The 71,326-nt window shown below is 35.7% G+C and overlaps 7 protein-coding genes across 8 annotated transcripts; 5 read left to right on the top strand and 2 right to left on the bottom strand.

The window, feature by feature from the left end:
* The first annotated feature begins 2,750 nt into the window (after positions 1 to 2,750).
* LOC131623253 (inorganic pyrophosphatase 2-like) lies at positions 2,751 to 3,863 on the top strand. Its single transcript, XM_058894249.1, has 2 exons — positions 2,751 to 2,960; positions 3,062 to 3,863. Exons 1-2 carry the CDS (start codon positions 2,823 to 2,825, stop codon positions 3,755 to 3,757), a joined length of 834 nt encoding a protein of 277 aa, XP_058750232.1. The 5' UTR covers positions 2,751 to 2,822; the 3' UTR covers positions 3,758 to 3,863.
* A 5,242-nt stretch (positions 3,864 to 9,105) lies between these two features.
* LOC131623313 (inorganic pyrophosphatase 2-like) lies at positions 9,106 to 12,006 on the bottom strand. Its single transcript, XM_058894316.1, has 4 exons — positions 11,881 to 12,006; positions 9,956 to 10,036; positions 9,606 to 9,860; positions 9,106 to 9,517 (listed from the first exon to the last, which is right to left on the bottom strand). Exons 1-4 carry the CDS (start codon positions 11,935 to 11,937, stop codon positions 9,161 to 9,163), a joined length of 750 nt encoding a protein of 249 aa, XP_058750299.1. The 5' UTR covers positions 11,938 to 12,006; the 3' UTR covers positions 9,106 to 9,160.
* Positions 12,007 to 15,014: 3,008 nt separating this feature from the next.
* On the bottom strand, positions 15,015 to 16,486 carry LOC131623314 (inorganic pyrophosphatase 2-like). Its single transcript, XM_058894317.1, has 3 exons — positions 16,268 to 16,486; positions 15,847 to 16,173; positions 15,015 to 15,521 (listed from the first exon to the last, which is right to left on the bottom strand). Exons 1-3 carry the CDS (start codon positions 16,403 to 16,405, stop codon positions 15,165 to 15,167), a joined length of 822 nt encoding a protein of 273 aa, XP_058750300.1. The 5' UTR covers positions 16,406 to 16,486; the 3' UTR covers positions 15,015 to 15,164.
* Positions 16,487 to 18,335: 1,849 nt separating this feature from the next.
* On the top strand, positions 18,336 to 21,422 carry LOC131623252 (uncharacterized). Its single transcript, XM_058894247.1, has 2 exons — positions 18,336 to 19,518; positions 20,105 to 21,422. The coding sequence occupies exons 1-2, from the start codon at positions 18,377 to 18,379 to the stop codon at positions 21,363 to 21,365; spliced, it is 2,403 nt and encodes an 800-aa protein (XP_058750230.1). The 5' UTR covers positions 18,336 to 18,376; the 3' UTR covers positions 21,366 to 21,422.
* A 2,199-nt stretch (positions 21,423 to 23,621) lies between these two features.
* On the top strand, positions 23,622 to 24,150 carry LOC131623285 (oligopeptide transporter 3-like). Its single transcript, XM_058894285.1, has 2 exons — positions 23,622 to 23,809; positions 23,905 to 24,150. Exons 1-2 carry the CDS (start codon positions 23,675 to 23,677, stop codon positions 24,148 to 24,150), a joined length of 381 nt encoding a protein of 126 aa, XP_058750268.1. The 5' UTR covers positions 23,622 to 23,674.
* An 11,617-nt stretch (positions 24,151 to 35,767) lies between these two features.
* LOC131623251 (inorganic pyrophosphatase 2-like) lies at positions 35,768 to 37,050 on the top strand. Its single transcript, XM_058894246.1, has 3 exons — positions 35,768 to 35,984; positions 36,075 to 36,398; positions 36,547 to 37,050. The coding sequence occupies exons 1-3, from the start codon at positions 35,847 to 35,849 to the stop codon at positions 36,901 to 36,903; spliced, it is 819 nt and encodes a 272-aa protein (XP_058750229.1). The 5' UTR covers positions 35,768 to 35,846; the 3' UTR covers positions 36,904 to 37,050.
* Positions 37,051 to 47,641: 10,591 nt separating this feature from the next.
* Positions 47,642 to 53,702, top strand: LOC131623312 (serine/threonine protein phosphatase 2A 55 kDa regulatory subunit B beta isoform-like). 2 transcript variants are annotated; one of them, XM_058894315.1, is made up of 14 exons: positions 47,642 to 48,131; positions 49,846 to 49,949; positions 50,078 to 50,176; positions 50,270 to 50,389; positions 50,491 to 50,697; positions 50,890 to 50,981; positions 51,080 to 51,198; positions 51,372 to 51,495; positions 51,892 to 52,015; positions 52,151 to 52,219; positions 52,315 to 52,406; positions 52,488 to 52,565; positions 52,650 to 52,720; positions 52,843 to 53,702. In XM_058894315.1, the coding sequence occupies exons 1-14, from the start codon at positions 48,020 to 48,022 to the stop codon at positions 52,977 to 52,979; spliced, it is 1,548 nt and encodes a 515-aa protein (XP_058750298.1). In that variant the 5' UTR covers positions 47,642 to 48,019; the 3' UTR covers positions 52,980 to 53,702. The 2 variants fall into 2 exon arrangements, with proteins under 2 accessions (XP_058750298.1, XP_058750297.1); XM_058894314.1 differs by having other exon boundaries at positions 47,643 to 48,131; positions 50,491 to 50,700.
* Positions 53,703 to 71,326: the final 17,624 nt, after the last annotated feature.

The raw sequence follows: 71,326 nt of genomic DNA, 5'->3' as shown, positions 1-71,326 counted from the left end.
TAACCGGGGCCGAAGCATATGACGGAGGAGGTGGATGTCCGGAGGAAGAAGGATTGGAGGTACGTCCACCGCGAGAGCCACGGCCACCACCACCACGGCCTGATCCTGCAGCATTGATGGATGATTGTTGAGAATGTGCAGGAGATGGTTGACTCCGGCGATTTTCAGGATGATTTCCTCCACCGCGGCGAGACATTGTGATGAAAGCAGTAACAAGAGATAGAAAACGTTAAAGCAAAGAAGAAGACTTAGGATCGAAAATGATTTGGGATATTTTGAAAGAAAAATGGGTGAGAAGCTTTTAAATAGGAAAGTGTTTTAGAAGTTAACCGTCTGAGAGTGGTGGGGAGAAGGAAAAGGGAACTTCGAAATTTCAAAAGGTTTTTTATTCTTTTAAATAGGGCGTGGCTGTGGAGCTTCCCAATTTTTGTTACGTAGGCTTTTAAGTAGGAAAGTGTTACCACATTTCTTAGAAGGTAACCGTCTTAGAAGGCTTACGTAGGCACATGTGTCCACATTTCTTACCTGATCAGGGGACGTCATTACAAAAAAATCAAACAAAGGGGTGCGCTGGGAAAGTCAAAGTTCTATGTTTATAATCCAGAAGATGGATAGTGTTCGCGGCGATGAAATCCAAGAATCTACATATTGAAATCAGAACAATCCAAAAACTAAGATGATAAATCCAATACAAAAACACTGTGCGATACAATCCGAAATCAGAACAAAACAAAACAAAACACGTCAAACAAAACAAAAACACGTTATTCTGCCCGACGAGCGTTACAAAATACACATCAAACAAAATAAAAACACGTTATTCTTCCCGACGAGCGAACTCCTCCGAATGAAGATAATTATACCAATCCTCATCCCACTCAGTATCAGAACCATCAGCGTTGATCACGCCTGAAGACTGAGTCTGCACGTCCGAGCCATGGACCCCCAGGGGACGAGAAGCAGAACCAGTCAAAACCTTCTTCTTCTCCTTCACCTCCTTCACCTCCTTCTTTGAAGAACCCTTTCTTCCCTTAGCGCCACCCATTCTTGCGTAAAAATCCTTTTATAAAAGAAGAAAGGGACACAAACTTCAAAGAAACAGGCACAATAAACAAAGGCGTTAAAAATAAAGTACTTGCAAATTAAAACGGACACTCCCTACCCTCTCTAGAAGACGCAGTCCTGCGTGCTGGTTGATTGTCTGACATGTTCCTGTAAACAATTGAAATCGATTAATATGCGAGACAAAATAAAAAACAAAAAAATTTGAACTTCTGATACATTTCGGAAGTTCATTTCCGAAAACTGGGATGGAGGTGTTTTCGGAAATGAACTTCCGAAACACCCCTGCGATGGAGTTTTCTGCAACTTCCATGGCAGACCCCTAAACCAAACTTCAAACCAAATCAAAATGCTTCTAAACAACCTAAATACTACTAACAACCTAACCATATATCATTTATGCAATTAAAACCCTAAATAACATGCATTTGAATAATAGATCTAAAAATTTCAAAACTTACAAAGTGTTAGGATTGAGGGCTTTTGAATGTTGTTTAGCAGTGTGATTGGAGCCTTGATGCAGCTTTGGAATTCTGTTTGCACAAATTTTCGCCTTTGCCACTTTTTGTTTTGATTTAGGGTAAATGATTGGGGGAGGGGGAGTGTTTTGATAAATCTGCAGAAATCGCAGTATTTCGGAAGTGAACTTCCGAAATAATGTTTTCGAAAATGAACTTCCGAAATAAGTCAATTTTTTCAAAAAAAGACGCTTTCGGAAATGAACTTCCGAAGCAGGGGTATTTTGGAATTTTCGCTGGGGGTGACCCCCCATAGGGAGGTGGCTAAAGAAATTTTCAAAATTAAAGTTGAACCAATAATTTACATTTTTTAAATTCAACTAGCACATATTAATTGACTTACTCAACCCATATATCTTTTAATTAATACTCTTAATTTATTATTATTTCAATTTATCAAAAGTTAATAAACAAATTAAAATCATTATTTTTTATTTATTAATCACATTTTTTTAATATGTAAAAATGTCAAATATCACATTTATTTTATAACGGAGAGATATATTATATTTTAAAAAACATTTATCTAAAATTAAGTGTCATTTTCAATTTTATTGTTTATTTAATACTTCTAATTTATAATACTCTCACTTTATACTAATAACAACTATAATACATAAATAATTAACAATGAAAATTTGAATTATCTCTTTTATTTATCACATGTTTTAATTTCTGTAAAATAAACAAATATTTTATTTATCTTTGATCAAAAACATTTTTTTTCTTTCAATTTTATCCATAGATTAATATTGAAGAACTATTTTCCATTCACCATATTTTGTTATATATTTATGAGAATGATTATTTTGAAATCAATTTAGTAATTTTTAAATTAAAAAAAATTGATTAATAAACTCAATTTTGAAACCATGTAGAGTAGAATGGAACTATACCAAGAATATTCTCATTGGCTGCTGCAAACGCATTTAGTGGTGGAAAAATGCATTTCACCCTCCGATCTTCAAAGAAACCTAAATCCAACGGCTGATATTTATTTTCAAAAGTTATTATCTTTATCGGTTTTTGAAAAAGATAGCCACCGGTAACTTCTCCAATAACTTTTACGAGTATATGCTATCTAATATTCCTTTTTCAAATCTAAGATTCCTTCTTCTTTTTTCACTATAAATACCTTTCTTCCTCTCAGAATTCATAACCAACAACAAAATTAGAAATCAGTTTTTATTTTCTGGGTCATTGAAATCTTTTCCATTCCCTTCTTCACCTCTCAAAGAAAAAATGTCTAATATTGTTATTGTTTTCGATTTTGACAAAACCATTATCGATTGTGATAGTGATAACTGGTTGATTGATGAATTAGGTTTCACTGATTTGTTCAATCACCTTCTTCCCACAATGCCTTGGAATTCAGTCATGGTATGTGCTCTTTTATTAATACTCTGTTTTTCATTCATTCCAAATTCTGCATTGTTTCAATTTAATATTGACTCTTTTCTGTTTTGGATTTGGAATTATAGGATAGGATGATGATGGAGTTTCATTCACATGGTATTACTATTCAAGAGATTGAAAAAGTTCTTCATAGGGTTCCAATTCATCACAGAATAATACCTGCAATTAAATCAGCATATGCTTTAGGGTGTGATTTGAGGATTGTTAGTGATGCAAATATGTTTTACATTGAAACTATTTTGAAGCATTTGGGAATAAAGGAATGCTTCTCGGAGATTAACAGCAATCCAGGTTATGTTAACCAAGAAGGAAGGGTTAGGATTTCACCTTATCATGACTTCAACAAAAATTCACATTGTTGTACTAATCCCTGCCCTCCAAACATGTGCAAGGGTTTAATCATTGATAGAATTCAAAACACAGTTAGTGAAGTGGATAACAAGAGGTTCATCTACCTTGGTGATGGTGCTGGTGATTACTGTCCTATCTTGAGATTTCGAGAAAGAGACTTTGTGATGCCAAGGAAGAATTTTCCAGTTTGGGATTTGATATGCAGAGATCCATCTCTTGTTAAGGCAGAAATTCATGGTTGGAGTGATGGACAAGAGTTTGAACAAGTTTTGATGAAATTGATCAACAAAATTATGATTGAAGAAAATGCTAAATTCATTTCAAGTGATTGCATGCTACAATCTCTATCAACTTCAACTCCTGTCTTTGAATTTGAAACCTTGCCTAAAGCTCTCTCAGTTAGACCATAGATTTTTAGTTTAATAACTATAATTACAAATGTATCTATGTGTTATTTCTTTTGTCCTTATTGAAATTAACATTAATTAAACTTTTCTAGGATTCAGTTTAGCCCTACATCTTGTAGATTATTTTTATTCGTTTCAAAAAAATCTATCGATATTTCCTATTTACTAGAGAAAGAAACACCCCTCAATGTACGGCGAAAATTGCTTAGCGGTGCAACTGAAGATGAGATTAACCTTTTTCTTTTTCCTCTCTCACGTGACATTTTTTATTTTTAGCTGGATATTAATTTCAACACTCCTTTGAATTTAATGGTTGATTTTGATTTCTTTCACTCTCCCATAAATACCATACTATAAATACATATTTTTATATTTTTTATATTAAATCATACCAATATTATTTTTTTCTTATTTTAATTTTTAAAACGTACCAACTTATATTTCATATGAATGCTAATGAACAATTCTCCAGTGAGTAATAGGAAACAATGTATACTTCATAAAAGAAAAACTAAATGTTTAAAGTTTATTCTCTCTCTAGTTTTAATTCAAAGGAGGTTTAAGAGATTAATTGAAAAATAAAAATAAAATTAGTTGAGCAAGCCACAATTCGTCCGACAAATGAAAACAAAGTTCAACCTCAAATTATTTAATTTGAGTTCTTCCGATCACGAAATAAGTATCTTTATTCTCATAATCACATACATTTGTTGCTTGATCCTCTCGTCGCGGCTTCAACTTCATCTTCAAAAAATTTTCCTTCGACTTTGTCAATAATGGTAGTTTCTAATTATACTTGCTCCACCGTTCAACGAGAGGTGGCATGCGCCTCCGCTGAAGTAACCAAAGATATACCACCTCCTCCTCAAGGAAAGAGTGATCAAGTCCTAGTGGCTTCCTCCATTTGATCCTTAACAGTCATATCAATTTCAACCTTTTTCATTCTTCTAACCTGCTCCGTAATTCCACCAAAGCGAAATTTCATTCAGATTTCCACTAATGCCTCAAATGCCTAGACTAGAAGTAATTCATAGCCTTCACCTATTGAAGACTAACATTAACGTGGAGAGAGTCAGTGATATTCTCAATAGTGTCTATAATATGGTAGAACAACAGAATTCTGACATCTTAGCAGAAAGATTACTCCGGATTGAAGAAATCTTAACTTACTTCAATTTGAGAAACAAAATTGTAAAAGAGGACGTTTCATGAAGAAACCAAACTGTCATTCTTGAATCGATAAACATCCTTACAGCAACACACAAAGAAGAGATCCTGAAGTCACCAAGACGCTGAAGGCACCAAATATATAGAATTTTATCTTTTATCTTATTTTGCCTTGTTGTGGTTTTTGCTTTCACTTTTGACATATTATTGTATAGCTTTGGGCTATTTATTTTGATTGTCATTGTTTTTTGTTACCATATATCAAATTTTTTAGTGTGTTTGATCTCTGAACAATTCTTCTTAAATGCTTTGAGTTATCCTACCAGTTTTTCACAACAGCACTTGAATGATACTTTTAAAGCTAATTTCAAGGGACTTAGAAACATCTCGACCAAAACTAAACTCATTGATGGGAGCATGAACATCTTAGTTAAAGTTACTTTGAAATGCATTTACATCAAACTTAATCGCAAAGAAACATTCATCATGTTATAAGGAATACAAATATTATTATGCCAATGGTTATCTTATAGATCTCTTTCTTCATATGACTCTTTCAAAAAAAACGTATGTTCCATTTCTAAGTTTCCTACCTCTTCTGCATCTTCTGGAAGGAGAGGTGGCATGAGAACTAGTGTAGGCTTCTTTTCAAGTGGAATTCGTAGTACTCGAAAAAAGAGGTTCTAACCTGACTCGGTAGAAGTTATTGAATATTGAGAAAAACATAAAAAATGGGGGTTTGGATTGGATTTTAAAACACTTTTTCTTTTAGAAATCCTATTTAATCAAACAATTGAGATAGACAATATATAGAAAGGAAGAAGAATGACACTTTCAGTTTATACAATTTCACCTTAAACAAGGCTAATCTTGTCCACCCGCCAAGGTGATTTCACCTTCAAAAAGGAATGAATCCACTAATCTTGAAAGATTACAAACAATATTTAAGATTCTAGAAAGACACCTTAGCCCTCTTTAGTATACACACTAACAACCTCGTCACTTGATGAAAATAAATCTCAAAAGATTTACAATAGAAATGGTTTACAAATAATGCTTCTAGATAAGCAAATGAAACATAATTTAAGAACAAATGATTATACACAAATGATGAGCAACAGCTCTTTGTGTTCTTGAGATTCTCTTGAAATTGACATCTCTCTTTGGAGTTTTTGAATAATATATCTCAAGTTTCTTTCTTTGCTTTTTCTTTCACGTTTGATGTTTCAAAGTATTTTCAACAACTTCGCGGAACTTCTTTGATCTTCAAAGGAGAGTGCTTCTATATATATAGTCCAAAAAAGTAGACCGTTGAGAAAGACAAAACTTTGTTTTTCATAACAACTGGCTTAATGTCCCAAATGAGATCGTGGCAGACAAAGAGCACACAATTCCTTTGGTTGTATATACATCCTTGCAATAGTGGATAAGGTACTGTATTATTGTACCAATTTTCTTCTAGCGCAAGTTTTTTATCTTTCCATCTTAAAGTTATACTTCTGATCGGAAGTAGTGAGAGCATGGAAGAGACCAAGTAACATGAAACATCCAAGACTAATAGAGTCTTTAGAGTCAGAACCTTGTCATCAGAATTGAACCCAACAACTTATCTGAATAACAAATCTTGATTTATGAGGTGGAAGCAAAAGATTATCTGAGTTTGAAATCTTGATTTCTAATTTGGAAGAATAGCTTATCTTATTAACACTTGAAGATCTTTTTCTAACTAACATTCAACATTCTTCAGAACTGCTGATGTTACTTCAGAAGCAGATGAGTAGTTCTTCTGAGTTGTGCCAACGCTGATTTTTATGATCTTTCCAGATGACTATCCAGAATCAAACAAAATATTATATCTGCACACTAGAGAAACTATTAGAGTACAAAATTGTTACATATAAAATCAGTGGCGGATCTAGAAACTTTGGATTGTGGGGGCAAAATTCGGTCTTGCTGGTCATTTCACCGTAATAATAAATTATAATGAAAAAATCTACAATATCAAACGATATTTATCATTGTATCGACCCCAAAAACTCATATATTTTTGTAAAAACGATTATGGCGCACCGCAATTTCAGAACACTAGCCTATAAGATAATAAAATTCGATAAATATTTTAAAATTTTAAAATTATATAGCATAATACTTTTTTAAATATAAGATAATTAAAAAAATTAATATTTTAAAATTTTATAGCATAATGCTTTTTTAAATATAATGTTTTTTAATCCGTATACATATATAAGTATACATATATAATGTTAATAGAGTTATAAAACATAAAAGAACAAATAACTAAAATGTGTACCATTTAAAGTTATCACCACATATTTATATTCTTAAAAATTTAATTTATCATGATACTCCCTCCGTTTTTTATTATAAGTCGTTTTAGACTTTTCACACAGTTTAAGAAAAATAATAATTGTTGTATGAAAATGAGAAATTATGAAAGTTTTTACAAAATTATCCTTCATTAATGACATATGGAAGATAAATTTATATAATTGAAAGGAGAGAGAATAATAAATATTTAAGGATATAATAGGAAAAGTAGCATTAATTATTCATTGAAATTGTAAATCGACTTATATTTAAATACAATTTTTTTTTCCAAAACGACTTATAATAAAAAACAGAGGGAATAGCAATTATTTTTTGTTTCAATGTAAAGGTAAGATATAAATTATTACACTTTTCAAGGTATTATTTTTGTTCTTTTGTGGGGGCAAGAGCCCCCTCACCAGTACACATAATCCGCCTCTGTATAAAATATATGTATTCTTATCATCAAAACTAAAGAATGAATGTAGAACAAAATTTTGTTCTAACAGTTATCATTGGCTCTATCATTATTCTGACTAAAAGGAATTTTTTTTTTTCAAATTTCTCGATATTGAGGCATTGGCTTCAACTAGTGATGAGAAGTAAAATAATCTCTTTTTAACCCTTAATTTTTAGATGAATTTAATTGATATGCATTTACAAGTGTATAAATGTTTTACACTATCATTTAATCATAATCGTTAAAGTTTTATACATGTTTGATTTTTTCTTGATTCACATGTAAAGTATTACTTATGAATGTTTGTGATGTCCCGATGATGTAAAAAAATTTATACTGACAGTGCATATCAATAAATTTCTTTTTTAAATTAACTTAATATGATTATTTTTGTTTTAGGAGTATTTTACAATATTTTATATAATTTTGGATTTTAAGGGAAAACAATTAATTATAAGTGTTCTGTTAGGGAACTAGAAATGAGTTGAGAAGCGGTGGTAACAGTGGATTAAGGCTTCAGATGCAGTGGAGTGGAGGACCTGCAAAGTTAGCACTTCAATGTTCAAGTCAGTAAGTGAAGAACAAGAATAAAGTGAAATTGAATTTGAAACGTGCTACCTTAATTTGACGCCTCCTCTATATATAATGAGAAATAATGAAGTTGCTATTTGTTAGGAGTGGGTTGCAGATAGTCGTTTGATGTACTTGCAATTGAGATTCTCTGTGATCAGCAAGATGATAACTCTCTCGTGTGTTAAGATGATTCTAGAAGGAGTGGGGTCTCTATGTAATTATCGATCGGGGTCGATATGGCCGAACCAGAACAATAAACAATTAGAACCAAGCCGAGAAAAGATGGAAATTGGAAAGTACAACAAAGAACATGACCATGTATGTTGAATCAAAACTTGTCTTAAACTAAAAAATAAGAATCTAAAAAACATGCAACACATTCAACTCATGTTGGATAACACAGTCCTATTTGGCAAACATGAATGTGTTTCCCTCTTCTAAAACCATCATCTTTAACATGTATCATGCATATGCCTCATATTTATAGAGATTAGATGAGAAATTACGGTTCCTCTGAGAGCAACTTCATCTTAATATGATGAGACTCATATTAAGTTATTTATTTACATGTTTTTTTTTACACTTATTCATGTCCGATTATATAACCTTTATGATATAGTCTAGTGATTGATCAGCGGTTTATGTGTGACTATCCATCTTATCGAGCTCCACGCTAAAAAATGTGTAATTACATATATAATTAGCAGAAGAACCAATCAGCACCATCATGAACAAATTGATCTTTGTATATGATAGGAATACAAATCCATCTTGATCAGGATTAGTAGTACTATAAAAAGTTGATTAAAGTTATAAACAAAGATCCAAGAAAAACTATAATTAGGCTATGATACATGGTAAGATTGTAAACTAAAAATCTATGGTCTAACTGAGAGTGCTTTAGGCAGTGATTCAAGTACTGGAATAGACAGAGATTGTAGCTTGCAATCAGTTGAAATAAATTTCGCATTTTCCCCAATCATAATTTTGTTGATCAACTTCATCAAAACTTGTTCAAACTCTTGTCCATCACACCAACCATTAATTTCAGCCTTAACTAATGAAGGATCTTTGCATATCAAATCCCACACCGGAAAATTCTTCCTTGGCATCACAAAGTCTGTTTCTCTAAGTCTCAAGCTAGGACAGTAATCACCAGCACCATCACCAAGGTAGATGAACCTCTTGTTATCCACTTCACTAATTGTATCTTGGATTCTATCAATGATTAAACCCTGTAACAATTATTAAAAAAAAGTTAAAGTATATTTTCTAGAATTCTCAACTATTTGTGAATACATTTGAGATCATGAAGTATATTACCTTGCACATATTTGGAGGGCATAGAGGGCAACCATGTAGAGCCTTATTGAAATCATGATAAGGCAAAACTGTTAGTCTTCCTTGTTGATTAACATAACCTGGATTAGTGTTAATCTTTGTGAAGCATTCACTTATCCCCAAATGCTTTACAATAGTTTCAATGAAAAACTTATTAGCATCACTAACAATTCTCAAATCACACCCTAAAGCATGTGCTGATTTACCATGTGAATGAAGCTCCATCATCATCCTATCCTGTAATATCAAATAAAAAACAAAATCATAAATATAGATTGTGAAAATAAAAGAGTATTTATATTTTATAAAAGATAGGAAAATAAAGAACATACCATAAGGGAGTTCCAAGGCATTGTGGGAAGGAGCTGATTGAACAAATCAGTGAAACCGAATTCATCGACAACCCAGTTATCTGATAGAGAGTAGAATTATATTATTTAAGTTAATTTAGAATTTATATTGATGTTTTTATGTATTGTTATTTAGTGGGCTCTTATTAATATTTGGGCTTTTAGGTTTATTATCTATCAAGAGTATTATATAATGTAGTCTCATAGAGACATTTGAAGGTATCAAAGAAATGAAAAAGTCTTTTAGTTTTCTTTATTTTATTTAGTCAATTTTATTGTTCTTCCCCTTTTATTTTAGAAATCCTAGTTCAATAGATCTTGGTAGGAAAATCTTCCTATCAATTGGTGCTTTCATTCTTGAACACCAAAACCCTACAATGACATATGAATTTCCCCCATCTTTCACTACTCAATTTTATGCATATCATCCCAACATCACCACTGTTACTCCATTTCCATCTTATTCCACAAACATTTCTCCTTTAACTTCATCTCAAAATTCACCCTATAATCATGGATACACACCACATCTACAACCTACATATGACTATTACACACCATTCTATCAACAAAATATCCCAACTCCTTTTATTCCTTCATACCAACCCACACCAGAGCTATCAGATTCAACATCTCATCAACATTCTTCCATTTCACCTCATTTACATCCATCCTATACCATTTCCCAGCAAACTCACCTGCCCACAGATTCATTTCAAGAAACATTTTACCAAGAGTTAGAAACTCTAAAACAATATGTGATTGAGACTCATGAGATCTCAAACAAATATAGAGAAGATTTGAAAGAACAGATTCAAAATATTTCTGATTCACTGAAAAAGTCACATGAAAAATTTAAAGAAAAATATGCTTTCAAGAGAAATGTAGAGGAACAGACAGAAAAAAAAGAAAATTCTGGTTCAAACATAATTTCTCCGGCGAAATTTCCGGTGTCTACTCCGGCAAGCATTCCGACAGCATCTTCGGTACAAAAACCCGACGGTATCCCGACATCCTTTCCGGTGATAACTCAGGTGACTACTCCGACGAAAAATCCGACGGTATCCCCGACATCCTTTCCGACGATAACTCAGGTGACTACTCCGGCGAAACCACCGGATCTGCAACCAAAACCATCAAATCTGCAACAACCTCCGGCGAAATTGTCAGATTTGAATTCAAAACTACCGACATCAACCAATTTTTGCAACTTAGTTTTCAACCCTGGCGGTGTTGAATACTCCTATGGTGGTAAACTTACAGATTGCATCATGGTTTTTGATCCAGGTGAAAAAAAAAAATAAGAAAGAAAGAAGAAGAAAGTATAACGTGAGATGGAAAGAGAGAAAGAAGAAAGAGAAAAAAAAAAGGAAAAAAAAAGGCTGTCACATATGGTAACCAGCTGTCTCTTGCCAACCATACTCTACACTTGCTTCTACACGTGACACCTTTATTTTTTTTTTTAAATGAAAAGAAAAATATGTTTAGTTTTGGTATTCACGTGAATGGCATATTCATTATGCTAGAGGAATTATGTGTTAAATGGCTAACTCTTTTGTTAAATTTCTTTTCTTCTCATTAATTTAGAACCTTGAGGACAAGGTTCAAGTGGACCCCGCGGCAATGATAGAGAGTAGAATTATATTATTTAAGTTAATTTAGAATTTATATTGATGTTTTTATGTATTGTTATTTAGTGGGCTCTTATTAATATTTGGGCTTTTAGGTTTATTATCTATCAAGAGTATTATATAATGTAGTCTCATAGAGACATTTGAAGGTATCAAAGAAATGAAAAAGTCTTTTAGTTTTCTTTATTTTATTTAGTCAATTTTATTGTTCTTCCCCTTTTATTTTAGAAATCCTAGTTCAATAGATCTTGGTAGGAAAATCTTCCTATCATTATCACTGTCACAATCAATGATGGTTTTGTCAAAGTCGAAAACAATAACAATATTAGACATTGTTTCGAAGAAATAGAAGGCAAATGTATGGTTTATTACTGATCTCAAAAATGTTGCTTGGCTTGAATTTGAACACAACAGAGAAAGGTATTTATAGTGAAGAAAGTAAAATGTAACACCGAAAATAAAACGGAATCTTCGATTCGATAAAGGAATATTACATAGCATCCTCGTAAAAGTGGAGCCTAATCCGTTGGATTAGGTGGTGTTGTTGTGAGTGTGTAATGCACTAGTTACTGAATTCGGTACCGCTGAATTGGAATGGCATACACCAGAATATTCTCAGTATAGTCCGGTTCTACCAATTTGGAATAAAATCGTCTACTTAATTTCTTAAAAGCTTAGTCAATAAAAATTGGTATACTTATTTCAAATATTTCTTATAAAAAGAACCAGGTAGAATGTAGGTTAATTTAAGTTTTGAATTTTAAAAAAAAAAAATTCTTTTTTTAAAGAGCTAAAAAAATGTATTATAACCACACTAAGCACAAAACGCGCATAGGTTAAACATATACAATACAAGGTATAATTTTAGAGCAATATAATTCAACTATCTAAAATACAACAACAATTAAAGACTAACCAACAGATAGGGGAGGTCTAATTCTTTTGTGGAAGGAGAAGATTCAGCTCAACGTTGTCTCTTACTCCTTCAATCATATAGGGGGATTAGTGGTAGATGACAGTGATAATCACGAATGATACTTTAGTGGAATTTACGGCTTCTCAGAGGAACACGGTAAGAGGAAAACTGGGCTGTTAATTCAAAAAGTGGTTAAGGGGTAGTGCTAGATTTATTATTTTTGGGGATCAGAATGATGTGTTGTTTGATCATGAGAAAAGAGGTTGGAATAACATAACTTCTAGCCAACTTTCTTTGAGGCGCTAGATAATGGATTATTTGTGGTCTTACCGATTTGGGCTTTGAAGGGTACCCCTTCACCTGGACAAATGAAAGACAAGAGAGTAATAATGTTCAATGCAGGCTAGATAGGAGTTTGGCGTCTGAGTTTTATCAATAGGTTTTCCCCAATTAGAGTGAATGATCTCTCCCGCTATGGTTCAGACCATGCTGCGATCAGAATCTAATTGGAAGCTGATACTAGGAGTAAAGATAGAAAATGAAGACACATTTTTCAGGTTTGAAGAACTCTGGATTAGAGACCCTAGATGTAAAAACTTTATGGACCAACTGTGGAACAACTATACTACCAGGGACCATAACAAATTGGCTGCAATGCAAGGCTTAGACTGCCTTTTCAAAGAGTACAAAATCAACTCAGTTAGCAAAGGAAATAAGAAGTATTGAGGAGTTACTGAAGGGTGATAGCAAATGGGATGCCAGTGCGGAAGATATCAATACTTATAAGGCATTAGAAAGTCAAAGAAATAATCTACTACAAGTCGAAGAGGTTATCTGGAGGCAACGAAGTAGGGCGCTTTAGCTAAAACATGGTGATAGGAACACAAAGTTTTTCCACGAGAAACCATTTCAAAGAAGGAAAACAAATACAATCAAGAAGTTAGAAGACGACAATGGATGTTGGTGGAGAGGAGACGAACACTGCGAAAAACTCTTGGTAAATTAGTTCTCCTAATTATTTTCCTCTTCCCTCCCTACAAACATTCATGATGTCTGCTCTGTGGTGAAGGGGAAATTGAATCTCGTTCATATCAGTTGGTGTGAAGGAAAATTTACTCCTCAGGGGTGAAAGAAGCTCTCTTCAAGATGCAACCCCATAAGGGACCTGGACCTGACGGTCTTCCATCTCTTTTCTTCCAAAAGTTTTGGCACATTGTAGGTCCTGAGTTTAGCACGATTATTCATCATGTTCTGAACAATAACAAAGACCTTGGAAGCATAAATAACACTCACATTTTTGTGATCCTAAAGTGTAAAAATCCCTCAATCCCAAAAGACTTCAAGGCGATAAGCCTTTGTAATGTGGTATGTAGGTGGTTACAAAGACGATAGCCAATAGGATCGAACACATCCTTTCTGAGATTATTGATGAGGAGTAAAGTGCTTTTATGAAAGGTCGTCTTATTACGGATAATGCTTTAGACTTTTGTGGCTATGGAGTGCTTCCACTGGACGAAGAAGAGACAAAAGGAAAGAGAGGAGTTGTGGCGCTCAAGTTAGATATGTCAAAAACATATATGAGAATACCTCTAAGGTACTTATACATCAATTATAAGTGGATTGAGACACAGATTACATAAGTCAAATAACATAAAAAATAGAATTCTCGGACCTGTAACCGGTTACATTAAACCTATAACCAGTTACAGGTGTTACAAAATTAAAATCAATTCAGTGCTAACCGGTTACGCCCTTGAGGTAACCGGCCCACGATGAACTTTCTGTTTTTCAGCTTAGAAGTGAATTTTGCTTAGCTGTAACCGGTTACACCCCTGAAGTAGCCGGTTAAGGTAATCGATTACGCCCACGATGAACTTTCTGTTTTTCAACTCAGAAGTGGATTTCGCCCAGCTGAACATGTTATTCAATTTTCACTTAACAGCCTCCATATCCTCCAATGTTGCTATTACAAGCAGCATAAGTCAGAAGAATCCAACTCTTCTATGTTAGATTTATTTATCCTTTAAGCCTTCTCCATTAAAATCCATCCTCCTGAACAACCTTACATTACTAAAATTATTTGGAAACCTCTCACTCTTGGTTGGGTAAAATGCAACACTAATGGCATGGCTATATGCACTCGGACTCCATCTGTTTGTGCAAGTGGTGGAATTTTCAGAAGTTCATAGATAGACCATTTGGGAAGTTTAAGTTGTCAGTTGTCACCAACTTGGAATACTCTTTGTGCTGAGCTCATTGGAGTCAATGTATGCAGTGGAGATAACACATCAGAATCACCCAAAAGATTTGTGTTTAGAATTTGACTTAACTTGTTGTGCGAGCTTTCTCATTTCATGCCTTGGTCCTAGGAAGCTTAAGACGAGGTGGTTGCATTGCATATACCGTACCAAATTCATGAACTTTATTGTATCACATATCATTAATAAAAACGCACCTTCTAAAATTATAGCTACTAGAATAATTAATCAGCACCTTCAAAGGAAAATTGATCTTTGCATATGCTAGATTACAAATCCACCTTGAACAGAATTAACAACATTAGAAAAGGCTAATTAAAGTTAAGCAAAGCACAAAGAAGAACCTATTACTTTATGATACATTGGTATACTTGTAAACAAAAAATTTATGGTCTAACTGATAGAGCTTTAGGCAAGGTTTCAAACACAGGAGTTGATATAGTTTGTAGCTTGCAATCACTTGAAACCAATTTAGCATTTTCTTCAATCATAATTTTGTTGATCAACTTCATCAGAACTTGTTCAAATTCTTCTCCATCACACCAACCATTAATTTCAGCCTTAACAAATGAAGAATCTTTGCATATCAAATCCCAAACTGGAAAATTCTTCCTTGGCATCACAAAATCTCTTTCTCTAAATCTCAAACTAGGACAGTAATCACCAGCACCATCACCAAGGTAGATAAACCTCTTGTTATCCAATTCACTAACTGTGTTTAGAATTCTATCAATGATTAAACCCTGTAATACACAAAACAAAAAGTTCTAATTAGAAATTAAAAAAGATTGTTTATTTTATATTTTGTTCTCAATCTAGTGGCCACAAATAAGAGACACTAAAAATAGATAGTTAGGTAAGCATAATATTTTAAGGCCAGAAAACTAGGAGACTACAATATTCCAATCTTATAGGATCAAGTTCATAACTTGTAAAGAGATTGAGTCAAGTAAACCCCTATCTTAATAATTAAAAATAAGAGTAATTATTTTGTGAATTTTATATTAAAAAAATAAAAAGTTGTTGAATTTATAAAAAAAATATTGAATCAGATCATGAAGTTTATACCTTGCACATGTTTGGAGGACAAGGATGAGTACAACCATGTGAAGCCTTATTGAAATCATGATAAGGCAAAATTGTTAATCTTCCTTGTTGATTAACATAACCTGGATTAGTGTTAATCTCTGTGAAGCATTCTCTTATTCCCAAATGCTTCAAAATAGTTTCAATGAAAAACATATTGGCATCACTCACAATCCTCAAATCACACCCTAAAGCATGTGCTGATTTGATAGCAGGTATGATTCTGGGATGAATTGGAATCCTATGAAGAACATTTTCAATCTCTTGAATGGTTATACCATTTGAATGAAGCTCCATCATCATCTTATCCTATAATTCCAAAACAAAAAATAAATAAATTATTAATTTGTTATTCAAGTTGCAAGTGAAATAGAGTAGTACATAAAGAGAATAAAGAACATACCATGACAGAATTCCAAGGCATTGTGGGAAGAAGGTGATTGAACAAATCTGTGAAACCCAATTCATCGATAACCCAATTATCACTATCACAATCAATGATAGTTTTGTCAAAATCGAAAATAATAATAATATTAGACATTGTTTCTGAGAGATGAGAAAGGGAATGAAAAAGAGTTCAAAGACAGAAGAAAAAAAGTGGTTGATAAGAAATAGAAAGTAAATGATTTTTGGCTTGAATTTTAACAGAGAGAGAAATGTATTTATAGTGAAAAAAAGAAGAAGGAATCTTTGAATAAAAAAAGGAATATTAGTACTTACATACATACATAGCATACTTGTAAAAATGGAGGCTAAACAAAAGCTGTTGGAAAAGTTACCGGTTTCTATATTTAGAGTTAGAATAATTTGTCCTTTTGTTAATTATGGTAATCAAAACTAGATCTGAGCCGTTGGATTAAGTTAAAAGATTGGAGGGTGTAGGGTGATTAACATGTGAGTTTAATAAAAGAGGGAAGGTGGCACCTGGTGGTGTCGTTTTCGACGTTGTGAGTCACTTGTGACTGTGTGATGCAGATTTGATGCAGCCTACTACAAGTAAGAAGTAAAACCGAATATATGAAATGTAAATTTAAATTTATAGGTGAAAGTTGAAAATCATATCTTACCATAAACTATGTGTGGTAAATTTATTGTAATGATAGTACAAAACAATAGGACAATAGAAGAAGTAAACTATCGTATTCAAGTTGGGGATGGTTGTAATCAAAGATAATTTTATATGTTTTATGTGATACAAAATCATCGCTCAAACTAAAGAAAATTTTTTATCGAACAACTGTTAGATCGACAATGGTGTACATGACAGAATATTGGACGGTAAAGAATTAATACAAAAATGAAGTGTAACAAGAAATGAGAATGTTGTGTTAGATGTGATTAGACTAACTCATACATGATAATATTATAGAGGGTGTTATGGTAGCATTTATAATGAAACGTTTAGGTGGTTTACATATGTAGAAAGAAGATCTATGATTTTTTTTTTTTTAAAGAAAATAGTTTGGATGAAGAGTGATCAGATAACTAGAGATACATAAAGATCTAAAAAAACTACACCTAAAAGTTTTAAGATTAATGAATTAGATAAAAATATGTTTTTATCAAAAATATTATGTTCACTCCACAAACAAACACGAATCTTTTCTGCATGTTGTTTTCACTCACATGTTTCTCGACAAACTTTTTAGAAAATTATTCATTCAAATACTACTCCAAGTCAAACACGTTTAATTATGGAGTTTTTATCTATTAGGCTATTGAAAGGAATATGCATTTTCTTTTCGATATTCTAATAGAACTCTATAATTAAACGTATTCGACTTGAAGTAATATTTTGGTGAGGTCACCTTCTGAGAAATTTATCAGAAAACCTATGACAAAATCGGTTGAAAAGACCTGTATTAATTTATAGAATTGGTCTATAATCTTGAAAGAAGTTTGAGGTGTTATACCAGCTAGTTGGAGCTGTTAATAATAGAAATTGTAAAAATTAAATATTCTTATCCTTTGAATGAGATCCACCGGTGCAAAACTTTTGTCATACATATAAGACCAAGTGCAATGGGTAGTTTAATTAAAGTCAACATGGGGAAAAGATGTGCAATGGGGAGTTGAATGTGGTGTTGAGTGTGTGTTGGAGGAGAGAGGTGTTGAGAAAACTCAACACCAATTAATCTGTCCCAGAAGCTGACGTGGCAGCATCTTAGTGGTGCAACGCAGGCGCGTGTGGCACACTTGCTGGGAGTGAGAGTGGGCGAGTTTGCACGCGGAGAGAGAATGGAAAAGGAGATAAGTGCAGCCACGTGGCTGTTTCTGATTGGCTGGCCAGATTTTTATCCATTTAATACTTTGAACTCAATTATTTCGCTGCAAATTAATTTTTTTTTTTTTTTTTTTTATACCAAAATTCATGATTTTTTTTTCTCTATAAATAGAGACTTGGTTCATTTGATTTGGACACAGAAAAAAAATCCAAGTTTTTCACTATCTTTCTCTATTATTATCTTTCTATTAGTGTTTTTTTTTAAGTTAAGTGTCTTTTTTTAGTGAAATGGATCCCAATAATCATTTTAACACTCAAAATTCTGCTAATTTTCCATTTAACCAAAATCCCAACAATTTTCAAAATCCCAACAATTATCAAAATCCCAACTATTATCAAAATCCAAATCAATTTTCCAACCAACATCCTCAAAACATACCTAGTTTTGGTTTTCCACCAAATTTCAACCAGTCATCCTCTGTTCCAAACTTTCAACCATATTATGGATCTATGCCGAGAAATCCATCTCAAACACCCCCGTTTAATGGTTATGTGACAATGGCGAATGCAAATTTTCCAAGTGGTGGTGTACCTGAATTTCCCGAGTTTTCAACACAACTAACTATTGGTGGCATGATAGTTTCTAATGAAGTCGCTCCAAATTCAGAGGATTCAACTCCTAAGAGCAGGAAAACTCAGCAACCAGCATGGAACACTGAACAAAATTTGGTGCTAATTAGTGGGTGGATTAAATTTGGAACAAGCAGTGTTGTCGGGAGAAACCAGAAAGGTGAAACATATTGGGGTAAAATTGCTGAGTATTGTAATGAGCATTGCTCATTCGATCCTCCGCGTGATGGACCTGCATGCCGAAACCGTTTTAATTATATGAACAAAGTGTTGGGTAAATGGATTGGCGCTTATGATGGCGCTAAGCGTATGCAAGGAAGTGGTTGGTCGGAGAATGATGTTTTGGCAAAAGCGCAGGAATTATATGCATGTGGGAAGAATGTTAGATTCACTTTAATGGAAGAATGGCACGCTCTCCGTGATCAACCACGTTATGTTAGTCAAGTAGGAGGAAATATTGGCTCAGGAAGTAGTGGATCTAAGAGATCTCGCGAGAGTGATGCATGTGGCTCAAACACTGTAGAATCCAGTGCTCGTCCTATAGGAAGGGAGGCAGCTAAAAAAAAGGGTAAAAAGAAAAGCAAGGAATATGCCTCGGAGGTGGTGGACAAAGAATGGGCTGAATACAAAGAATTCAAGACGAAAGAGCTTGAACGATTGGACAACATAGCCTTGATGCAACAGCAGGCTAACAATATAGCCTTGGAAAAGACTAAAACCAAGAAAATGAAGATGTATCTAAAGCTAACTTCCGAAGAGCATCTAGATGACCGGAAGAACCAGCTGTTGAAAAAGTTGGAGGCAGAACTGTTTGATAATTAATTTCAATGAAGTATTTGTCAGTGTAGTGTTTGCTTTAATTATTGTTGTTTCAATATGTCAGTGTAGTGTTTGCTTTAATTATTGTTGTTTCAATATGTCAGTGTAGTGTTTGCTTTAATTATTGTTGTTTCAATATGTCAGTGTAGTGTTTGCTTTAATTATTGTTGTTTCAATATGCCAGTGTAGTGTTTGCTTTAATTATTGTTGTTTCAATATGCCAGTGTAGTGTTTCCTTATCTGATAATTAACTCTATACAATAAATTATTTCAAATCCGTCAGTGGTCCACCACCCACATCCAATATATTCCTTATCTGATAATTAACTCTATACAATAAATTATTTCAAATCCGTCAGTGGTCCACCACCCACATCCAATATATTCCTTATCTGATAATTAACTCTATACAATAAATTATTTCAAATCCGTCAGTGGTCCACCACCCACATCCATTTATATATAGGGACTCATACATCCATTTATGTACCAATATCCCAAATCCCATCCAATCTACCTCCAATATCACAAAAAAATGGATCCATCACAATATCATTTTGATATCGCAGCCTACAATCAAAATCGTGAAATTGAAGAAAATTATATAGTCAATCGATTTAGAGAGCGTAGAAACAAAATATCGGAAGATAATGCACCTCGTAGTAGAAAATATCTCAATAGAGATCATGCAGCGGCAAACCAAAGACTAATTGACGACTACTTTGCCAATGAGCCTACATATGGCGATGCAATGTTTCGTCGTCGGTACCGGATGAAAAAAAATGTTTTCCTTCGAATCGTTGGGGACCTTTCAAGTAGTGATAACTACTTCACCCAGCGAGTTGATGCAGCCAATAAAGAAGGTATATCACCCTTAGCAAAATGTACCACAGCAATGCGAATGTTAGCATATGGTGTTGCAGCAGATGCGGTCGATGAGTACATCAAAATAGGAGGTACTACAGCATTGGAGTGCTTACGTAGATTCTGTAAAGGAATCATACGCTTGTACGAGCAAGTGTATCTGAGAGCACCAACCCAAGATGACCTGCAAAGAATACTGCATGTTAGTGAAATGCGGGGGTTCCCAGGGATGATTGGGAGTATTGACTGCATGCACTGGGAGTGGAAAAATTGTCCTAAAGCATGGGAAGGACAGTTTACTAGAGGGGATAAGGGAACCACCACAGTTATTCTTGAAGCAGTTGCATCTCATGACCTATGGATCTGGCATGCCTTTTTTGGATGTCCGGGAACGTTGAACGATATAAACGTTCTAGACCGGTCACCAGTGTTTGATGACGTGGAACAGGGAAAGGCTCCAAGTGTGAATTTCTTTGTGAATCAACGTCCATATAATATGGCATACTATCTAGCTGATGGTATCTACCCTTCTTATCCAACTTTCGTCAAATCGATTAGACTTCCTCAAAGTGAACCCGATAAATTATTTGCAAAATTTCAGGAGGGATGTCGGAAGGACATCGAACGTGCATTTGGAGTGCTCCAAGCTCGATTTAAAATCATCCGTGAACCAGCTCGCTTGTGGGACATAGCTGATTTGGGTATCATCATGAGGTCATGCATCATATTACATAATATGATTGTTGAGGATGAACGAGATTCATATTCTCAACGTTGGACCGATTTTGAGCAATCTGAGGAAAGTGGATCTAGTGCACCACAACCATACTCGACCGAGGTGTTACCCGCTTTTGCAAATCATGTGCGTGCTAGATCAGAGTTCCGTGATCCAAATGTTCATCAAGAATTGCAAGCTGATCTAGTGAAGCACATATGGACAAAGTTTGGAATGTTCCGTGATTGAATTATTTGTGTGTTGTATTGCATTTTAAATTATTTGTATCGTACTAATTACGTTACTTGTGTGTTGTATTGCATTTTAAATTATTTGAAACGTACTAATTACGTTAATTGTGTGTTGTATTTTAAATTAATTTAAGATGATTTGTATCGTATCCAATTATTTAAATAAATTTTGTTTTTATTACAAAAAATTAAAAAATAAATTATTAAGTATTTATTATTTTAATTTAATTTTAATCGATAATTGTAATTTTATGTAATCATAAAAATAAAAATAAAATTTAAATAAGAATATGAAAATAAAAAGTGGTGGGGTAGGGTGTTGAATGAAAAACCATTGGAGAGGGTAAAAGTTGAATGGGTGTTGAGTTATTAGGTGGAAGAAAGAGAAAATGATGTGGAGTGTTGGGAGTTGAAAAAGAGGGTGTTGAGTTTTTTAACCATTGTAAATGGTCTAACCTAATCGCCTATCTGTCCAACACCAAAACATATAATGGCAAACAAAAGGATATATAAATTTATGCAATTATTTTTCTATATGTCATCTCTTGGGTGGTCAGTGTGGTCACATCACTTGCATGTGTTAGGTTTAAAGGTAAAAATTGAATAGATACATAAAATAATAAATGTTTTGCAGGAAATGTCGCAAATCATTGTGAATTATGGCCAAATCAGCACCCACTCAAGGGTAAGGAAACAAAAAATTATTTGATAAAATACAGTGCATAAGCTAGATTTTAAAAGATAATTAATGAATTTATTTATAATAAATAAGTTATAAAAATGTTAAATTATTCAATTTTTTGAATTGAAAACATAGATGAAATTGAAAGGAAAATAATAAACAATAAGAGACTTAAACTAGATTATAAAAGATATTAATAAAAAGAATTATTAATGAGTCCAATAGTGGAGTTTATCAAATAAGTTCTTTTTAATTATTTGAACTTACAAACGAAACTATCCATGAATTAGTTTATTCTGCTTGCAAATAGGTTCCCCATACTATGGTAAGAAAATAACATGTATTTAATAAATCTTATTAGATATGAGTTAAAAAATGTTACAAAAAAAAAAGCCTTAAATCGTCAAAAATTAAAATTTTATTTTTTAAAAATGAATTACTACTCTTAAACATAATGTTAATATAATATCAACATAATGAAACCTCTAAAATTAAATAAGTGTGTATTCTAAAATCTCGAAAAATTATATTTTGAAAAAAAAAATCAATAATTTTAGGGTTAAATATACAAACCCCCCTTGTAATATTAGCGAGATTTGGTTTAGACTCCTGTAAAAGATTTTTTTTTAAAAGCCTCCTTGTAATTTCCAGATTCCTTGGATATAGCCCCCATACATTCCAGATTCTATTTTTCAATGACTTGGCAGTCCACCTGGATTTTTATTTTATTTTTGATTTAATTTGTAAGAGCCACGTGGAATTTATTTAAGTTTTTATTTAATTTTTTAAATTTTCGTATTAATTTTTTATTTAAATTTTTATTTTACGTTTTCTTAAATTCTAAAATGATTTTTAGAATTTTTTTTTTTAATTATCAAAATAAATATTTGGGTCTTAGCCCAGTTAGTTAATGGCCCACTTACTCTCACAGTATATTTAATTCATTTGTTCTTATGTTTCATTGCTATATAAACATCAACTCTAATTTTTAATCAAACGATGTGGGACTTCTGAGGCAACACAAAGGGCTTCAGGTTGCTGCTGTTCATCAACTATCAAAAAGGCAAGATAGACCATGCTCATATCAAGGCATCATAAAACAATCTGCAGTAGTAATTGATACTAAGCAACAAATTTCATAGGAAAAAATTCTGCAAAATTGAGGTTTAGTAACCAATCTCCCCTCATTGTTAATAACTAATATTGCTGGGCAGGGTGGAGTCATTGTTCTTGAAACATCTTTGCCAATGGCCATTGAAAATGAATCTGTTAATTAACTATTTGCTAATTTTGAAGTGTAACTTGGATTGAATTGAGAACTACTGGGATGAAATTGACAACAATACTAAATAGAAACATCCCAATTATACAGAAAAAGAAAATGAATGGAGTTGTTAAATCAGTAAAAGTTAAAGCTAATCAAGTTTATCATTGACTTGTAATTACTAGCTTGAAATAGACAATAGAAAAAAACATTTTGTTTAACTTTAGTGGGCACAACACAACAACCATTATACCAAAATTGACAAGTTGTAAATATGCTGTGGACTGCGCATCTTGGTAGACTCATGAAGGCTTATAAGACAGTACCAGAATGGTGGTTCCTCATTTTATTATTTGGAAGCATGGCACTATCCATAATGATGTCTTTGGTGTGGAAAGTGGATGTGCAACTTCCATGGTGGGGTATGCTCTTTGCTTTTGCCTTAGCTTTTGTTGTAACCCTCCCAATTAGTGTCATCCAAGCAACTACCAACCAGGTATTAAGTCCAATGAATATTTCTTCCATCTCTAGTATAGTATTTTTCCTTCCCCTCGAAACTTGATTGTAACATAAGTGGTGGTTATCTTGCAGCAACCTGGATATGACATTATAGCACAGTTCATGATTGGGTATATCCTTCCTGGAAAACCAATTGCAAACTTGCTCTTTAAGATTTATGGGAGAATCAGCACCGTCCACGCGCTCTCTTTCTTGTCAGATCTCAAGCTCGGGCACTACATGAAAATCCCTCCTCGTTGCATGTACGCAGCACAGTTGGTTTGGTTGGTGTTTCAAGTGGCCAGCTTCTTATATTGCACAGCAGTGATGAACAAATAACTCAGTATTTTTGGAGTCCCACATCGTTTTTGAAGAAGATGATATGAGTGTATATAATACAAAAATACATGGCTATTAATGACTTTAAAATAGGCTGGAGTAATGGGCTGAAAATATAATTGTGTGTGTAATTATCATGGGTTCAAAGAGGCCCAAATTAAATTTTAATAATTAATTTGTAAAATAGATCTTCTTATAAAATATTAATAAAACTAATTTTAAAAAATGTAAAAAAAAAAATATAAACGTAGATAAAAAAGAATAAAATAATTAAAATAATTGAAAATTCCACGTGGCTTATAAAAATTAAATCAAAATAAAATTAAAATCCAGATGTACTGCCAAGTCATTCAAAAATGGAATCTGGGCTCAATAGGGGCTATAGTGAGAGAATCTGAAAATTACAAGGTTTGTTTTACAAAAAAAACTTTACCAGGGGCTAAAACCTAAACTCGCTAACATTACAGGGGGGATTTGTATATTTAACCCATAATTTTATTAGAGTTTTAATATATGTTTTAAAAAACCACGTGCTGAACTGGTCTTAAACCTCCATATGTGTCGTGTTAGTAGAGCTGTCAAAATGGGCTCGATCCATCGGGTCGACCCACAAGCCAAACGATTTAGCGCGGGCCGGGCCGCAAAATACCTTTAAAAAATACGACCCTGTCTTTTTTGGTCAGTTCATCGGGCCTATGTTTTTTATGGACTGGGTCGGGTCGGGCCAAGCAGACTTCGGACTGGCTCCTTAAAAAAATATTTTGGTAAATTTTAGGGGAAAAAGATTGAGATAAGATATGATTTCATCAATGTGTTTTCAAGTGATAAAGAAAAGTTAAAGAGGATATATTTTAAAGATGATGTTGTCAAGAAAATGATTGTGAAATGGAGAGAAAATTTGACAAGTGTTGGTGATAATATTAAATTACTTTGTACTTTTACATGAATGATTTTTTGTGGTATTCATATATATATATATATATATATATATATATATATATATATATATATATATATATATATATATATATATATATATATATATAGATAAATATTTTAAACATCACTTATATACGTTTATAATAACTCTCTACTTATGTTGTGTTGTATTTATCCATTACATCATTTTTATAAAATTAGAACTATAACATTGAAATACGGGTCAGGCTGGCCCATCGGACCGCACAGGCCTTTGCAAAATGGGTCGGACTCAATTTATATGGCCCATTAAGCAGTTGTGTTGGGCCGGGTCAGCCCATTTAAACACACTGGCCCCCCGGACCGGCCCATTTGACAGCTCTACGTGTTAGCCTTGTATCAATTTTTTAAATTACGAATTTAAAATTCTAGTTTGAAGCAATTTGGAGAAAAATCCATAAATATTCATATTGAAATTTAACATGTATCTCAATAGTTGAATAATTAAATTTATATGAGTTTAAATAAGATATTAGTAGGAAAAACTACTTTACCTATATAAATTTGATGAAATTTTTTTGAAATGATGGGTGATAATGAATCTTATTCTTACCTCGTATGTGTGGACGTGTGGTGGCGCATAAAATAAGTTTTTTTTTTGGAAAGCCAAGAAATAATATCATTAAAATACACAGGCATAAGCTATGCCTGCTATATTACACCACATTTCCACCAAAATGCTGGACAGATCAAATGAAACCAGAGGTATTATAACTCTCACCCAAACCCATACATCAGTAGCAGAGTAAAACAAGCACAGACTAGAAACAATAACAGCCCATTACAACAGAACAAAGATCAAAAGCAGAACTAAAAATACAGCTAGGAATAAAATAAATGATTGGCGTAAGAGTGTCTTCTAAAAGCCTCTCATATACAAGACACTAACAACTAAACTCCTTGTCACAGATAAATGAGAGGCCGACTCTACAATTTTTTTCAAAAAAGTACAAAATGTCCTTCTTGAATAGTGATAACATTCTATCTAAATAGATTTTTCTTGGAAGGAAATCTATCTCGTAGAAGTTGTCAAGAAAAATTATCACTTTAAAAGGAGAGTCCAACTCTCTTAAGTAGCGATGAGAGTTGGGAGCATATTCTTACACTCTCATCGAAGGTAAAACTATTATCAATTAAAACTTGATAAACATATGCTACATAGAATCAATCATGCATATCTCCACATCCACGTATTATTCTTTGAAAAAGATGAATCTCTTGAAGAGTTAAGAAGTAGTTGATAAAATCTACTTGTAGGTTGTAATAAGTTTTGATTATATCTCCTAAAATTCATAAAGTGTTAGGTGGTTGGGGTGTGCATGGTTGGTTATTTTTAGAAATCAAACTATAACCATTTTCAAACCATTTAAATGGTTTAGATTTATAACCCTAACCACATTTCTATTAATACTGGTTATAAAACCGGTTATAAACTTGATTATGATTATATAATCGATTTTTTAAAAAAATTCAATTTTAAAAATATTTTTTATTTTGAAAATTAAAAAATTTATCATGGAATTAAAATATTTGGACTAATTTTGGATTTTAGATAATAATCGGATTATAATCGAATCCAAAATAACTTAATCAGTTAATGACCATTTAATTATATTCGAATTATATAAATGGATAATCAAATCATTAATAATCATTTAATTATATCCAAATATTTAAAACTAATTTTGAATTTGGTCATGGATTTAAGTTTCACAATCGAATATTTTACACACAGGCCTGTTAGGTGGTAAAATTGTTACATTTTTTAAATAGGTGCAATTAAAAATGGTCTCTACATCCTCTTGTTTTCTTTTTTATGTTTATGTAGATTTTTAAAGTGGCCTACAATCCATAATTTGTTAAAAAATACTACTAACTATATAAGAGTAATATTTGTAATGAGAAAAGTTGGAAAAGTTATGAAGCAATTTTTATATTATTCATCTTTACAACTTTAGATCTAAATTAACCTTAACATAATTTATCATCGATGTTTTCCGTGGCATACGTAACTAAATAGCTATCTACAAACTGAATTAAAGATTTCTACTGAATACTATAAGTGACTGAGTGACGTTGTCAATTCAAAATGAAAAAGACTACCATTGAATTAGTACCAAGAAAGAAAAAACACCCATAAATATTGGTTCGTGACAATGTTAGGAGTTCCACTTTTAATCAATTAAAATATTCAATATGATATTTAAGTCATAAAATTCTTCCACCTAATAGGCCAGTCTTTCGAATTCACGCACTTAATAAATCCTAACAAAATTTAAATTATTTTCATGATTAAGGTTAATAATCCATGTATTGAATAAGAATTCGGAAACGAGAAAGATCTATTAGATGAGTTGGAAGTAAATCTGTTTACCGTTAGAATTTTTGGGATTAGGAATAAAAAATTTGTTGAATTTTAATTTGGCTCTTCTTAACAAATGGAGATGGAGGATTTTGCAAGGCTATGACAACTTTTGATACGATTTGTTGAAAGCTCGATTCAGCGACATTTCCTTGAAGACTTTTTGTGGTGTAGGTATGTAGTGGTTTTGCTCCACTTTCTCAATCTATTTGGTGGAAGGATATTATCAATATAGGATCTTCACCTAATAAGGATCTGATGGTGGTTTTGTGTAAGTTTAGGTTGGGTAATGGCTTTCATATTCTCTTTTGAGAAACTATTTGGTTGTAGGAGACTAGTTTGTGTGAGGATTTTCCGGATCTTTTTGCGATATCTTGCTTGAAAAAAGTGTCAGGAGCCGGGATGGGGGTTGTCGCGATGATGTGTGGTTTCGGGAGATTTTGGTATTAGGAAATTCTTGTTGTATCCTGTTGAACGTGTGTCGCTTACATCGCTATATGCAAAATTAGGAAGTATCGGAATGGTGGAGTCCGATCATGACAAGGTGTTTTGGACCGCGGACCAGGCCGGAGCTTTTTCAGTATCTTCTTGTTATGACTTTTATGCTACTTTATGTACTCCTTTTGGGTCCTGGAATAGGTATGATGACATGATGCGCAAGGTTTGGAATTTGGAGGTTCCTTACAAAATCAATGCTTTTGGTTGGAGACTTTTTGTGAATAGACTTCCAACGAAGGATCTTTTGAATACTAGAAGTATTGTCTTTCCTTTAAATTGTTTAAAGTGCGTTTTTTGTGGTATAGATTTGGAGAGTAAGGATCACTCTTTTTTCAATTCTAAAGTGGAGAAGATTATTTGGAATGAGATAACTCTTTGGATATGTAAATCGGTTGTAGTGGCGGAAGAGTGCTTCTCGAATTTTATGAATTGATACTCTTTTTGTAAAGGAAAGAAAGTTTAGGAGGGCAAATTGAGAGTTGTTTGGCTTGCTACTTCTTGGTCTATTTAGCTATTACGTAATGGTATATATTTCGGAATGATGGTTGGAATGTCGATAATACGGTTTGGAATATTAAAATTTTGATTTGAAAATGGACGGTTCTAAGAGAAATTACTAATTCCAACTTTACCTTCTACGAATTTAGCAAAGATCATTTATTATTTCTTTCGTAATTTATTTGATTGGTAATTTTTTGTCTTTTTTTTTAAATTGTTTTTCCGTTTTATTGTGTAATTTCACCTTGCTTACCAAAAAAAAAACCTTAGAAACACGTATATATTTTCAAAGAAGTAGAAGATACGTGGTTCTTAGTTTGATTTCAACAACCACAAAAAGTGAAAAAGTGAGCAATAATTGCTAATGCCCGTGAAATTCCTATCGGTTTATGCCATGAATATTGTCATGCTAGACGCCATCTGTAATTTCCATATGCTTGTGTCAACTGATGAAGATTGATTTGCAGTTTGCACGAAAGAAAAATGTCAATTGCATGATTTTGGTTGGTGTCATCATGCATTATAATGTATTGGACACCACGTATGTTCATAGCCAACTCAAAAAGGAACACTTTGCTTATTGCGTCTAATTCAAACTCTTAAAAAAAAAATGTGGGTGGGTGTGTCTATTAATTTAGCAAATGATGACTAGACATGGATTCATCGTCATGTTCTAAAATGATTGATAAACTTTTTATATTTTTTATAATAGAAAAATTGAATAACATAAATTTTAAGAACCCGTTTGATGCGTAAGATATGATAGAGACATGATAGGATATCTAGCAGGATAAGAATAGGATATAATACAGACAAGATAAAACTTATCCTATCATGTGTTTGGTTCATACAGGATACCAAATAATATATTAAAATTTATAAATTGGTAAAAAAAATATATTTTTTTATAATTAAAAAAATTCATTGATACTATTTAGTAAATAATTTCAATTTTATCAAATTATATATATATATATGAGGAGGGATCAAATTACACCCGAAGAGTTACACCACGAGTTACACTCGTTCAATAACTACATCTCGAATTAATATTTTTTAAATTCAACCGTTGGATTGAAACATAATATCATATAGATCATACCTATAAAGTTTGAGCTTAATCTATAATGATTTACTATGTCATTAAATCACATCAAAATTAACGTTATATGAAAGCTCATTTTAACGTTAATCTTTGGATATCTTGATGATATAGTAAATCATTATAGATTAAGCTCAAACTTTATAGGTATGATCTATATGATATTATGTTTTAATCCAACGGTTGAATTTAAAAAATATTAATTCGAGATGTAGTTTTTGAACGAGTGTAACTCGTGGTGTAACTCTTCGGGTGTAATTTGATCCCTCCTCTATATGTGTGTGTGTGTGTGTGTATATATATATATATATATATATATATATATATATATATATATATATATATATATATATATATATATATATATATATATATATATATATATATAATTTGATAAAAAATAATTATTTTATTTTTAAATATTCTAATTTTTTATATTTTATAAAGTTAAAAAAATTATCCTTATGAAAATCATACATATTTTTTTAAAATTATTTATTAATATTTTTAATTTAATATTAAACTAATTTTTATTTATATTTTGTCATATTTAATTTTTTATTTTTAAATTATATTTTCTAGAGGTAAATTAGTAAATCATTTTCTTATCCTATCCTGTCGGATTCTAACCCAACTCATATTCAGGATAACAATTTGAACTAGTGAGGCAGAATAGGATAAGTTTTAGGATTAACTTATCCTATCATGTTGTATCAGCAAACATTGGATTGAAATAGGATATGATACGGATATTCTATCATGCCTCTTATTCTGCATACCAAACGGACCCTAAAATTAAGCAAATAGGGAGATTTTTAATAGAACCGTTTTATTTTAAATTAAATTAGTCGACAATAATTTCATATTCACTGTCTCCCGAGTCAATAGTTGATATATATATATATATATATATATATATATATATATATATATATATATATATATATATATATATATATATATATATAGGGCAAGATACATTTTATTGAGTTCTAGCTTCCATGATCATCCACTAATATGCAAACTTTCAAACAAATATGTGAGAGATGTTAATGCTTGATGTATTTTAGTGAGAAAAGCAATGAGAGAGAAAATGAAAAAAAATTGAGAATTGTTGTTATTAAAAATATTATATAACTGAATTATAAATATGTGTATGTATACAAGTATATGGCATGTATATTAAATAACTAATATAACAAACCCAAATTAATTTGGGTTTGCGCTTGGGTTACTTAATTTAGATTACTCTCAACACTCCCTATAATTAAAGTTGTCGAACACAAACTAATCATAGTCGATTTGACATATAAATCTAATCCAAATTGCTTGACACACAACATAGAATTCTCCTTTATAGTCAGTCTCACATGATGATAATGCCACCGTACAAGTTGCTTTCTCGAGCACCATGAGATTGGAGCACCAAATACTTGAAAGAAATAATCAGTTATGTGTCTTTGATCATTCTTATCTTCACACCAATCAGCGTCTATATTGCAATTAATTGTAGCTTCTTTGCTTTCAGAATCTCGTGGAAACAGAATTCCACAGTTTTTCAATCCTTTTAGGTATATCTGGATTGTTCTTGTAGCCTTCATTTATGACACCTTTGGTTCACTCATGTATATGCTCACCAATTCGGCTGAGAAACCTATATCAGGTTTGCTATTGCACACATGCCTCTGAGATCCTACAATTTTTTTGAAGAAAGTTACAATCGACTTTGTCCTCCTTTCCATGCTTCTCCTATTTCAAATTTGGTTCGACAAGTGAGGATGCATGATTCAAATCATCCATCATGAATCTCTTGAGTATCTCCTTGAAATACTTGCTTTGATGCAGCAATGTACCATGCTTAGTAATTTGAAATTCCATGCCTAGGAAATATGACAAGTTTCCCATATCCGGCATTTCAAATTCCATCATCATCAACTCTCTGAACTGTAACAATTTTTCCATGTTATTTTCGATTACCAACAAGTCATCAACATATAAACAAATAATGGTTATATCTTGTGCAATGACTTGCACATAGACACCATATTCAGATTTACATTTTATGAATCTCAAATCGACTAAGTATGAATTAATTTTCTTGTTTCGTGCCTTGGGTGCCTATTTGAGACCTTAAAAGGATTTGTGCAACTTGTACACTTACCTTTCTTCCTCCTATATTGCAAACCCAAGAGGTTGTTTGACATACACCTCTTCATCTAAAGGACCATTCAAAAATGTTGATTTCACATCTAAGTTAAATATCGACCATCCTTTCTTACATGTTATGGCTACCACCAATCTGACAGTCTCCAATCTTATGACTGGTGCATAAACTTCCCGCTCCTTGAAAAAATCCATGGGCTACTAATATTACCTTATGTCTTGCCATCGACCCATCAGCATTGTGCTTCAACTTGAACACGCACATCAATTTGATAGCTTTATGTATGTTGGAAATTCGAATAGCTCCCATGTTTTATTTCTTTCAATCACTTGTAACTCTTCGACCATTGCTGACTTTCACTATTTATTCTTTAAAGTCTCGCTATAGTTGATTGGTTCAGCACATGCAAGTAAAGCAAAATGAACTAATTCTCCATCCTATGTAACTTCATCATCACCAATAACTTCACAGTTTTGAAGCCTTGCAGGAATAACTCTGGTTCTTTATGGACTTTGGCTTGTACTAGCCACACCTTCTTCGACTTCGACTATTTCAGGAATGTTAGAAATTGCTTCGACTTTGACTTCAGTAGTTTCTTCGTCGATGCCATAATTCATCAATGGCTTGTTAATTGCATCACTAAAATTCCAATATCATGCAGAATTTTAATCAATAACGATATCTCAAATCATCACAAGTTTCTCATTAATTGGATTGAATAGCACGTAAGCTCTAGCTTTATGATATCCTACCAGAATAATAGATTCACTTTTGTCATTAAGATTTCTTCTTCTCACATCGGGGACATGCTTGTAACAAATAGAGTCAAACACCTTCATATGACTCACTGATGGTCATTTGCACTCTAATCTTCTTTAGGAGCATTGTTCTTTAATTTCTTGGTAAGACACATTTTCAGGATATAGGCAGTGGTGGTAACTACTTCACCCCATAGGGGTTTTGGCAGACTCTTCTACTTCAGCATGCATCTTGCGATATCCAATATGGTCCTATTTCTTCTATTCCATTATATTAAGGCATATAGAGAGAACTTACCACATGATCAATATAAAGTTCTGTACAAAATTCTTCAAACATCTTTGATGTGTACTCTCCAGTTCCGTCTATTCGTAAAACCTTGGTCTTCTTTTCACTCCAGTTTTCAACAAGTACTTTGAATCTCTTAAAAATTGAAAATACTCCGTCTTTATACTTGATCACATAGATCTGAAGCTTTTGACTATTTTCATCAACAAATGAAACAATATACATGTTTCCACCAACGGTATGCTCCTCGAACGAGCCACAAACATCTAAAGGTATAACTTTGAGTATGCAGGATGTTCTCATTGGCGTAGCCAAAACAAAATACTTTATGGATTACTTACCTACTAAGCAGCCTTCATAGAGTTTGTCAGACATCACAAGTTAGCATATCTTGAGTAATTAGTTGATTTAGTAACTGAAAATTCATATGTCCAAACCTCAAATGCTACATCCAACTATGCTTGTGCTCAATAACTGTTTTTAGATATTGTACTTTAGTCCAATTAATCATAGTCTTAAACGTCTAATTCTTTGACAGAGGAGATTTTAAGACCAAATTGTTCTGGGTGTCGAACAATTATAAAGCTCCACTTTTCTTGACCATTGAGAAACCTTTTTCGACCAGTTGTCCAACACTTAGCATATTGCACTTTATGCCAAGTACATAGAGTACATCTTTGATCATAGACTTTGTTTCGTTGCTCCTTTGAATAACTATGTTGTATGTACATCTTTTTGTAATGAGTTATTATCTGAAAGTTTGATGTTTCTCCTCTTCGACTCAGCAAACTCTATTAGTCACTCTCTTCGACTAGTCATGTGATTTGACAAACCTGTGTCAAGAAACCAGATCTTGGAGTGGACATGCTCATCTGCCACTGTAGCCATAAGCATCATAGCATCATCATCATTTGAATCTTGATGTGCAAGGTGTGCTCCTTCATCCTTGCCTTTTGTCGCTCCCGTGTCTTTCTTGTACCAACAATTCTTGCCCAAGTGACCCCACTTTTCAGTTGTAGCACTGCACACCTTTCTTCTCCTTTATTCCTTCTCCTCTTTTCAAGGATTCAGAAGCCTTATCATCTACTTTATGCTTTTTAGGATTCACCCAAAATTTCTTGCTCTAAATCTTGTCTCCTTTGCCTTTGAGCTTGTTGGAACCATTATGCTTCTTTCATGTAAGTTTCTGTAGTGCTTGCATTGAATATTGGACCCTTTCCACTCAACAATTTGTAACTTATGTGCCTCCTACAAACCAACCAAATCTTCCATTTTCTTGGTTTCAAGATTGTTGGGACTCACCACAACCTTTCATGAGATGAACAAGATTTTGCACCTTCGCGACATAGCATGCGATCTTTTCATCTTCTCCCATCTGCAGTAATTCATATTGCCTTCGTAGCACCTGCAATTTGACAACTTTCACCTTCTCACCTCCTTCGTAATACTTGACAAGAATATCTCATGCCTCATTGGCCGGTTCAGCATGAGAAATCTAATCAAATTTCGTCGCGTCTACCACTGATTGAATACAAAACAATGCCTTTCAATCCTTCTTCTTGATATCCTTGTGGACAGTTATCTAGGCTTTGGTAGCATTATGAGGAAGTGTGTGCACGCCATTAGTAACCAATTTTAGGGTTTCATGAAAGCCAAACAGCGATGGCATTTGTTTAGTCCAACGAATCCAATTTTTGCCGTCAAGAATTGGAAGAGAATTTGGAATATTGTCATTATTACAGTTCATCTTTGCAGCGATTGACTAACAACCCACGATATCGGAAACACGATCACTGACGTGTGATTCTTAAAAACACGATCGAGAATCTAACCAGAGCTTTAGATACCAACTTTTAATTAATGCTATATGCACTTTAAAAAAATTGTTTTTTAAAGTTATATCTTCCCCTCTCCTGTAAACTTCCAAACATAGTCTAAAGCTACATTTAGGACTGTGGAGGGTAAATGAATGGAGAACGTTTAAAAAAAAAGGATTGGGTGAAAGTATTTGAGAGATTTAGGTAGAGGAACGTTTTTGAGATTTCATTTTATTCATAATTCAAAAATTCTCTAATTTTGAGAATTAAACAATTATATTGAAAGAGGAATTTGGAATATTTTAAAAGACTTTGATAGTCGTTCAAATATATATTTTAAAAATTGAAAACTTATTAATAATAAATATTTATTTATCATCCTATATAAAATCATTCTTTTAAATAATAAAAAAATATTTCTCTATGTTTCTTTCCAATTTTATGTTTGAATTAATTTTCTAAAGTGGTCTATGGGCTATAGTTGCTAGAATTCTAAATATTTTTAGTATAATGACGACGTTGGATTTGAATCATTGAGGAAGATGAATGATATTTTTTTTACTAACATCTTATTTTATTTTAGCTATAGCTAAATTGAATACATATAGTAAAAAATTGAAAACATGAAGTAAAAGTTCCTGTATTATTACATATTTTTTACTAACATCTTATTTTAGTTATAGCTATAGCTATAGCTAAATTGAATACGTATAGTAAAAAATTGAAAACATGAAGTAAAATTAGAGAATTTTTGAATAAACTTTTAACTTTCTATAAATGTTTTGGAAAAGCTGTTTTCAAAATTAAGTAGACAATCTTATACCATATAGATAAAACCGGACTATACCAGGAATATTCTGGTGGGGTGCATCTATTCAGCGGTACCGAAAAATCCAGTAACTAGTAGTGCATTACACAATCACAAGAACAACACCAGGTGGCACCTACCTAATGCCTTAATCACCCCATAACCTCCAATTTTTCATTTAATCCAACGGCTCAGATCTAACTATTTCCAATACAAGCTTCTGTAGCCTCCACTTTTACCAGGATGCTATGTAATATTCCTTTTTCTATTCAAAGATTCTTTTTTATTTTCAAAATTGCCATTTACTTGTTCACTATAAATACCTTTCTCTCTCTGTATTTAAATTCAAACCAAATTTGTGATCACTATTAAACCAAACCATACATTTGCCTTCTATTTCTTCTCATATCTCAAAGAAAACAATGTCTAATATTGTTATAGTTTTTGATTTTGACAAAACTATCATTGATTGTGATAGTGATAACTGGGTTGTTGATGAATTGGGTTTCACAGATTTGTTCAATCACCTTCTTCCCACAATGCCTTGGAACTCTGTCATGGTATGTTCTTTATTCTCTTTAGTACTATATTTCAGTTGCAACTTGCATAATAAATTAATTATTATTTTATTTTTTGGATTGAAATTATAGGATAGGATGATGATGGAGCTTCATTCACATGGTATAACCATTCAAGATATTGAAAATGTTCTTCATAGGATTCCAATTCATCCCAGAATCATACCTGCTATTAAATCAGCACATGCTTTAGGGTGTGATTTGAGGATTGTTAGTGATGCCAATGTGTTTTTCATTGAAACTATTTTGAAGCATTTGGGGATAAGCGAATGCTTCACAGAGATTAACACTAATCCAGGTTATGTTAATCAACAAGGAAGATTAACAATTTTGCCATACCATGATTTCAATAAGGCTTCACATGGTTGCCCTCTATGCCCTCCAAATATGTGCAAGGTATAAACTTCATGATCTTACCTAACCATCCATTTTTAGTATTTTATTTTTGTCTCTGTTATTTGTGGCCACTAGATTGAGTGCAAATATAAAATAAACAATATTTTTTCTAAAACTAATTAGAACTTTTTTGTTTTGTGTATTACAGGGTTTAATCATTGATAGAATTCAAGATACAGTTTGTGAAGTGGATAACAAGAAGTTTATTTATCTTGGTGATGGTGCTGGTGATTACTGTCCTATTTTGAGATTTAGAGAAAGAGACTTTGTGATGCCAAGGAAGAATTTTCCAGTATGGGATTTGATATGCAAAGATCCTTCACTTGTTAAGGCTGAAATTCATGGTTGGTGTGATGGAGAGGAGTTTGAACAAGTTTTGATGAAGTTGATCAATACAATTATGATTGAAGAAAATGCTAAATTCATTTCAAGTGAATGCAAGCTACAAACTCTATCAACTCCTGTGTTTGAAACCTTGCCAAAACCTCTTTCAGTTAGACCATAGATATTAAGTTTACAATCATGTAAATAGGTTTTTCTTTGTGCTTTGTTTAACTTGAATTAACCTTTTCTAATATTGTTAATCATGTTCATGATGGATCTGTATTCTATCATATGCAAAGATCAATTTGCCTTTGATGGTGCTGGTTAATTATTCTAGCATCTTATTACTGTTTTTTAGCTTTTAGGGGCCAATCTTAGCGACGCGTTTACCCAAACCACCTTTTAGGGGCCAATCTTGACTGACAATTGAGCTTTAAATTTAAATTTTTATAAGCCCTGTGTTTTGGTCATTTTTCATATTTATGTGCAAAAAAAAGCATTTGTGGCCTCAAAACATCAACGGATGACGCAACACACCCAACAGTCTCTTTTCAACTAGAAGTGATCACCAGCAAATGCGTATCTTCATATCAATTTTTTTCTTTGGTCTCTTTTGTTTTTCTATCAATATAGATGATCTTGTGGAAACTGTATACAAATTCTACAAACACATTCTCTTTTTCAGTATCACGAAAGTCCTTCAATATTTATAAAATTTTAAATAGATTACATAATCGTATTAAAAACATTAAAAAAATTAAATAATAAAGAAATTCAGTTAAAATAAAAAAACTATTTTTATTAATAATTATGATTTTTTAAGAAATATTTAGAATCATAATTCATTATTTGCTTAGTTGAATATAATAAAAGTTAATATAAAGAAAATAAAAAAAAGTGAGTTTTCTCTATTTTAAGTGAATATAATTTTATAGTGTGTTTTAAGTGAATATAATTTTGTTTTACTTAGAAAATATTAATAAATATTAATATTTACTTTTTATTTTAATTTTATTCACTTAAAACAATATTATTTAATTTATTTTTTATAAAGCAATATCTATACACTTAAAATACACAATAAAACTTATAAGTTTTTAAATGAAATTTAAAAATTGTATTAAAAAACATAAAATGAAAAAATAAAATAGTGAGTAATGTGTATATAATTATTATGTTGTAAAACAATATTTACCCACTTAAAATACACAATGAAATTTATAAGTTTTAAAGTAAATTACAAAATTGTATTGAAAAATATTAAAGAAAAAATAAAATAGTGCATAAAATGTACATAATAATTATGTTGTAATCGAAAAAATTATCACTTACTATAGAAATTGTACAAAATAAAATGTAAAAAATCGTATTAATAACAATAAGTAAATTAAATAAAAAATAAATTCGTTTAAAATAAAAAAAAAAGGAGCTATTTTTATTAAGAATTATGATTTTTTAAGAAATATTTAGAATCATAATTCATTTTTTATTTTAGTTGAATATAATAAAAATTAATATAAAGAAAATACAAAAAGTGAGATTATTTTAAAAATAAGAATATACTATTTTTTATTAATAATCAATAATTTCTTTAGAAGTATTTAAGAATTCTAATTTTTTGATTTATTAATTATTTAGAAAATCATTTTTTATTTATTACCTAAAATAGAGAAAACTATCTTTAGAAAGAATCATGTGAATTATGTGTCCAAAAGAAGTCCTATAATAACCGTTAGATTAAAGTACCATCAATGGTTATAAAAGAGTGTAACAATTAGTGTAACTTGTTGGTGTAATTTGATCCCTCCTCATATATATATATAATAACAAAAAATAATTAGTTGACTTACCAAAGTAGCAATACATTGTATAACAAGAAAATTAAGGTAGAAAGTAAAGATTATTTGACAATCACATACCATTATTCTCAACAGCTTATAGCCAACTCCTAGCACACATCAAAGCTTCTACAGTAGTCTAGTTAAGTCGACTATGATGAGGACTCAATATTTGACCACTATTACTGAAGGCTGATTCAGAAGCTACTGTAAAGAAAGGAATAGCTAACACATCTCTTGCAATTGCTTGAAGTGTTGGATACACAAACTTTCCAACGGCAACTTATCCTTAATTTTCCTAATCATGGAGTCATTTGTGCTACAATTATCTAAAGTAACTGTACAAAGCTTTGAATCAATGTTCCAGTCCATTAAACAATTAACAAGTCTTTCACTGGTGTGAGGGGCTTGAATATAAATGAACATAATATAATAATATTTACACTCAATCATATTATCATTAAGAACAACAAAAGATACAATTAAGTTATAAAATACAAACGTTGTTACCTCAAGATTCGACTTTGTAAAGTCCACGAGCCATCAACATAGTGAATCGTAACTGCCATATACCCTTTTTTTTGTTGCTGCTGGAAGTCCACATATCTGTGGTAACCGCCACTCTTCCTTCATGGTTATCTAACATCTTCATAGCATAATTTTATCTCAAAATCATAAACTTTCAATCAGGGCCAACCCAACAAATTTGGAGGCCTAAGGCAAAATTTATTTATTTTGAAATAAAAAATATATTAATAAAATTTATTTTAATTTTAATTTTAAAATTATTCATTAATTACTTTTATTAGTATGGAAATAGTAATAGATCTTAGCCAATTTTTTATGATCAAATAAAAATAGATAAGGTATTATAATTAAAATTACAAATAAAAGATATGAGTTAAGAGGTAGTGCATTGACAGTGTAAAATTGCAGTGACAGTGTAAAATAATTTTACACTGTCATCAAATAGAAAATCATAAATGTGCCATGTTATTAAGTTTTTTTAAATAAAAAAATGGTTTAATTGGATACATGGGTGGTGATTGGTTGACAGTGTAAAAATATTTTATACTGTCAGTGCATCACCCATTTTCTCAAAAGATATTTATAACCATATGATAAATGTATTATTAAATCATTAACCAGTCTTTAAATGCATTGACTATTAGTATTACAAAAATTAATGATTAAATAAAATGAATATACAAAAATTGATGATTAAATAAAATGAATGAGAAATTGGTACTCAAGCCTATTATAATTGGTTCGTTTGGTTTGAGTACCCTTATCAAAGGCGCTGTAGCTCGTGGAGATATTCATGGTGTTCAGATATGCAGAGGGGCGCCTAGTGTGTCCCACCTGTTTTTTGCTGACGATAGTTTTTTATTTTGCAGGGCTTCTATTGCTGAGGTGTCTCACCTTATGGATTTGCTTAAAATCTATGCCACTGTTTCGGGACAGGAAATTAATATGTTTGGGCTGTAGGTGGAGCATTGGGAATGGCGGTAATATCAAAGTCTTACATGATCCTTGGCTCCGTGGTAGCAAGGATTTCCGCATCATTGGCCTGTTTCCTCAAGGTGTGTACCATCTATCGGTTCAATATCTTCTTTTACCCAATTTTAAGAGTTGGAACACTCAACTTGTTAATTCATTATTTAATCAGGTTGTTGCGAAAGATATCCTGAGTATTCCATTGATTGAGGAGGTGGCGGAGGATAAGTTGGTTTGGAACGAAGAGAAAAATGGGATTTATAGTGTTCGTTCGGGCTATAAACTCTGGAGGAATTCTCGGTCTTTTCAACCAAATGGTAGAGTGGATGGAAATTGGGATAGCTTGTGGAATATTATGGCGCCGCCTAGAGTTAAACACCTCCTTTGGCGCATTTGTAGAGGTTGTTTACCGTCGCGCAGAAGACTTAGACAACATTATGTTCAGTGTCCGTTATCTTGCCCGGTTTGTGATTCAGATGTGGAGGATGATTGGCATGTTTTCTTCGGTTGTCATGCGACTAATCTTTGTTGGCAGGAAGCGGGCTTATCTAATATTGTTGACCATCGGCTTCAAACTTTTAGTGATGCTAAGGCTTTTATCCTTGATATTTGTAATAAAGAAGATAAGAAAGAGGCGAGTCGTTTTGCTGTAGTATTAGAGAGTCTTTGGAAGAATCGTAATAACATTGTGTGGAATAATAATAGAGAGGACCTTTGTAGAATTGGTACTCAAGCCTATTATAATTGGTTCGATTGGTTTACTGCCCGAGAAATTCATACGCCGAATAATGCTCCTCAGCTTCTGTTGGTTTGGATTCCGCCTCCTGAAGGATGGATAAAATGTAATGTTGATGTCGGGTTTAATCATCTTTATCAGACTACTAATAGGGCTTGGTGCCTTCGGGACAATATAGGAAGGTTCCTCACTGCAGGTGTGGCTTGGGACAATGGCATTATGTCTCCCTTGGAAGCTGAAGCTTTGGCTCTGAAGGAAGCTATTCATAATGCTTTAGCCATGGATCTGAATAATGTTATTTTTGAAAGCGACTCTCAGGTGGTGATTCATGGAACTAATTCTACGGTTACCAATAGGTCTGAGTTTAATGATATTATCATGTATATCCAAAGATTGTTGAGATCTGTTACAAACTTTGAGGTTAAGTTTATTAAACGTCAAGCGAATATGGTTGCCGACTCGTTAGTCAAGGCGGCCAATTCTTGGTCTAGACGTAGTGTTGTTAATGTTGCTCCTCCTTGTATCGATTGTCATTTATTTAATGAAATGAGTTAAGTTTGTTCTTGTAAAAAAAATGAACGAATCCGGTCAAAAAATAAAAAATAAAATAAAATGAATGAGAATCTAGAAGATAGATTAGTAAGATTCCAACCGCTGGCAGTATATACAGAAAAACAGCTGCTACGTTACCACTACGCCACTATTCACATGTCATGATTTAAAGCTTTCGGTAGAGTATAGTTGTCAATTATTTAAATGAGGCCTTTTTATATAGCTCAAAAAGTGAGGCCCAAGGCAAAGGCCTTGTTTGCCTTACCTTTGGGTCGGGCCTGCTTTCAATACCTCCTTGATTGTGTTTCGAGTAGGAACTTTAAACAATGATTGGAGAGAAACAAAGACTCTTCTAAGACCAACGTGATCCACAATTGATAGTGGATAATCGTGCATAATAATAGCTTCAGCAATCAACTTCTTCATATTTTTTGGGTTATAAGTTCCAATTCCCAACTCTTGCTTTCCTTTTGAGATAGTAGGTAGGAGAAATGGATGACGTTGTCCTTTGTCATGGTTTGTATTCTTGATATTTTTTTGAATACAACTCGGGAGATGTCCTTTCAAGTGATTTGTTCTATTTCTTGAAGTGCCAATGAGTTGTTTTTTACACCAGATGCATTCAGCCTTTTTCTTGCCCTTTCACTTTCATCTTTTTAAATTCTTGCCACACACTACTTCTTAGTTTCTTTGTTGCAGGTTCTAAACTTGTATCATTTTCTTCTTGCTCTTGTTGCCCTACATCAAGTGTCGGACTCGGATTAGAAGATACCTCCTGAGTCGGTGGACATGTACTTTCTTGTATAGGATTAGATGTTCCTTCCGGTTCTGGGGTTGTGTTCGCTAGATTCATTTGACCTATAACAAATAAGTAATTAGAAATAAGTGATTAGAAATAAGTGAACTATTCAAGATAAACAATGTGAGATTATGTAATAATTAAATAGATTAAATAGATTTATTTGCTACACATTTTCAAAGTTTCCTAAAAATTAAGCAAGTACCAACCACTTTAAACAAATTTAATATGTTATTGGAAAGAAGAAAAAACATAAGAAATTAAATAAGGTTAGGAAAACAATGAATCATGAATAAAAATCCAAAAATGATCAAGCTTATTCCAAGCATATCATACAAAATAAACTTGGATGTTAAGCAATTGATAACCGAATGACTCAACAGAAACCAATTGATCCATGCTTACAAATTCAAAAGAATAATATAGAATAATCTCTCTCAGTCCCTGTTTCTCTATGGATAAAGGAGTGAGATTTGACTATGTTGTTTTAAAACCTTAACTCCATCGCTTCTTAAACTTTTCCTGAGGAGGGGAATCAAATAACTATAAAATGATATATTGTAAAAAACAAAGCTAAAGACATCAAATTAATATAATGATGAGATTCAATTTTAACAAAGTGTGTGTATGCCATACATCTTCTGCACCCAAGAAAATGCAATAAAAAGGGCAAATTCAAACACTTATGTGACAAAACAAAAACAAAACATTTCAAGAACACAAGAAATAATATCTACATATTATTTTGATACCTAAAACAGAACTAACTCAAAGAAGAAATTGCAGACAAGAAAGAGCTTCTATTTTTGTATACCTTAGAGTCAAGATGATGGTCCAAGGAAGGGGATGGTCGCTGAAGGAATGTTGTTGGATTGTTGCGGCTGGTGGTGCGGAGGAATGAAGGAGGGGATGGTGGTGGGTGACTGCCGACTAAGTTGAGTCCAGTGCGTCAGTGAGTAGTGACTACAGAAGGATGGACGAGATGGTTTGGTCTTCTTTTTGGAAGAGAAACCCTAAAATTTTGTTACACTTATATATATATATATATATATATATATATATATATATATATATATATATATATATATATATATATATATATATATATATATATATAAGTATAAGGGCACTAATGTAATTTCATGTTTAAACGGGTGTGATTTCGGGTTTTGGGCATGGGTTTTACACTACCCAAATCCGCATCCAAACCAAGTCAACTCGGGTTTTCACCCGTTGACTCGGGTTCGGGTGGGGTTCGTGTGTTTGGGTCTGCCTGCTATCCCTATTTCTTGAGAGATTTCTTGTTCAGTGTCTGCTAGCCTTTCAGATTATCTAGAATATCCACTTGCTGAGATGATGTTTCAACATGTGTTTGAACATCACTAACGGTACTTCTCTCAAAAGAATAACTCAAAAGCATACCTTGTTCTCCTTTAGGATAAGATAAGAATATTTGAAGACTTCTCAAATAATATGTTTTTCTTATAGATGTCACAAGAAAAAATACACGATTCTATCCACCAAGATATTCACCTTGCATTAGACTTGGTCAAATCCATTAGAGTAGATCTTGTAGTTTTATAATAGTCGGATGTTGCACCTTTTAGTGTGACATTTTGACTTCATTTTCCTTGAACACCAAGTAAGAGAATAAACAAATAAATACATGTGGTAAACATAAATATCAATTGTTCTTAATTCCTCTCAAGAGCTCCATATATCTCATTAGAGATAAAATATCCTTTTCTTAACGACAATATCTACAAACTTCACATAATTGACTTATGTTTATCACAAAAGTCATTAGCCTTTTAGTAAGAAAATCATTACTAATACTTAGAGATTCCATTCAGTAATCTTCAGTCATCCAATGCCTTTAATTCCCCTTGCAATATCACCAGCACAAATAAAAGCTGATAGATTGAGATTAAACAACCACCAGTTAAGCATTTTTACTGCAGTCGAGTGTTTGGAGTAGACAGAGTCAAAATACCAATTATCTTAGTTGAAGATTCAAGATAGGTATGAGAAATTAGGCAATTATTACTTCCCTGAGTTTTAACCACTGCTTGGTTATACAAAGTTGATTTTGACCTTAGAGTAGTCAAAGAAAAGATGAACAAAGGAACCTGTTGCACTCAACTTACCACATATGAGATTTCTTCTGTGCAAATATCTGTATATAGCTAGAGTACCCATATGTTTAGCACAATGTTGCAACATTTAGACAATATTCTTGACTCAACTTGCCTTTGATTATAACAACCTTTTGTCACTTGAGTTTCTCTTACTAATAATAGCTTGAATACTCACTTCCTTCTAGGTTTCCAATAATCTTTCCACTTGAGAAACTTCCTTCGACTGAGATATATTATCCTTACAGGCCTGATTAAGATACCAAGTATGAAATTTGATAGAATTACCTCATCTTGTAGAGAAGAGATGATAGACAAATCTTTATTCTCTTAGACATAAGATAAGAATTAGTCACCTCCTGTCTTCTTCATGGTTAACAACCTTTTGTGATGGATGCATAGATCTTTGAATGAATCAGTTATCTTGAAAAGAAAGAAATCTTCAAAACAGAAATCCTTATTAAAAATCCATCTTCTAGTCAAACCAGTAACATTCTTGGTAGATATAAAGTCAGGAACACATCTTTCATTTAGACCAAGAAATAACCAACACATAAAGTTTTTCTTTGAGATAGGTAGGGCATTCTGCTCCAAAAAGAATCCAAGGTCTTTACACTCACTTCATTGAATGTTTGACATTAATTGAATTTCACCTCCAACTCCAGCTTCATCTTGAGTAACATCGACAAAACAATGTCAGAATAAATGTTCAGAACATTTGTCCAAACCTCTCCTCAAAAACAGAACAAGTAGGATTTCCTTCAAAGGAACATAAAAGCCATAAGAAGTTCTTCACAATATATCATAACACAAGTTCCTTTAGAGTTCGAAACAAAAAAAATGATTTTTTCATGAAAAAACTTGTCACTTTTCTGTCAAAGTTTTTGATTAGAAAATAAAGTATTCCTTCTTGGACCAACCTCACATATGAAAACTTTTCTTCCAAACACACGTAGATGTGCCTTTATGAGTGGACTTGAGAGTTCCCAAGTATCTTTGGCCATGATACAATTGATAAAGGATGTGGAACAAAGACATCAAGGTTAGATAGACCCTCTTCAGACTCTTCACTTGTGTCTTTCTTAGCATCAGGATTCTTCCAACATGACATACTTCAAAATTCCACTAGCCATTGATTTCCATAATGCTATCCCCATAGCTTTCTAAAAGACAAATGGTACTAGAAAAATATCTTTTGAAGCTCACCCAATAAACACACAGGGTGCCTACTCTGATGTCAATTGAAATTTCTGGTACAGACATAACACATGTTAACTTAACTGTCTTACATGCTGTCATGACAAATGTTATGACATTTGGAAACAAACCAGATTCATCAGATCGAGTTTGATATTAATTAAAATTGCAGAATAATAAATAACATCTCGAGATGTTAACCCAGTTCAGTGCAAACAACACCTACTCTGGGGGCCACGAAGCTACGAAGGAAGTCCACTATCACCAGTACTAGTTCAAAGCTAAGCAACCCCAGTTTACAACTTCTCGTATAATCACTACCCAACGCTACTTTTGCGTAGAAGTTGACATCTAGATCCGAGAAATTGCCATTCCATTTCAAATCACCGCATTGATATCTAACAGTCCTATTCCTAGTGTCTGTATAAAAAACAAACCAATTTAGAATATCACACTTCCATTACAAGAACTCTACTCTTTTACTTGAAAGATTTTAGAGTGAGAACAAAGAACTCACCTCATTTAAAGACTTCTGAGTGAGAACAAACTGCTTAACAAATAGTTAAGCAACATACAGTCTACCACACAGTATTAAAAGATACGTAGGAAACTTGAAATACAAGAGACTTTCAAAACATTTGCTTTCTAACCTTCCCCTAATTTTACAAGTGAAAAAACTTAGTTAAATTAGGTCTAGGGAACTCTTTAAACCATGTGCTTCAAGATTATTTACTTGATCCACAAGCTGAGAGTTGCAACAAATCTGCAGAGAATTCTTTTTGAATCTTGAAAACAAATATTGTTTCAATCTTCTTATTATAGAAACTTTAATTCTGACGGAGATTTGTTTCCTCTGTTCTAGATTAAATATTATTGACTTGCGTAAATCACTGAAATATATCCAAAGAAAATATCATAGAATAAATTTAAAACAAATCAAATCTGTCAAAATTTCAAACAGCCCGTGCTCATCTTCTGATACAAGATGTCAAGACATCAATCAGACATTTGATTTTTCCTGTAAGCTCACACTCAGTTGTAACAAGAGATCGAGATGTTATGACATCTTGATTAATACCTTTAAGCACCATTTTTTTAGCAAAATTCTGCCAAACTCAAAACCAAGGAGCTAACAATCTCCCCCTTTGGCAAATTTTGACTAAAACAACCAAGGACAAAACAACACAAATATATGTCAATTCAAACGCAGTTACATAAACATAAACTACATGCTAAATATGTAAACTTTGTACATGAGGAAGAAAATGAAATATACTTCCCCTTAGACATAGTTCCAATATACTACCCTGAACTCTGTATGTGAAGACCCACATAACTCAGAGCACAAGACACAACCACACTCATAACTCAGATCACACAACACAATACAGACATAATCAGGATGTTAGAACATCCTACACGAGATTGTGCAAACACAACATAGAAAATACTTAGCAGCAGAAGCAAAGAAAAGAAACACACAAAAGAAACCAACTCAAGACTCAACAGACAAACTCAAGACTTAAACAGAGACAAACTCCCCCTTAATTGTTGAATTCCTCAACTTAGAGACTAGACTCAATGACACTTTTTCTCCCTTAACCAAAAAGTCACAATCTAATATAATTTTAAGTGTGCTCAAAAATAAATCTCTAAACACATAAAAAGACATTTTCAAATGTGTGAATCATAATTCCCTCATTATGACCAACTTTTTTTTTTTAAAGTGCAAACAACATTTCTCTTAAAAATAAACTACACAACCACGAACTTAATTCCCTCATTACGACCAACTTTTTTTTTTTTTTTTGAGATAAGATCTTAAGAGTAATGGTGAAAGAATATAAAAGAGATGAAAAGGCAAGGACAAATATGTCATTTCCCACAAATCTCACCTTAGCCTATTCCTTTCAACAATTTCTGATCCTATCACAAGTACATTGTTTAATTAATTAACTAAAAATTTCAATCAATCCAAAATATTATTCTCTAACCTCACCTCCCTTTCTCATCACAGACCATTCACATAACAACACTTTCACCACCAACCCATACAAATACTCTGCCCATTGAACAACCTCGTATGACAGACACGTGACGTTATCAGAAACAAAGAAATTATAAATAAAATATATTTTTATTTTTATTTACGTACGAAAAGAACAAACAGGAACCTATTATTGAGAGAGAGAAGAAGTAGACAGAGGAGAGAGTGTGTTTTTGCTTGTGTTGTGTTTTGTGTTTTTTAGCATCTCCAAATCCAAAGAACCGTTTGTTCGTCAATTTTTATCCTAAACAAAATTTTTCCCATTTTTTTCCTTAAAGAGAAGACAAAAAAAAAAGGAAAAAATTGTTTTTTTTTTTTGTGGGTGTTGAAGAAAAATGGTCGAAGTGGAAATCGAATTCGAAACAAGGGTGTGAGAAGAAAAAATTGAATTTTTTTTTATGGGTGTGTTTGAAAGTATGATCTTGTGAAAACCCAGAAAGGAAATCTTCGATGCGTTGGTAGATAGAGATTGTTGTGATTTTTTGTTGATTGGAAAATGAACGGTGGCGATGAGGGTGTTGTAGCTCCGGAGGAACCTTTGCAATCGTTGGAGTGGAAATTCTCGCAGGTTTTTGGCGAGCGTGCGGCTGGAGAGGAAGTTCAGGAAGGTAATTGTTTGTTCACATGTTGTGTTGTGGTTTTTTTGGAGGGTACTATGTTGTTGGATCCACTTTATTGTGTTGGGATTAGGGTTTGGTTTGGATCTGTTTTGGATCGTGTTTGTGTGATCGATGTGTGATTGTGAGAGGGTGTTGTTTAGTTCTGGTTTTTTGTATTGTTAGTTTTTATACTTGATTGGATTGATACGATGAGTGTGAAAGTGAAAGTGAGGTGTTAATGAAGTGGTTTTAGTTTTGGATTTGACATTGATTTCAAGTAGTTCTTGTTGTGGTTAATTGATTTGTTAAGATTTCGATGCCAGTTTGAGTGTTTGAGGTTAGATCTTATTGGTGTGTAGTGTAGATTGATGAGTGGCACTTGAGAATTGACATGGAGCAAGTGAGTTTGTGTCATAGGAGGAGGAAATATAGATGTTCATACGCGCATGTTTGTCATTTTGTTTGAAGTTTCAGAGTGTAGATTTTGACAAACTAATGTTGGCACTCCGTGATTTCATCACTCATCGGCCGCCATGCCAATCCAATCATGTCTTAAATAAATTTGGAAGAGATTGGGTATGTATCCAACTCGTGTCGTCCGAGTGTCATACAAGTGTCGGACACTGCGACACGCCTACTCTCAAAGGCATCCGTGCTTCATAGTCTCAACTATAAGCCGTATATGGTGTTGAAGCATTTTCTCCACCTGCATGTGTGGTTAAGATGACTGTGCCACATTCTGATTTACAGGTCTATTGATAATTGAAGAATATAGATCGGAAGGTGCAGAGGATTGTTGAACTTTGTTTTCACTGTGTTGATCAGAAATTACAAATTTAAACTAACTAAGGTCTTAAATAGAGTAAAAAAATGCGTTGGTGGTTATTAAAATTAACTAAGTGTAATTGGAATGTGAAACATAGTTATTTTACCATTTTTTGTTGTGCGGGAGCAATGATATCTTCTATAGAAATAAGACCTGTCTAATATGGATGATTTGATTCTACGTTGGTTTAGTTTTTGGATACTTTTGACACGGCACCTTGCTAGATTATGGTGGTGGAGATTTGGACTTGGCAAAAAATCATTGTTTATTTTTTCTCTGAAACCTTGCTTTAGGAAAGACGGTTTAGCTTGCAGCAAACATGTGGTATTCATGTTAAGCTGCAAACCAAGATCTAGGGGTCTGTTTGGATAAACAACATTTTTCTAGCTTATATCACAACCGCTTATCAAGATAAGTGCTTATGAATAAGCCCGCATAAACTATTTTTATAACAAAAGATAAAATAAATTTAAATTGTTTTTTTTATATATGCTATAAGTTGTTTTCATAAGCTAACTTGGATAACTTATAAAAATAAGTTCAAAAACTTGTGTGAAAAATATCATAAGTTGGTTTGATAAGATCTGTCAAACAATGTCACCAAACATTTTTTTAGTTGATAAACTCAAATAAATCAATCCAAACATGCCCCTAGGCTGGTTTGAAATAGCTTATTTGAACTTATCTACTCACTGACGTAAGCACTACTACTGAGACTGTTTGTGAGAGCTTATAGAAACAACTTATGCCATTTACAAAAGTTATTTTCAGCATATTCGAACAACATCTTGATTTTATCGTTTCTTATAAAAATAACTTATAAGTACTTTTCCAGTACAGAGTGATTGACCAATCTAGATTAGTTTCCTAATTATCTATTCAACTTTGTTTCCACAGTGGACATAATTTCTGCTATTGAATTTGACAAGTCTGGTGATCATCTTGCTACCGGTGATCGTGGTGGTCGAGTAGTTCTCTTTGAGCGGACAGATTCAAAAGATGTAAGTCTGATTTTTTGCTTCTCCTGTTTTTTTATTTATTTCCAAGCAAACGTATCAACTTAGTTTTGAATGAATCCTTGTAACCAACTTGGTATAGTTACTATCTGTGTATTTATTATGTAATTTAGCCGCATGGATCAAGAAAGGATTTGGAAAGTACCGACTATTCTAATAGCCGGCATCCTGAGTTCCGCTATAAAACCGAGTTTCAGAGTCACGAGCCCGAGGTAATTTTTCGTCACCAGGCACCCGTTAATGCTGCTAAAACTATCCGTGGCTCAGAAATTTTGATGTTTATAATACGATGATTGTTGTTTCAGTTTGACTATCTTAAGAGCTTGGAAATAGAAGAGAAAATTAACAAAATCAAATGGTGCCAAACTGCTAATGGTTCTGTATTCCTCCTATCTACAAATGACAAAACAATTAAATTTTGGAAGGTATGAAATGAATGCACACGGTGTTAGTTTTCATATGAATTAATATGATTGATTTGTCTCTGACTCCGCTTATTCTTATCGTCTTTATCTGAGTTAAACAGGTTCAAGAAAAGAAGGTGAAGAAAATTTCTGACATGAATATCGACCCTTCAAAAGCAAATGGAAATGGATCTATCGCAAGTTCGAGCAATTCTTGTATCCTTAAGCCACATCTTGCAAATGGAGGATCTTCAGATAAAACATATAGTTATCTAAGCAGTGATTTCTCATTTCCACCCGGAGGCTTACCGTCACTAAGATTACCCTCGGTAGTTGTATTCAACCTTCAGCCTTTGCTGTTGAATTCCTTTTTCCAATATTTATTTATTGTGTATAGTATAAGTTTTTTTTTGAAAAGTAGTTACGGTTCGGTTCTATGCTTCATTTTTAAACCGTGACAATCACTTGTTCGATATGTCGTAATGCAGCTAGTGCTTACACTTGCATTGTTAAATATGTAGGTAGCTAGCCATGAGACCAGTCTGTTGGCTCGATGTCGTAGAGTATACGCACATGCTCATGACTATCACATCAATTCTATTTCAAATAACAGGTGATTTAGTTATCTTGAGTTCATATCTACATGGTTTTTGTTGTAATGCACATTTTTCTGAAATCTGATCGCATTTGAATTTTGGTAATATCTTCCAGCGATGGAGAAACTTTCATATCCGCCGATGATTTGAGAATAAATCTTTGGAACCTGGAAATTAGCAATCAAAGTTTTAATATTGTCGATGTAAAGCCTGCAAATATGGAGGATCTTACTGGTAAGCTTTCAGTACTATAGTTTTATGTTAGTTAAAAGAAACTCGGCGAAATAACTTGTTCAGTGTGATGGTAGTTAAAAGAAACTAGACGGTCTTTTGGACTGAGTTTTGTAAATTGTACTCTTTTTTATTAGTATTGGTAGAGTCATTGACGGTAGATAATATTATTGCAGAGGTTATAACATCAGCTGAATTTCATCCGACACATTGTCATACATTGGCATATAGCAGTTCGAAGGGCTCAATTCGTCTTGTTGACTTGCGGCAGTCAGCCTTATGTGATTCCCATGCCAAATTGTAAGATCATCTTTAGCTGACATTTTTCGTTTGTCGTTCCTGGCTTATACTTATTTATGAAAAGGATTTGGCTCCTCGAAAGTGAAAAATTAGGGTCTGTTTGAAATAGTTTTTGTTTTTAGTTTTTAAAAACTGAAAAGTAAAAATTAAAATACAATTTAGCCATTTCAGTTTTTTGCTTTTAAAAACTGAAAAATTGTGAAGAGTTTTTAAAAACACATTTGTAAAATATTATATTCAAACAAGTTTTTAGTTTTTAAATTTTCAAAAACTAAAATAGAGTTTTTAAAAAGCCTTTCAAACAGGCCCTTAGTTTTCCACTGCCGATTTTGATTGCATTTATGAAGTTTTTTATGCCTGATTGACTCACCTCACCAACATTTAACTACTGTGCAGATTTGAAGAACAGGAGGCCCCTGGATCCAGATCATTTTTCACAGAGATTATTGCTTCCATCTCGGATATAAAATTCGCAAGGGAGGGAAGATACATACTTAGTCGTGATTACATGTCTCTGAAGGTTTGAAAGCTTTATTGTTCCATAATCCATGCTTCTGTTGAACCCAGTGACCATTATCTCTCTATGTTTGGATACCTTCTGATTGTTATGTTCTTAACCTCTCTGGTCGCATCTCACTTCTTTCTTGCTTGTCAGTTATGGGACATTAATATGGATTCTGGCCCGGTTTCAACATTCCGGGTTCACGAGTATTTAAGGCCAAAGGTTAGATTGCTTTTGGTTATAGATAAATGACGAGTAATGACTTTCTGCTACTTTATCAAGTTCTGTTAACTCTTTCTCCAAATTTAACTGTGCAGCTATGTGATTTATACGAAAACGATTCAATTTTTGATAAGTTTGAGTGTTGTCTGAGTGGCGATGGATCCCGAGTTTCAACCGGTTCTTACAGGTTTGATTCAACTTCATCTGTCTGTGCTCTCGTTGTTATCTTTGAGCCTGCATCTTACTATTTTGTTTCGTTTGATCCCAGCAATCTATTCCGCGTGTTTGGTTGCGCCCCGGGAAGTACAGAGGCGACAACTTTGGAAGCCAGCAAAAATCCAATGAGGTAACATTTTATATCGGAAACTCCAACACAAATCGTTCTTTAGTTGGCATTATGTCATTTATATGAACTTTTTCATTTCCTCAGGCGACAAGTTCCAACACCATCTAGGCCTTCCAGATCAATCGGAAACAGCATCACAAGAGTCGTACGACGCGGTTAGTTTTCTTCCTTCTATTTAACGACCTTGTCATAACGTGTTGAAGTATTCACAAGCACTTACATGATAAACACTTATATTATAAGCACTCACTTGATTAAGTTGTTTATCCAAAAACAGGAGCTGAAAACACCGGTGTCGATGCAAACGGAAACTCGTTCGACTTCACAACAAAGTTGCTACACTTAGCATGGCACCCGAGTGAAAATTCAATCGCCTGTGCTGCTGCAAATAGCTTATACATGTACTATGCATGAAGAAACAAGGTTGGAAAACACACATTTGCTTTGTTAACCTGTTTTTGAGGTTACTTTGCTATGAAGAAGGTTTCTTTTCTCTTCTTTACCAAACACCAACCATTAAGTTGGAAGCTACATTAAGCCATTATTAACTCACACACTACAAAGTGCCCTTCAAAATATTTAGCTCAGAAAAAAAAAAAAAGATCAAGAAGTGGCATTTTTTTTTTCATTTTTCAATTTTCATTCTTCTTCTGACCCAAATATTTGTTTCCCCCTCCTTTTTCTGTATCTTTTTGTGAAAAGAAGGTGCAGTGATGAATGGTTCATATTGTGTTTGGCTTTGAAATGAAGAAGAAAAATTGTGATTTGTAGCATTTCCTACAAACAGATAAAGATAAAAGATAAAAATGTAGTTATTTTTATTTTTGCCTTAGATAAGATAGATGATGATGATGATGATATGTCTTGTGGGATGGAGTAGTGGAAAACAAAACAATGCTGTAGTGTATCATTTTTTCATTGATTATTTTTGTGTTGGGAATTTTTATTTTACAACGATGTTTTAATGTTGTCTAGTGTTTTTTTTATTGATAATATACAGTCAATTTTATGTATAATGTTAAAGGAAGTAATAATTTTAGGTTGTAATGGTCTAAGGATAAACATGTTGTCTCTATTACCAAACTTTGTTGGTTTACTCAATGTTGTTATGGTTGGGATTTTTCTTTTGTTGGTTAATTTCTTTTCTAATGAGGTGTTTTTACCCAATATGTTGCATGCGATTATTCTCTTCTATTTTTATTCATGCAAACAATTTTTTTTCTTCTTTTTTTAGTTTTAATAAAGTTGTTAACAAACTCTTAAACAGTTGACGGTACCAACAAAAACAATTTTAAAGTCCTTACATTTAAATGACAACAATTTTGAATTAATTAAAAAAGAGACACTTAAGACATAATTAAGTTTCTTTAACCACTCATTAATTACTGTGATTATCTAACATAATTAGAAACAGGGCACCACATCAGATATATTGCAATAACAATTTAAATATCAAGAATAACATAATAGAAATAGTCACAACAAGAAGTTACGACTAGTTGTCATCTAGCAGAATTGCAAATTTCTTAAAATATTTCACACACACAACAAGAAGTTAAGAATGGATCTCATCTAGCATGATTGCAAATTTCTTATGACATAACAAAGTTGCTATTTGTTAGGAGTTGATTGTGGAGAGCTATTAAATGCATCACGAGTTTGGATCTTCTATATTCATTTGTAGAGCAATTCTCGTGTATTGGGAAGGTTATGGAAGAGTTGTATCTCCTTTGGAGTGGTAGGTCGAGGACCAGTATGGTTGCCCCCAAAACAATTGCCTCCCAAGTCTTATTTTTGTGTGGCAAGGCACGAGTTTGTCGCGTTAGCCCCAGTGGTCGACCATTCTTTCATACATCTTGGAAGAGTAAGCGTAAGTGCTTTCGCATTAGCCCCGGTGGTAGACCATTCTTTCATACATCTTGGAAGAGTAAGAGTAAGTGTTTTAGTTTCGAATTCACGTTTTTAGTGCTCTGCATCTCAAACATCTTTCAGGAAGTAGAGCCTGCTTTGTTTCTCAAACATCTTTTAGGAAGCAGGGCATGTCCTGAGTCCGACAAGCAGACCCACAGCCGAGAGCCTAAAAAATATGGGGACTTCAATTTTGAAAATTATGATTAAGAAATAATACTAAAAAAATATAATATATATTTGTTGAAATTATTAAACAACTTGATGCTTGTAGTCAAGCGGTTTATTGATTGCTTTGGGAGTTTCATGATACTAGTTCAAAACTTAATTTTCCAAATTTTAAATTATTGTATTTTTTACAAGAATACTTCATTTAGAAAGACACTTTGGTAAATATTAACATTTCTCAATAAATTTTGGATATAATTATGATAATAATTAACATTTCTCAAATTTTAATTATAAAATAATTTGTATATAATCAATTAAAATTTATAATGACATTTTAAATCAAATTTTATTCTTGAAAATTATTTATTCTAACCCTTATAATTTTAACTTAATTTATTTTTAACATAAATGTTAGACTATTTATATGTTATAATTAATTATTTAAAAGTTTATCATACAATTAACTTATTTATTATCAATTTTTTATGATGAAATCAAATTCATTATCATTTATGCTTTGATTTATTATTTTTCGGATCATAGAAATTTTTTCTTACCAATAAGATAAACCTACGTATTAGGGCCAGAACATGGTTTAGGCTTACTGCCACATTTTCTAGTATATGACTTGGGTTTCCGTAATTAAAGCAAGAGAAAACATCAGTTTCATTTCTTTAAGATGGTGGATGTTGCCTATAAATTGGAGCAATTAAGGCCATTAAAAGATTCTCACTCTTAATTTAGTTAATCATATTGCGATTTTGAATACATTAATGATTTGCAGATGACTTCTTATCCGCGTTGAAATTCTTTTTGTCTTTAGAAACAACCAAGACTTCATATTTTTGATCTTGTCTCTGAGTTTCTTCTTCATTTTGGAGGCGAGTAAAAAGTCGATTTTTTGTTAGGGGTCCATTTTTTGTTTGCCCTGGGCCTCTAAAAAGTCGAGACCGACCCTGATAGGAAGTATCCTTATTATAACCCTTAAAAATGGGAACACTTGAGTGTTACATGTGAGTCATTTGAAGCATTTGATAGAATTTATTTTTTCTTTCTATTTCCTTATGCATCATAGCTTACGATTCTTAAATAATCAGCTTCACATTCCTTTGAGTTGTCTTTCCTAGTTTGTTGTTATCTTTTTTCCTTGTGATATTTTGCTTTCCTGTATCAAAAAAAGTTAGTACATCTTGGGTAAATATCACAGAACAATGCTCAAAAATCACAAAAGAATGCTATGTCTTCTGGCCGAATTTGCTTAGTTCTTCTACCATTTATGTCTTTGTTAGATATGATAATCTTGACGGAGCCTGTCTTGAAATGGGTCCATATTTGGACTAGGGTGTCTCGACCTCAAACGAAAATGAACTCATTTATGGGGGAATACAACGATTATGCCATTCCTTTTTACGAATGTCTCTTCTCGATCATGAACCTTTTTTTTCCTTTTAATGATTTTGTGATGGAAGTTCTTAGGCATCTAATGACGACTCCGTCACAATTTCATCGAACGAGTAAGACGTATGTGGCAGTATTTTAGTATTGGTATGAATACTTGAAGGCAAAGCCTTCCCTGATTCTTTTCTTTTACCTTTCTAAAGTTCACTGGGGCTCTATGACTCACCCATATGGTAGAGTTTTAATTTCTCTAGGGTCGTTTGTCAGGGGGATTCGAGATTTTTTCTGAGGACTTGCATCATTTACGAGACCGATTCTTTTTGGTTACGCAACAATTTTCCTTGTTGGGAATGGAGCAAATGGTACATGTGTTGAGTTATTTCCTAAGTATTGGGCTAAGAATAATTTCATCATGGGAAATGGGTTGCACATGTACAAAGAATAAGACCTTTCTCAAAAAGAGTTATTCCAAAAGAAGCGGTTCATGAGCTTCATCAATGACTTGGGTTATCTCAGGGGTGATATTCTTTAAGGCTGACAAAAATGCTGAAAAGGCCTCATAGATACCTGCATGTTGATGTGTGCCTGTACCCGAGAAGAAAGGAATATTATTTAAGGTAAGTTATGAAAGCTCTTGCCTCTTTCCTTTCAATTTATTTTACTCATGACGTGTTTGCTTTGATAATGATTGTGTGCATATTCGATGAAGGATGAAGTAACTCTCCAACTTCTAAAGTGGAGAATATGGTCATCATGGATTGCAGCATGCCCTTCCACTACTTCGGAGCCGTCTAGGATGTCGTTCCTTTAAAGGCCCTTCAAAGGCTACTTCATACTTTAAACCCTCCAACCCTTAAGTTGTTGGCGGGGTCATGTCCTCTCCTCCAAAGAGCGTCGGGTTCCTCCTTTAGAGGAGAATTACTCATATTTGCTTTGTCCCTTAGTGTGACCGGCCGCTGGGACGCTCTTTGGTCTGACTAGCAACGTGAAAAGAACTATATATCATAAGAAAGTGTTTGTAGCCTGACGTTCCAATGGGACACATGCCTTCAAGAAATACAAACAAATTCTAACATTCTTATTGGGATAAAAGGCGTTTTACTCCATCTTAATCTCCCTTGAACTCTTGCCAACCTGGAGACTTTTTGGTAAGGAGTGTGACAAGGAAGGAAAAGTCTCTAGATTCTACCTATGATACTTTGAAGTCTACTCACGAGCGTCCTTCAGCAGCTCAGGGAGAGATAAAGTCTATGCGCCTTAAGAATGCTTCTTTGACTCGACGTTTGAAAACTGTACAACCGTCAGCCTTGGGGCAGTTTCAGAGTCTTTTGAAAATGCTTTGCAGTAAGTGGAGCATTTTCACCATTCTTTCTTAATATCAAGGGAGAAGGTTCTCCGTATCAGATGCTCAGAAACGGGGAGGTTGTTTCCCTGTCGGGGTCGTCTCCCCTAATTGTAGCTCTTTTTATTATTATTTTATGTGTGTACTATATGTAAAGTACCTTTGAAATAGAAAAATATATGTGTATATATTTAAAATAAATTGTTATTTTAACTGTATGAGGTGTATTTGTGTGATCTTGAGTGTGGAGCTTCGTATTTCGTACGAAGTTACATAGTCTTCCATCGAAGTTTATTCGGACAAGAATTTACCCAAAAAATATTCTGTACACCATTGTCACTCCACCCCATATTATTCTACATGTTATTATGAACCCAATGCTTCAAATCACCTAATAAAAATAACATGTTTGTTAGTATGAACCGCAGACAGCCATAAGGCCACTACTATTGGACAATCTCGGAGGAAATGGATCGTATCTTCTTCAAAATCCTCAAAAAAATTATACATAACACTCCTAAAATCCATTATGTGCTTTTTCCTATTTGTAAGCAATCTATCATGGTGCAACCCCCAGATAAAATGTCAGACTCGCTTAGTAATTTGAATCCTCCATAGATCTCTCCAAGCATCAGTTTCTATTATGTTACCATCATCATCCAGCAGTCGATACATTATGCTAACAGAGAACTTATTGGCATCCTCTCCAATGCTCATTCTATTTTCAGGACCTACATCAATCGAAAGGGGGAGAATATTAGATATTCTTCTCAATAGAAGTTAATGTGACATGTCACATGAAAGTTTTTTTATGACCGGATATGCTCATAACAAAGTCAATGTGGCATATGTCAATTTGTTACCATTTTATATCACTAATATTAATTAATTATATGAACTATGAAGACGGTAAGTTTGTAGCTAAGATGAACATCTTACATAAACTCACAATTAATAACAACTAATTCAAACACCCCATTCTTCAATTTTTTTCATCATAAAAAAATGCTTAAAATAACCTAGAATTTTATTTTTATTTTTATTTTTTGCATAAAAATTTATCACATTATAAGAGTCACTCTTACCTAAAATAAATTTTCTTTTTACGTGAGATGATTTTAATATGAACTTTTTAAATACAAAATTTCCACAAAACGGAAACAATGTTAATTTTGGTACGTGATTAAATTTTGAGCTAATGTTTTGTAGGGTCTTATCTCATAACACATGGAAAGGATTTACCAATTTTTTTTGAAATTGCGAATAAGTCTTGATTTATTTTGTTTTTTCGATCGAAGCACATATAGACCTACACATCGCATTTTAATCAAATTTTTTTAGAATTTATGTGACAACAAATAGAGAAGAAATTCAAAGTTTAATAGCACTACGATAATGCTTCAATCTATTTTGCTTTTCTGAATGCCAAGTATTCAACTAGCAAAAAAATAACGTAAACATAGGCATGACATTTTCATCTTTTTTTTTCCAGGGATTTTATTGAAAACAAATAGAGAGGAATTGAAAATTTTTCGTATCATTATGGGGATTCCTTAAATTATTTTGATTTTTATACCTCTTGAAAATCATATTTTATGTACTTCGTTTGAAAAATCAAAATAAAATAAAACATATTCAAAATGCCACAAAATTATGCAAATTCTTTTTATGTATTATGAGATAATTTTTTGCAAAATGTTAGTTTAAAATTCAATCATATGTTAATGTTTGCATTTTTCGATTTAATGAAAAAAATGCGTTTAAAAAATTCATTCATCCCACATCAAAAATACTTCAATTTTTGTGAAAAAAACATCCTTATAATGTGTGATAAACTTTCAACAAAAATAAGAAAAAAAACGAAGTATAAGTCACTATAAGCCTCCCTTTTAAGAAGAAAATGGAAGAAATGTATGTTTGCATTTGCTAGGCATTATGTTCATATTAGCTACAACCGTTTTCGGATTTATATATGATTTTCATCTTAACAACATATTATCATCTCTATATAATTAATCAATATTAATTATAAATATAAAATGGTCCTCTCTCTCTCTCCCTAAAATAAATGTCACATTTAAAAAAATTATTTATCTCAAAATAAGTGTCGTTTTTAATTTTCAATACAATTTTAATTTTTATCTTTCAATTGTACCCTCTAATTAATATTAATAATTTATATTTCTCTCACATTGCATTTATGTTGACTAGAATACATCAATAAATAATAAACATAATTTGATAAAATAATTTTGTTTAGAATGATAAAAAAGTCATTATCATTACTATATTTTTAATTTTCAAAATACTATAACAATCTAAAAGATATTTAAAAAATTTATGTAAGTCTTCTAAAACCCTCATTCAATACAATTTTTGAGTTTCCTATATTAAAGAGTTTTTTATGTTATGAATAATATCAAACCCTCCAAAATTCTCCAACCCCACATCTTACTATTTTTTTCACCAAATCCTTTCTATTTTTCAAAACTCTCTCCTCTCTTCCTTTCTCTTCCAAACTCACAAATAAAGTCTTAATCATTAAAATTAATCTGATTGCGCATATGATAAACATGACATTTTCTTTTAATGAGATACTACATGAATAATTTTTTTAAAGGATGACAACAGGTAGGTTCGGGTGTGTGTTTTACACTACCCAAATCCGCACTCAAAATCACCACCCAAACCCAAAGACAATTCAGGTGGCAAAATAACATACTCGTCTATATCCGTCGGGTTCAGATTTTTTCACCCGATCCCAAGTCCACAGCAAAACACATAAAATATAACAGCAACATTAAATTTTTCCTTCAATCCAAACGAGTGAAAAAACACCATAGAATAAAATATATTTAGGAACATAAAATACAACAATAATATTAAAATACAATGTACAATTATATATATATTGTTCTGGACTGGGCCAAGACTAGGCCCAACACCGCTTTCGGCCCAATAAGCCTCAGAGGCCCATGTATAGTTCATGGCCTTCCGACACGCCTTGCTCGGCACCAACACCGCGCTCGGCGTTCATTCTCCCCCGGACATCATCCTCGCCGAGGACCCTGCTCCGCGCAGGGCTCCTTCATATCCAATCCTCCGAATAACTCGGATCCCACGTGGCTCCTAAAAGACCGCGTCCTCCCTTGGACTTCGGAGCGGTTAACCAGGACAGAGGGCGTACACGCACCTCCGATATTTCCGCTCAGGAAACCTGGCAGTCTCCTAGTTGGGCTTGGGAATCCAACCCAATAGCGAGATCATGGCCCAGCGCTGGGGGCTATATATACCCTCTTTAACTAGAGGGTCAGGTATTCAATTCTCACTCACTCTTAGCTAGTACTTGCGCTCCTTTGCTCGTCATCTTACTTTGGCATTGGAGTACCTTGCAGGTACACCCCCCTCCTCCTCCTTCCTAGAAGATCCAGTCCGAGCAGCCTACGACGATTCTTCTGGTCAGGTACGATCAGTGGCGCCGTCTGTGGGAATCTTGCTTCCCCATCTTTAAAGAACAAAGATCAAAGCTAATCATCTCCAATCGTCATGGCTGAGAACAACAACATACCAAGCGCTGACCCTTTCCTCCTCCACGAGCTGATCGAGGAATCCTCCCGCGAGCTAGCTCATCATCGTCGGGGGGATCGTCGGCGACAAAGGTCCGGGCATGAAACCCAGGACACCCAGCTGTTGCAGGTCCTACAACAGGTCCAGAATGTCGACCATGTTCCTCCAGAAGGGCACGTTCAGAACGGTGAGCAGATCAGAACGACCAACGTGCCGGAACATGCCCAGAATGTGAATGAGACCGACCCCCGAGACGGGCAACATGCTTCCTCATTCACCCACACCTCCGAGAGGCGGAGAGCCCGTCATGGGGAAGAAGAGGAACCGCTCAACATTCCCGAGGATGCTGACCCCATCACCGTCCGCTTACTCAAAGAAATACAATTGACGAACAGCCTCCTCAGAATTCAGGATGACCGAATTCACGAACTGGAAAGACAGCGGCGACGTCGCCCTTCTCCACGGAGGCGCTACAGGTCACGCTCCTATTCCTCTTCACGCTCGCCGCCGAGAAGATACCGCCGGCGTTCCCCATCTCCCCCGAGAAGACACCGCCGCCGGAGGACTCGTTCCCGTTCTCCACACAGAAAGAACAGGAAGAACCAGAAACCTGAAACCGCTGAACAAAGAAGCCCCTCCCCCGAACAGGGCCGTCGGGGCCCCTCCAAAGCTGCGACCGGTAACAACCAAGAGGATCCCCGACGAAACAGGCACTACAATTCACCAGGACCGAGCGACGAGGAGGACTTCCGCAGCCCCTTGTCCGCCAGTATCCGGAGAGCCCGCCTCCCTCGGGGAATGGAAAAACCGCCAGTGTTGGACCAATACGACGGAACCACTGACCCCGACGACCATATCCGGAGCATCGAAGCGGTCATGGACTATCACGTCGTCCGAGGCTCGATCAAATGCCGCATTTTCCCGACCACCCTCAGGAAGGGAGCGATGAATTGGTACAGGAACCTCCCTTCGAACTCCATCCATTCTTGGACCGAGCTCAAAGAACTCTTCTTGAGCCACTTCACAGCCTCCCGACGGCAACCGAAATCGGAAGCCAATCTCGAGGCCGTAGTACAAGGACCCAACGAACCTCTTCGAGATTACCTTGAAAGATTCAACAAGGAGGCCGTCCAAGTACAGACAAAAGACTACATGAAGAGGTACATCTTGGAGCGAGGACTTCTCCCCGGCAGTGACTTCAAAAAAGCTATTAAGATTGAGAAGGTGCACTCGATGAATGACCTCCTCAACAAAGCAAAGGCATTCATCGACTTTGAGGAAGGCGAGGCAGCCGCAATCAGAGCCCCGAGGGGCAGCGGTGCCTCTCGCAACTCAAACCTCGAAGACCCGGGGTCGCGCCGAGGACAAGACAAAAGAAGGGACGACCGATCCCGAGATGTCAAAGAACGGCGAGGACCAGCAGGGCGTTTCAACGACTACACTCCTTTGAACACCTCCCGGGAGAAAATTCTGGCCGACTGCCAGAACGCCGAGTTCAAGAAATCCAACATCAGGCCCCCGAAGTCAAATCCTACAAGACCGGGGACAGACAAGTCCAAGTACTGCAAGTACCACAAAAGCCACGGACATATGACCGACGAGTGCATAAATCTCAAAGATGCCATAGAGACCCTGATCAAAGAGGGCCACCTGGCAAGATACACCAAGAAGGGAGAACCCCCCAGAAGAGGCATCCCTCGAAACTCGGACGAGGGGAACTCACCAGACAGCAGACCACTTCAAGTCGCACTGTCCGTAAGCCGACCGGAAGACTTCATCCCTTCGCTCGGCGTGACGACCGCCCTCAGCACCTGGGAACATTTCCCCACCGCTATGGTCATCTCCAACGGCGGGGACCCCGGCTCTCTCACGGTCAGTTCGGTCAAGAGAAAGTTCGACGAGCTACTCAGCGCCAATGCAGATCTCGGCCCTACTCTCCGGAAATTCCGAGGAAAGTCAGAGCCAATCACTTTCTACCTCGAAGAACTGCCCGGCGGAGCTCCAAACGCCACCATTCCCCTTCTCGTCCGAGCCAGAATGGCAAACTTCGATGTGCGACGGGTCCTGGTAGATGAAGGCAGTTCAGTCGACATTATGTACTCCCACCTCTTCCACACACTTCAGCTGGACGACTCGCACCTCACTCCCTATGTGGGTTCCGACCTCCAAGGTTTTAACGGAGCCACCACCAAACCATGGGGCTACGTCGAGCTGATTGTCACCTTCGGGGAAGGGGAAGCGTCCAGGCAAGTCAAAACCAGGTTTTTGGTAATCGATTGCAAGACATTGTACAACTGCATCATCGGGCGACCCACACTGGCCGAGCTAACCGCCGTACCCTCCACGGTCCATCTGAAGATGAAGTTTTACACGAGGACAGGGAAAGTGGCCACCATCAACGCCGACATTGAAGCCGCGAGAAGGATCTTCGATGCCTCCGTCAAAGGGCTAGAGCTGATCGCTCCTCCGACCAGCTCCAACAAAAAACCAAGAGCCGAAGACAAGCATCCTCGGGAAGATCAGCTTCCAACGGCCAACGTCAGCTCAGTCGACCTTGACGCAAGGTTTACACAGGAAGAACTGAAATCCGGGGAAGAGACACTATCAAAAGCCCCTCATCCCGTCCGGCCTGTCCCCGACGGAGACTTCGAGCTGATCCCCCTGGGAGACAACCCCGACAGAGCAGTGAAGATCGGCAAAGGCATCCCTGACCTGCCGAAGAAGCAACTCGTAGCCTGCCTTCGAGCCAATGCCGACCTGTTCGCCTGGAGCGCCGCAGAGATGCCCGGACTAGACCCTGAGGTCGCCTGTCACCACCTCTCCATCAATCCAACCGCCAAGGCCGTAGTACAACGTAGGCGTCGGCAGTCTCCCGAGAAAGCGGAGGCTGCCGAGAAAGCTGTAAAAGACCTCCTAGAGGCAAAATTTATTTCCGAGGCCAAGTATTCAACTTGGCTCTCAAATGTTGTACTTGTTAAAAAATCTAATGGAAAATGGAGAATGTGCGTTGATTATACTGATGTTAACCGGGCATGTCCAAAGGACGCCTACCCTTTACCTAATATTGATAGACTGGTCGACAACTCGGCCGGCTATAAACTGTTGTCCTTCATGGACGCTTATTCTGGTTACAACCAGATTCCCATGGCGAAATGCGACAAACAATGCACGGCTTTCATGACCGAATCGGGCAATTGTTACTACAACGTAATGCCCTTCGGACTCAAAAACGCCGGAGCCACTTACCAGCGGATGATGAACAAGGTCTTCCGAGGAGAAATCGGCGACACGCTCGAGGTGTATATGGACGACATGATCGTCAAATCTCGAGAAGACTCCGACCACACGCTACATCTCGAGCGGGTTTTCGAGCAGGCCAGGTCCTGCAAGATGCGCTTCAATCCAGAGAAGTGCACCTTCGGAGTACGAGCGGGCAAATTCCTCGGCTTCTACTTAACAGAGCGAGGAATAGAAGCCAACCCTGATAAATGCCGAGCATTCTCAGACCTCCCTACTCCCACCAACAAAAAATCCATCCAGGTGCTAAACGGAATGCTCACGGCATTATCCCGCTTCGTCGCAAAATCCGCCCAGCATGCACTTCCATTCTTTAAGCTTCTTCGGAAGGAAGCAGCTTTCGAATGGTCCGAGGAATGCGAACAAGCACTATCCCACCTCAAACAAGTGCTCTCCAAACCCCCGGTGCTATCCCGACCAGACAGCAACGAGGTTCTCTATCTCTACTTGGCCGTTTCTGGCGAGGCGGCCAGCGCGGCCCTGATCCGAGAAACGGAAGACGGGCAGAAGCCAGTGTACTTCACTAGCAAAGCCCTACAAGGACCCGAGGTCCGCTATCAACAGATAGAAAAAATCGCGCTGGCCCTAATAACGGCCGCCAGAAGACTGAGGTACTACTTCCTCGCCCACACTATCATCGTCCGGACAGACCAACCGATCAAACAGCTTCTCAGCCGACCAGATATGGCCGGAAGAATGCTGAGATGGTCCCTCGAACTGTCCGAGTTCGACATACAGTACGAGGGCAGGAAAGCGCTAAAAGCCCAAGCACTCGCCGACTTCGTGGCCGAGATGACGACGATCTCCAACTCCCCAACACCCACCGAGAATAAGTGGACCATCTACGTTGATGGCGCCTCAAGCCACGCGGGCAGCGGAGCCGGTATCATCTTGGAGAACGACGAGGGGCTCCTCATCGAAGTATCCTTAGTCCTCTCCTTCGCCACATCGAACAACCAGGCCGAGTACGAAGCCCTCCTAGCAGGCCTACGCCTTGCCAAAGACGTAGGCGCTCGGGAAGTCGTGATTTATACCGATTCACAACTGGTCGCGTCGCAAGTTAGCGGCGATTACCAGGCCAAAAACGATACACTAGCCGAGTATCTATCGCTCGTCAAAGAAAAGATGAAAGGATTCGCAAAGGCAGACGTCGCTCACATCCCTCGGGAACACAACTCGAGGGCCGACCTCCTATCCAAGCTCGCAAGCACGAGAAAGAAGGGAGGGAACAAATCGGTGATACAAGAAATCTTGTCCGACCCGAGCGTAGGCAAAAACGCGCAGGCCATACAAGTGTTTGCCATCGGAGACGACCATTGCTGGATGACTCCGGTATACAATTACCTCATGAACGACGAGCTCCCCGACGATCCAAAGGAAGCTTCAGCCATTAAAAGGAGAGCCTGCTCGTACACAGTCATCGAAAATAAACTCTATCGGCGCGGCTTCTCCATTCCCCTCCTCAAATGCATCGACGACTCGCAGGCGATGGAAGTACTGCAGGAGATCCACGAAGGGATTAACGGCCAGCATCTCGGCGGCCGGTCGCTGGCAAGGAAAGCCCTCAGAGCCGGCTACTATTGGCCGACCATGCAGCAGGACGCCAAAGAGCATGTTCAAAAATGCGACAAATGTCAGCGGCATGCCGACATGCACCTAGCTCCTCCCACCGAGCTCAAATCCCTCTCCTCTCCTTGGCCTTTTTCCACCTGGGGAATGGACCTCCTCGGCCCTTTCCCGGTCGGATCGTACCAGAATAAATATCTCGTGGTCGCCGTCGATTACTTCACGAAGTGGATAGAAGCCGAGGCGCTTGCCAAGATCACATCTCAAAACGTGCTCCGTTTCTACAAACGAAACATACTTGCCCGGTTCGGGGTCCCCCAGGCCATAATCACCGACAATGGCACCCAGTTCACTGACAAAAGATTCCAAGAGTTTGTGGCCAAGCTCGGCACGAAGCAGCACTTCACCTCAGTCGAGCACCCTCAGACGAACGGGCAGGCCGAGGCAGCCAACCGAGTCATCCTCCGAGGATTAAAGAGAAGACTCGGCGAAGCCAAAAAAGCCTGGGTCGAGGAACTACATAGTGTACTCTGGGCGTACAGGACGACACCCCATTCGAGCACAGGCGAAACTCCTTTCCGACTAACCTACGGCACCGAAGCCGTAATTCCCGTAGAAGTCCGAGAGCCTTCTCGGCGCACCGAATTCCCCCTCGAGGAAGAACTTAACGACGAGGCCATGAGGGAAGAACTCGATATGGTAGAAGAGATTCGAGCAGGGTCAGCCCTCCGAGAAGCTAAACTAAAACAGCAAATAGCTCTTCGCCATAACGCCAAAGTTATAAAGCGCGAATTTGAAATCGGCGCCCTGGTACTTCGCAGAAACATGAAAGACTCGCGCGAAGGCAAGCTAGCCCCAAACTGGGAAGGCCCGTACCGAGTTTATGACAAAACCGAGAACGGCGCCTACTACCTCGAGAATCTTCTCGGCGAAAAACTTGCTCGACCCTGGAATGCTGAAAAACTCAGACGTTATTACAGTTAAACATAAGCTAAAACGCCCGGCCTCTAACCCAAACTCGGGCAACGGACGGGCACGGATCCACGTCGTCAGTACGGACGTGAGTGTTCCACGACAGCAACGATCGGTTCCTCTCATCGGATAGATGGACCGACCCCTCGGCGGATTCTACACCTAGACCCCCCGTGGAAGTACCTGCATGGCAGAACCCCAGCTCGCGATGGGATCGTTCACGCCGCGAACGCTTGCCCGCAACCGCGGTCTCGCGCTCGCTAAAAGCGCATACCCGCTCTGCGCACCCGGCCCGTACTCAACACGCCCGGGCAATCAATCTAGGTCGAGCATAGCCCACAAAACCAATAATATCACAAGTATACTGGTGACTCTCCGGCATGTCCGAGCATAAGTCATCAGTCACCTAGAACAACCGCAAATACTCTAAGTATAGAGGAAATACCTCGTCATACAAGCACGGCAGGAATGTTATCAAATAGAACAAACATACAGTGATAACGCCGAAAGTAAAAATAAACAGATATAAGCAAGCAGAATTGTAAGACATTAAAATTGCCGACCAACTTGGCCGGCGATGTCAAAGGTTACAATCATTACCGGGCACGCAGGCCCCAAAAATTATCCGGGCATAGCCCAACAAAAAGAATGGCACGCAGGCCGAGAAAAACGGACACGCAGGCCCGGAACTACACTTCCTACTCTTCGCTCCCCGGGGACTCAGGCACCAACACGCCATCTACGATCCTCGAAGAGAGCCCGACATTATCCTCCTTCAAACCAGGGTTCAGAAGCCTCAGCTGGTTAAGAGCACGCTCGAAACCGACGTCGGCCATGTCGGCCAGGCTTATTTTCAGGTTTTCTATCTTCTCCGCAAACTCAGCCCTAGACTTCAGAGCTGCCACATCCGGCGACTCGTCAGCCGAGGGAGCCCATTCGAGTCGAAGGTCAGCCAGCTTCTTCTTCTCAGCCGCGACCTCCGCATCTTTCTGCTTCAGGGCCGCGTCGACCTTCTTCCTCAACTCCTTGCGCTCGACCTCCATGGTCTTCACCTTGTCCTCGGCCACCTTCTTAGCCGCCTCGGCCTCCTTCAGGGCCTCGGTCGAGCCCGAACCTCCACTAGCCAACACTTGGGCCATCTCCAAGACCCTCACCACGGCGGCACTGTCGCACGCCAACTGTTTCTGAAGGGACGGGGGATCCATATCACTGATCCGACGAGCTTCATCCGGTGAGGTAGCCAAGGGGAACTTCTCAAAATAGCCTCCATCCTTGTAGCAAGAAGGCAACACGAAGGCGCGCCCGGGACCTAGGTTCGACTGGTCTGGACGTCCCCCCTCGGAAGCACGAGGTCTCTTGGGTAACCTCTCGTCGACATGAATCTTGTGAGGAGAGCCTGCCGAGCCTGAGTTCTCTCCAGCTCCGGTACCCTGGTTCTTCTTCTTCTGATTCTTCCTCGCATCCAATGCCTGTTTCAGGATATTATCCTCCTTCTCCGGCATAGCCTCTGCAAAGAAAAAATAAACGAGTTAGCAAAATACCGGACAGAGATCACAAAGCAAGGGTAATGGACGCAACCTAACAACGCCCAGGTCTCCTCGGGAGTCCGACAAGCTAGCAAAGCCTTAGTATTAATAGGCCGCTGCTCCGTGATCGGCACCCCGTCCTCGTTCAATATGGGATCTCCATTCCTCGTCACCCAACGAGACAGGGTAAAGCTATCTACGTATTTGCAGAGGACCGAGTACGACTCCCGGTCTTGATCATCCAAGTCATCGTCCTCCCAAGCGTAGTATTTCGGAGGAGACGCAAAATGACCCTTCCACCAGAAAAATGGAAACGTTGTGCAGAACTCCCTTACTTCCTGCCCATGTTCATCCCTTACTATCTCCCCCTCGGCATCCCGCTCGGCCACCATATCCGACACCGAAGAATAGGCCGTTGGACTTAGGGGGCGGACAACGAAGTATCGATCCTTAAAACCCTTCACGGAGTCAGTATACATTCCGAAGAGTTTACGCTCGGCGTTCCTGAACGAAACCCAGCTGTACCGCCCGTTTGACGCCTGCCGTTGAACACGAAAACACCTTCCGAACAACGCAGACGTTGCACCTATACCCAAATACTCACAAACAATCTCGAATGCCCGCATAAAGGCAAAGGCATTCGGATGAATTTGGGACGGTGCCAGAGATAGAAACGCCATGACTGAAACCTGAAAATCAGAGAAGGGTAACCGGAAGCCGAGCTCCCTGAACACGTACTCGTACATCGCAAATCCGTCCCCGGCAAACCGAGAGCACACGCGTTCGTCTGGAGACGGGCAACCTATTTGATAATTGGGCGGATCTCCTTCCCCCAGGACCTCAATTTCTGTAAACGCCCCATCCAGAGACGCGGCATACCGAGAAACAACAGACAGAGCCTCCTCGGCTATCCAATCGGGCGCAACGGTATGTTCATAACTGAATAACGGCATAGGAGAAACCCCTCCCTCGGCATTCGAACCAGGGGATCCCGTGTGAACGCTTTCGGCCGCGGGAGTGCCATCTTCCTCAATAATTTCGACGTCGGAACTAGTTGCCGTCGAGCTGTCGGAATCACTGGTCGTCGAGTCGGTGTCCGAGCCAGTTCCTGAGGTAGCGCTCGAATCTGATTCACCTGCACGCAGAAGGGAGAAGTGAATTCGATGGTCTATCAAATCCACCCTTCCACCGCAAGGCAAGCGAAAGGGTAGAGCAGGAGCAGCAGAGCCCCCGGCCAAACCCCATCGAGGAACAACACTCGTCAGCCGAGGACTCACAGATGACACGACAACCGGAAAGCTTATCTTAAGCAGTTTAACGCCAACGTGCTCCGGCCTACCAACCCACGCTGACCCCCGGGCATCGCTTAGATAACCCGGGGAGGATGACGTTGGCGAAGACCTCGGAAGCGAAACACAAATTCTATGAAAAATAGTAAAGCAACGACAGGCTAAACGAACTTACTTGCAGACATGATATAGATGGCCGGGGAGAATCCTTCGCTAAGCAACGATCTTGATATGACGAACGAGCTGGGAAATTATTCTCCGAGGAACCCTTGATCGAAGCCGAGCAGATAAATAGAGAAAGGAAAACTCCCTTATGAGAGAATTCGCCCCCTTTTATAGGAAGAAGGCTCGGAAGGCGAAGCGTCACCTCTCCTGACAGGCGCCGCCTCCTAGACCCTAGGCCATCAATGCCTATGCCACGTCAGCGCGTGCTTCCCACGCGCGACGTTTCGCCCACCACTGGATTTTCCTCCGAGCGCGTATATGTGACGAGGACCGATCCACCGAGCAACCACGAGAAATGGGGGTCCGAGCGTAGAAGCAAAGTCACAGTTTCTTAACCAGAAAACTCCGACTTGGGGGGCTCCTGTTCTGGACTGGGCCAAGACTAGGCCCAACACCGCTTTCGGCCCAATAAGCCTCAGAGGCCCATGTATAGTTCATGGCCTTCCGACACGCCTTGCTCGGCACCAACACCGCGCTCGGCGTTCATTCTCCCCCGGACATCATCCTCGCCGAGGACCCTGCTCCGCGCAGGGCTCCTTCATATCCAATCCTCCGAATAACTCGGATCCCACGTGGCTCCTAAAAGACCGCGTCCTCCCTTGGACTTCGGAGCGGTTAACCAGGACAGAGGGCGTACACGCACCTCCGATATTTCCGCTCAGGAAACCTGGCAGTCTCCTAGTTGGGCTTGGGAATCCAACCCAATAGCGAGATCATGGCCCAGCGCTGGGGGCTATATATACCCTCTTTAACTAGAGGGTCAGGTATTCAATTCTCACTCACTCTTAGCTAGTACTTGCGCTCCTTTGCTCGTCATCTTACTTTGGCATTGGAGTACCTTGCAGGTACACCCCCCTCCTCCTCCTTCCTAGAAGATCCAGTCCGAGCAGCCTACGACGATTCTTCTGGTCAGGTACGATCATATATATATATATATATATATATATATATATATATATATATATATATATATATATATATATATATATATATATATATATATGAGAAGAGTGAAAATTTGACTTGAAAGAGTTTATGTATGAGATATTTTAGGTGCAGATTTGGGAAGTATGAAATTATATATATATATATATATATATATATATATATATATATATATATATATATATATATATATATATATATATATATATATATGACATTTTATAATGAGAGATGAGAGGAATAAATATCAATCATTAGATTCATCAAGAGAGAAAATGTTAATACATTAATGTGACTATTAATTTCTCTCTCTTGATTAATTCAATTGTTGATATTTATTCCTCTCATCTTTCGTTATAAAATGCTCTCACTTGATATGATATATATATATATATATATATATATATATATATATATATATATATATATATATATATATATATATATATATATATATATATATATATATATATATATATATATATATATATATATATATATATATATATATATATATATATATATATATATATATATATATATATATATATATAT

The sequence above is a fragment of the Vicia villosa genome, unplaced genomic scaffold (genome assembly GCF_029867415.1).
Source record: "Vicia villosa cultivar HV-30 ecotype Madison, WI unplaced genomic scaffold, Vvil1.0 ctg.000060F_1_1, whole genome shotgun sequence".
Taxonomy (NCBI): Eukaryota; Viridiplantae; Streptophyta; class Magnoliopsida; order Fabales; family Fabaceae; genus Vicia; species Vicia villosa.
The sequence above is the reverse complement of the archived record's forward strand: the minus strand, read 5'-3'. Positions and strand labels throughout refer to the sequence as shown.

Excerpts from the sequence above, each read along its gene's own strand:
- LOC131623253 (XM_058894249.1), top strand. The coding sequence starts at position 2,823 with ATGTCTAATATTGTTATTGTTTTCGATTTTGACAAAACCATTATCGAT. Across the intron at positions 2,961-3,061 it reads TGCCTTGGAATTCAGTCATG|GATAGGATGATGATGGAGTT; the intron begins GTATGTGCTCTT and ends TTGGAATTATAG.
- LOC131623313 (XM_058894316.1), bottom strand. The coding sequence starts at position 11,937 with ATGTCTAATATTGTTATTGTTTTCGACTTTGACAAAACCATCATTGAT. Across the intron at positions 10,037-11,880 it reads CCATCATTGATTGTGACAGT|GATAACTGGGTTGTCGATGA; the intron begins GATAATGATAGG and ends TACTCTCTATCA. Across the intron at positions 9,861-9,955 it reads TGCCTTGGAACTCCCTTATG|GATAGGATGATGATGGAGCT; the intron begins GTATGTTCTTTA and ends TTGATATTACAG.
- LOC131623314 (XM_058894317.1), bottom strand. The coding sequence starts at position 16,405 with ATGTCTAATATTATTATTATTTTCGATTTTGACAAAACTATCATTGAT. Across the intron at positions 16,174-16,267 it reads TGCCTTGGAATTCTGTCATG|GATAAGATGATGATGGAGCT; the intron begins GTATGTTCTTTA and ends TTGGAATTATAG. Across the intron at positions 15,522-15,846 it reads GTCCTCCAAACATGTGCAAG|GGTTTAATCATTGATAGAAT; the intron begins GTATAAACTTCA and ends TGTGTATTACAG.
- LOC131623252 (XM_058894247.1), top strand. The coding sequence starts at position 18,377 with ATGGATCCCAATAATCATTTTAACACTCAAAATTCTGCTAATTTTCCA. Across the intron at positions 19,519-20,104 it reads CAGCTGTTGAAAAAGTTGGA|AGCCTACAATCAAAATCGTG; the intron begins GGCAGAACTGTT and ends TTTTGATATCGC.
- LOC131623285 (XM_058894285.1), top strand. The coding sequence starts at position 23,675 with ATGGCACTATCCATAATGATGTCTTTGGTGTGGAAAGTGGATGTGCAA. Across the intron at positions 23,810-23,904 it reads TCCAAGCAACTACCAACCAG|CAACCTGGATATGACATTAT; the intron begins GTATTAAGTCCA and ends GTTATCTTGCAG.
- LOC131623251 (XM_058894246.1), top strand. The coding sequence starts at position 35,847 with ATGTCTAATATTGTTATAGTTTTTGATTTTGACAAAACTATCATTGAT. Across the intron at positions 35,985-36,074 it reads TGCCTTGGAACTCTGTCATG|GATAGGATGATGATGGAGCT; the intron begins GTATGTTCTTTA and ends TTGAAATTATAG. Across the intron at positions 36,399-36,546 it reads GCCCTCCAAATATGTGCAAG|GGTTTAATCATTGATAGAAT; the intron begins GTATAAACTTCA and ends TGTGTATTACAG.
- LOC131623312 (XM_058894314.1), top strand. The coding sequence starts at position 48,020 with ATGAACGGTGGCGATGAGGGTGTTGTAGCTCCGGAGGAACCTTTGCAA. Across the intron at positions 50,982-51,079 it reads AATTCTATTTCAAATAACAG|CGATGGAGAAACTTTCATAT; the intron begins GTGATTTAGTTA and ends AATATCTTCCAG. Across the intron at positions 51,199-51,371 it reads AAATATGGAGGATCTTACTG|AGGTTATAACATCAGCTGAA; the intron begins GTAAGCTTTCAG and ends ATATTATTGCAG.